The sequence below is a fragment of the Theropithecus gelada genome, chromosome 9, assembly GCF_003255815.1.
Source record: "Theropithecus gelada isolate Dixy chromosome 9, Tgel_1.0, whole genome shotgun sequence".
Lineage (NCBI taxonomy): Eukaryota > Metazoa > Chordata > Mammalia > Primates > Cercopithecidae > Theropithecus > Theropithecus gelada.
The window spans coordinates 58,720,220-58,789,062 of NC_037677.1; the positions used below are offsets into that span (position 1 = coordinate 58,720,220).

Consider the following 68,843-nt stretch of genomic DNA (forward strand, 5'->3'; position numbering starts at 1 on the left):
GGCCGAGGCAGGTGGATCACCTGAGGTCAGGAATTTGAGACCAGCCTGACCAACATGGAGAAACCCTGTCTCTACTAAAAATACAAAATTAACCGGGCGTGGTGGCGTATGCCTGTAATCCCAGCTACTCGGGGGGCTGAGGCAGGAGAATCGCTCGAACCTGGGAGACAGAGGTTGCAATGAGCCGAGATCGTGCCGTTGCACTCCAGCCTGGGTGACAAGAGCAAAACTCCATACATCAATACAATACAATACAATACAATACAATACAATACAATACAATACAATACAATACAATACAATACAATACAATACAGATTCTCCTTGTTTATTCTGCTCCCCCCATCCTGGCGTTGTTGTTCTCAAACTCACCAGCCATCCTCTCACCTCAGGGCCTTGGCACTTGCCATTCCCTATGTGTGGAAACTCCCTGGATGGCTAGTCACAGCTCAAACGTTACCTTCTTGGAGAGGCCTCCCTGATCAGGCTATCTACGATAGATCCCTGTTCCTTCCCTCCCTCTCCCTTACTCTGCTTTAACGTTCTTCAAAGCTCCTGACGTACCTGACATGTTACAGAGTGATACGCTGTTGCCTGCCCATCTCTCCACTGGTATGTCAGTTCAGTGAGGGCAGGGACCTCGTCTGTGTTGTTCCCTGCCATAGCCCTAGTGCTAGGACAGTGCCAGGCACACAGTAGGTATTCAGCAGATATTTAATGAATGAAAGAATAAATGGCTGCCTGCATGAACCAGTCACCTTGCATGGTGCCTGGACCATCAGTAAATAGCAGTTTTTTGTTTGCTTGAGACTGAGTCTTACTCGGTCGCCCAGGCTGGAGTGCAGTGGCATGATCTCGGCTCACTGTAATCTCTGCCTCCCGAGTTCAAGCGATTTTCCTGCCTCAGCCTCCTGAGTAGCTGGGATTACAGACGCCTGCCACCATGCCCTGCTAATTTTTGTATTTTTTGTAAAGACAGGGTTCACCATGTTGGCCAGTCAGGTCTTGAACTCCTGACCTCAAATGATCCGCCCACCTCGGCTCTCAAAATGCTGGGATTACATAAGCCACCACACTCGTCCAGCAAACAGGAGTTTTTATTGTTTTTATTGTTTCTGATTTGGAGGTGCTGAGAGGGGCACAGAGGGCGTGGGGACTGGGCTTCTGGGAACAGGTGGAGCTGAAGAGAAGAACTTGGATGAGACTCAACACTACCCACAGCCTGTTTTGAGGTCAAACACCACAGGGCATGACATTTAGTTAAAAGCAGGCTTCGCTATCAAAGAACTCCCTGGTCTGAGGGGAGCCTCCAGCCCTGCCATTGCAAGCCCTGCTCTCCGATGTCCAGTGAGCTGGGTCAGAATAGGTAAGGGGATTGGGATGGGCCTGTCCCTGAGACTGGACAGACTCCTCCGCCCTTACTTGGGCAAGGTGCCCAGCTGGCCCCAGCAATGGGATTGATAAGAGGCTGTCTCTGCTGCCTGACTGGTCACCAGGACAGAGTTTGCAATAGACCTCTAGGCTGGGTAGGGAATGAGTTTAGGCCGCAGCCAGAGGAACTACAGGACAAGGTCATGAGTCTGTAGCCCTGAACTGTGCCACTGGGGCCTTGCATATCCCAATTCAGAACAAGATGGGCTCCAGTGTTATGGAGGAAAGCCCAAGTTCATCCCTTTAACTGTGTAACTTCTGGCAAATCACTCAAACTCTCTGAGCCTCTTTCCCCACCTGTCAGGGGGAAATAACAATATCCACCGTAAGATGTTGATGGGATGATTATTAAGAATAATAATAGTTACCACTTACTAGCTCTTTGCTATGTGTGTTTGGGGGCAGGGGTTGTTACAATATCTCATTTGATCCTCAAAAACTCCCTAATGTTAGATGCTTTATTCTGGTTTTTTGTTTCACTGGTTGGTTTTTTTTTTTTTTTTTTTTTTTTAGATGGAGTCTGGCTGTTGCCCAGGCTGGAGCACAGTGGCACGATCTTGCCTCACTACAACCTCTGCCTCCCAGGTTCAAGTGATTCTCCTGCCTCAGCCTCCCAAGTAGCTGGGATTACAGATGTGTGTCACCACGCCCAGCTAATTTTTTGTATTTTTTAGTAGAGACGGGGTTTCACCATGCTGGCTAGGCTGGTCTTGAACTCCTGAGCTCAGGTGATCCACCTGCTTCAGCCTCCCAAAGTGCTGGGATTACAGGCGTGAGCCACTGCGCCAGCCCTATTTTGTTTTTAAAGATGAGGAAATCAAGGTTCAGAGAGGGTAGTGATCAGTCCAGAAACACACAGCTCAGAAGAATCAGAGTAAAACTGGACTCATGTCTGCGGGTTGCAAAGCCCTATGTTAACCATCATCTAGAAAATGTACTTAAACCCCAGCACCTGGCCAGAAATAACCAGACCCCAAATAAATGTGAATACTTTTCTCCTTCCCTGAGCTTCGGGTCTGGGGGCAGGTGAGCCTGGCTGTAAGGACTGGAGGGACAAGGAGCCAGGTGGCCCTTACGCTGGGTTGAGGCCACGGCAATGGCCCCACCCTAGCCCCAGTCAAGCACAAGCAGCCCGGGCTGGCTTTCCCGGTCTTGACACCTTCTCCCTGGCCAGGGCAGCCTGGGGTCACCCGAGTAGAGAAAGTTCAGCCAGGTCAGCCTCCTGCCTCCCCGCAGATTTTCCACTCACCTTTTGGCCAGGAATTCCCCGGAGCCCCTGCCCAGGGCCTGCGAGGTTACGCCACCATCTGAGCTGCTCCCCCAAAAGGAGACAGCCTAATTCACTCATGACCCACACCAATAAATCAGGGAGGGGCGGGGGGTGGGGACATTCATAAATCCATATCAAACAGTCCCCAAATTATGACAGATGACATGGCAGTCATAAAATTGCACAAGCAAAACTCACCAAGTCATTAATTTCATGGCCATAGAAAATAAACAGACACATTTTTTCGCGGTCCTAATAAATTTTTAAAAACTCAAAGAATGGTCCATCTGCTTCGAATAATTTTTAATTTCCTATTCTGTCTCATTCCCATTAGCTATTCCACTGAGATATTTGCTAAATTCTTTCATTTACCTCCTCCCATCTGTATTCAATTACCCTATTCCCAAATAGAGTGAGTTTTTGTTTCTCCTATGCACGGGACAAAATACCCCCACCTGTACCTTAAAGCAAATGTTATGTGTGTTTTATTATCTGTTAGACCGTATGAGTCATTCTAACTCGATTGCCTGTGCGGAAAGGCTTGGAGAGCAATGTGATTTTGATGTTTTCTGGCTTGGTTGGAAAACACCTGCCCGATTCTCAAAGCTAATCTATTAACGTGGTAAATGCTGTAGCAGATGTTCCTGAGTGAGCGAGGGGCTGCGCTGGGCTACGACCGGGCCCGACGTGTCGGGTGCACTGTGGAAATACTCGAAGATCAGAGGCCAGCAGCGCCACTGGGGGCCGAGCTGTCACGAAGTCACATTTTCCACTGGCCCCCAGGTTCTGGCTGCCTGGAGGCTCCCTGCTGCCTCCATGGGCTCTCAGCAGCCACTCGAGCTGGAAGGACATTTCAAGGTCATCTGGTTCACCTGACCTCCATGTTTTACAGAAGACAGACTGAGGCCCAGAGAGGAGGTATGCCTTGCCCAGAGTCACACAGCATACTGAAAAAGGAGAACACCCTTAGAGGTCAGAGGTGGGTACAGAAAGCTAAGACTTGTTTTATGGAGCTCAGATGGAGGGAGGAAGAGGAAGAGAATTCTATGGGCACTTCCTTCCCCTAATGCCTTCTACCCAGCAAACAAGATCATTTGGAGATTTTCAATCTGAAATTTTCCAAGGCCATCTTTCCTCATTCCGCAGGAGTTGGGCCAGGCCTGTGACAGAGCATAGAACCAAGAATCAGCCAAGGAGCCAACAACTTGCCCAGGGTTAGGTTGTTTCAACACTGTATGCCCTGGCACATGCAAAGCTCCTTTTGCAAAGTCCCAATAACACGGGCTTCCAGGCCGAGCTGCAAATCTGAGGAGGAATCATGGTCTCCAAAGCTACATGTGGCAGGATCCATGTAGCTGCACTGTGAGTACCCACACCCTCTCAGTCCTCAATATTTCCATACACACTGGTGGCTTCTTACTATGGGTGCCTACAATACTGCCTGAGAGCTCCCTCTGGCCTGGGATCATGTTCAGTCAACCCTCAGGACAGGCCAGAGGTGCTAGGGACTTAATGCCCACAAAGCAGCCCTAAAACAATGATGAATGGGAGTTGGAGTATAAATACCCCAGCTCCCTCACCTCATGGATGGGACAATTCTGAGACATGTTCTACATCAGTGGTTCTCAATCTGAGATGATTTTGCACTCCTGGGGACATTTGACAATATCTGAGACATTTTGGTTGAGTGGTTGTAATTGGCATCTGGTGGTAGAGGTCAGGATGCTGCTGAACTTCCTACTGTGCACATGACAGCCCCCTGTAACACAGAATCCAGCCCAGGCTGAATACAGTGGCTCATACCTGTAATCTTAACACTTTGGGAGGGCAAGGCAGGTGAATCACTTGAGGCCAGGAGTTCGAGACCAGCCTCGAACCTCACCTGAAACCTCATCTCTAATTAAAAATACAAAAATTAGCCAGGCGTGGTGGCACACACCTGTAATCCCAGCTACTTGGATGCCGAGGCATGAGAATTGCTTGAACCCAGGAGGTAAAAGTTGCAGTGAGCCGAGATCACTGCACTGCAGCCTGGGCGACAGAGCAAGACTCTGTCTCCAAGACATCTGGCCCAAAATGTCAATAGGGCCAAGGTTGAGAAGCTCTGTTCTATTCCCTCTCCCAGAGGGACTGAGCCTCAGATGCCCACAGTGATGCTCTGCTTATTTAGGCATACTCTCCTGATTTCCTCCCACCCTCCACCCAGCTCACTTCCCCACTGCCCTACCAGTGTCTCCTGGGCCCACATCCCACATAACTACTTTTACTCAAATCTTCATCTCAGGGTCTGCTTCCTGGGGGACCCAACCTAAGATCATCCATTACTACAGTCATGGTGACTATCTTAGAAGGATCTCAGAAGCCTGGGTTTCTATTTCAGCTATCTAGACTCTTAATACACATGTTCAGTCCCAGTAGCACTCACATTGATGGGGCCACTTGAGGACATACACATGGGGGCATGGCAGACCAGCTTAGGCAGGAGGCCCTTTGTCCTCTGAAGCATTGGCTGATTGGAGCTATGGTCACCCTACACAGTGATGTAAGACTGGGGTCCATATTCAATGCAGTCCCTATCAGAGCCCCAGCTGACCTCTTTATAGAAACTGACAAGCTGATTCTAAATTTCATATGGAATTTCAAGGGACTTAAAATAACCAAAACAATCTTGAAAAAGAACAAAGTAGGAGGACTCACACTTTTGATTTCAAAACTTGCTACAAAGCAAGAGTAATCAAGATAGTTTGGTACTGGCATAAAAATAGGCATATAGGTCAATGGACTACACAAATTAACTCAAAATGGATCAAAGACCTAAATGTAAGAGCTAAACTGTAAAAGTCTTAGAAGAAAACATAGAGTTTTTTGTTTCATTTTGTTTTATTTTCTGAGACAAGGTTTTGCTCTGTCACCCAGGCTAGAGTGCAGTGGCTCAGTCTTGACTCACTGCACTTCCTTGACCTCCCAGGCTCCAGTGATCCTCCCACCCCAGCCTCCCAAGTAGCTGGGACCACAGGCATGTGCCACCCTGCCTGGCTAATTATTTAATCTTTATAACCTTGGATTTGGCAAAGGATTCTTAGACATGACCCCAAAAGCATGAGCAGCAAAAGAAACAAAATGATTAATGGAACTTTAAACTTTTATGCCCTGTAGGACTTCAACAATAAAGTGAAAATACAACCCACCGAAAGGGAGAAAATATTGTAAATCATATATCTGATAAAAGACCTCATATATTTTGAAGCTATATTATTGTGTATCCATGAAGTTAGAATTATAATTTTCTCCTGATGAATTTAAATTTTGTTACATTCACCCTCTATATTTCTTTTTTTAATTAATTAACTTTTTTTTTTAGAGACAGAGTCTTGCTTTGTCACCGAGGCTGGAGTGCAGTGGCCCAGTCTTGGCTCACTGCAGCCTCCAACTATTGGGCTCAAGTGGTCCCTCCAACCTCAGCTTCCAAAGTAGCTGGGACCACAGGCACATGCCATCTTGCCTGGATTTTTTTTTTTTTTTTTTTTTTGTAGGGACAAGGTTTTGCCATGCTGTTGAGGCTAGTCTTGAACTCCTGGCCTCAAGTGATCCTCCTGCCTCAGCCTCCCAAAGTGCTGGGATATAGGCAGGAGCACCACATCAGGCCAACCCTCTGTATCTCTAGTAACACCTTTTTGCCCTAAAGTCTATTTAGTCTGATACTGATATAGCTATGCTGGTTTTCTTTTGGTCAGTATTTTTCAGGGTTTTTGGTTTTTTAGTTTTGTTTTGTTTTTGTTTTTGTTTTTGTTTTTTGCTGTTTTACTTAGAATTTTTTATTTGTCCTCATGTTTTAGATGTGTCTCATGTAAGCAGCATTTGGCTAGTCTCTTTTTTAACCCAGTCTGATAGTCTATGCCTTTTAACTGGAGAGTTCAGTCTATATTTCTAGAGATTACAAACATATTTGGCTTTATTTCTTTTTTCTTTTTTTTTTCTTTTCGAGACGGAGTTTCACTCTTACTGCCCAAGCTGGAGTGCAGTGGTGCGATCTTTGCTTACTGCCACCTCCACCTCCCAGGTTCAAGCGATTCTCCTGCCTCAGCCTCTCAAGTAACTGGGATATAGGCACATGCCACCACGCCCAGTATTTTTAGTAGAGATGGGGTTTCACTGCCAGTCAGGCTGGTCTCAAACTCCTGACCTCAGGTGATCCACCCACCTCAGTCTCCCAAAGTGCTGGGATTTCAGGCGTGAGCCACTGCTTCCAGCCTGACTTTATTTCTATGATCTTATTTTGTGGTATTTTGGGGGTTGGTTTGGGTTTGGGTTTTGGGGTTTAGTTGTTTGTTTGTTTGTTTGTTTGTTTTTGAGATGGAGTTTCACTCTTGTTGCCCAGGCTAGAGTATAATGGCGCAATCTCGTCTCACTGCAACCTCCGCCTCCTAGGTTCAAGCAATTCGCCTGCCTCAGCCTCCCAAGCAGCTGGGATTACAGGCGCGTGCCACCACACTCAGCTAATTTTTGTATTTTTTTTTTTAGTAGAGACCAGGTTTGCCATGTTGGCCAGGCTGGTTTTGAACTCCTGACCTCAGGTGATCCGCCCACCTTGGCCTCCCAAAGTGCTGGGATGACAGGCCCGAGCCACCGTGCCCAGCCAACTCTTCAAATTTTAAAATGATTACTGAACTTAACATGATCTAATATTAACCAATATCGTACCCATCTACTGAACAAGGCAGGGCACTTTGAACACTTTACTTCCATTCGTATCAGGCCCAGTCTTTTAGCTTCATCTCTTGCTTAACCCCATGGAACAGACATTCTTTTGGTCAGTAAGGGTGTTTATTTAGTTTCACCCATATTTTTATTATTTTCTCAATTCATCTTTTTTTTTATACTTCAGACTTTCTCCCTGAGATCATTTTTCTTCTTTTCATGTTCATTCTTTAGAAATTCCTTTGGGGGAGCATGGGATCTGTCGTATATAAATTCTCTCAGTTTTAGCATAAATGAAAATGTCTTTATTTCCAAACTTAGTCTTGTTTTTTGCATTTGTTACTGAGATAAAATTCACATACCATAAAATTTACCCTTTGAAAGCATATAATTCAGTGGTTTTAGTATGTTTATAAGGTTTTGCAAACATCACCACCATCTAATTCCAGAACTTTTCATCACTCAAAAAAGAAACTTTATGCCCATGAGCAGTCAATCCCTATTCCCCTCCAATACCCCAGCCCTTGGCAGCTACTAATTTACTCTCTGTCGCTATGGATTTCCCTATTGTGGACATTTCATAAATGAAATCATACAGGTGGCCTTTGTGTCTTTCAATTAGCATGGTTTCAAGGTTCATCTATGTTGTAGCATGAATTAGAATTTTATTCCTTTTCATGACAAGTAATACTCTATTGTATGGCTATACCACTTTTTTTTTTTTCTAAACAAGGTTTCATTCTGTCACCCAAGCTGGAATGCAGTGGTGCAATTATAGCTCACTGCAGCCTCGACTTCCTGGGCTCCAGCAATGTTCCTGCCTCAGCCTACTGAGTAGTTGAGACCACAGGTGCACACCACTATGCCTGGTTAATTGTTGTGTTTTTGTAGAGACAGGGTTTCGACATGTTGCCCAGACTGGTCTCAAACCCCTGAGCTCAAGCAATCCACCTGCCTCAGCCTCCCAAAGTGCAGGGATTACACGTGTGAGCCACCTCACCCAGCCAGTATGCCACATTTTATTTATTCATTCATTAGTTCATGCACATTTCAGTTGTTTTTGTTTTGTTTTGTTTTGTTTTTTGAGACAGGGTATTGCTGTGTCACCTAGGCTGGAGTGCAGTGGTATGACCACAGCTCACTGCAGCCTTGATGTCCCTAGCTCAAGCGATCCCCTCCACCTCAGCCTCCCAAGTGGCTGGGACCACAGGCATATGCCACCACACCTGGCTAATTAAAAAAAAAAATGTAGAGATGGAGTCTCTCTATGCTGCCCAGGTTGGTCTCAAACTCCTGGGCTCAAGTGCTACTCCTGCTTCATCCTCTCTGATATGCTTTGGCTGTGTCCCCACCCAAATCTCATCTTGAATTGTAGCTCCCTTAATTCCCACATGTTGTGGGAGGGACCTGGTGGGAGATAATTGAATCATGAGGGCGATTTTCCTCATACTGCTCTCATGATAATGAATAAGTCTTATGTGATCTGATAGGTTTTGTTTTGTTTTGTTTTGTTTTGTTTTGAGACAGAGTCTTGCTCTGTCACCCAGGCTACAGTGCAGTGATGTGATCTCAGCTCACTGCAACCTCTGCCTCCTGGGTACAAGCAATTCTCCTGTCTCAGCCTTCCAAGTAGCTGAGACTACAGGCACACACCACCACGCCTGGCTAATTTTTGGATTTTCAGTAGAGATGGGGTTTCACCATATTGGCCAGGCTGGTCTCAAACTCCTGACCTCAGGTGATCCAGCCTCCTCGGCCTCCCAAAGTGTTGGGATTACAGGCGTGAGCCACTGCACCCAGCCATTCTGATGGTTTTATAAGGGAAACCCCTTACACTTGGTTCTCATTTCCCTCTTTGTCTGCCACCATATAAGATGTGCCTTTTGCCTTCCGCCATGATTGTGAGGCCTCCCCAGCCATGTAGAACTGAGTCGATCAAACTTCTTTCCTTTATAAATGAGCAAGTCTTGCCAGGCATAGTGGCTCATGCCTGTAATCCCAGCATTTTGGGAGGCCAAGATGGGTAGATCACCTGAGGTCAGGAGTTTGAGACCAGCCTGGCCAACATAATTTTGTTTGCCAGAAACCCCATCTCTACTAAGAATACAAAAAAAATTAGCCAGGTATGGTGGCGGATGCCTGTAATCCCAGCTACTTGGGAGGCTGAAGCAGGAGAATTGCTTGAACCCAGGAGCTGGAGGTTGCAGTGAGTGGAGATGGCACCACTGCACTCCAGCCTGGGCAGCAGAGCAAGACTCAAAAAAATTAAAAATTAAAAATAAATAAATAAATAAATAACCCAGTCTCAGGTATGTTTTTACCCATAGCATAAAAATGGACTAATATACTCCCTAAGTGCTGAGATTATAGGCATGAGTTACCACATCAGGCCCGTTTTTTAGCTATTATGAATAATGCTGATATGAACATGTTAAGTCCAAGTTTTTATGTGGATATGTGCTTTTAATTCTCTTGAGTATACACCTAGGATCCACACTTACTCCAAAAAGATAGTTTCACTGGGGTATGTAGTTCTTCACTGGGGTGTATAGTCCCTAGTTTTGGGACTTTTTAAAAGCCTGTTGAAATTAATATTCTTTCTGTGTTTCATTGCTGATGTTGATGCTGTTATTACTAATCAGCCATTAGTCTAATTTCTTCTAATTATAGAAGTTGTGTGGCCAGGCACAGTGGCTCACATCTGTAATCCCAGCGCTTTGGGAGGCCGAGATCGGCAGGTCCCTTGAGTCCAGGAATTCGATACCAGCCTGAGCAACATGGCAAAACCCCATCTCTAGAAAAAAATAAAAATTAGCCAAACATAGTGGTACGTGCCTATAGTCCCAGCTACTTGGGAGGCTGAGGCTGGAGGATCAATGGAGCCCAGAATACAGAGGTTACAGTGAGCTGAGATCATACCACTGCATTCCAGTGTGGACAATAGAGACCCTTTCTCAAAAAAAAAAAGAAGTTGTGAACAAAAAAAAGTACTTATTTTTCTGGTTCTTTTAAGATTTTCTTGTCTGTGGTATTCTTCACTTTGACTATGATGTATCTACAGATATGATGTATCTATGAGGTATGTATGGATTTATTTCTATTTATCCTGTTTGAGATCATTGGAATTCCTGAATCTGAGGATTCATGTTTTTAATAATCATGGAAAACTCTCAGGTACTGTCTCTTTGAATATTGCCTCTCTCCTTTTTTACTTATAATTACTTTTCAAAACTCTGCTTAGATGTATATTAAATATTTTTTATTCCATCCTTTATGCCTCTTAACCTCTTTCATATTTGCCATTTTTCTATGCTGTATTAAGTGTAATTTTTTCAGATCTATCTTCCAGTTTACAAATTCCACCTCCAGCTGTGTCTATTCAATTATTTAACTGTGTCATTGAGTTTTTAATTTCATACCTGATATATTTAAATCTCTAGAAGTTCTGTTTGGTTATTTTTTTAATCTTCCTGGTAATTTTTATGACCTCTTGCTTCTTTCTTATGCCACAGAAGCTGTGGAGGTTTCAGGCTGCCCAGTGAGGTAGATGTCCTCAGGGTGTGCAGCAGTTTCATAATCACCTACTTCCTGGGCTGATGTTTACAATTCGTTTCTGGCCTCTGGTAATTCCCTTACCTTCTTACAGGCTCTTCCATTAACTGAAGGGATTTCCAAAGTACTTTTTCTAGCATTTTTAGATGTTTTGCAGCTAATAGATTTGTATGTCTTTAGTCATCATATAGATTTAAAACAATTTGTTACTTTTCTAATGTTCATGCTTTCAGCAAATAACTATGAACCACCTACTTTGTGCCAAGAACTTCTGAGGATTTAGTGGGGAACAAGACTGAACCTGTCCCTCCCCACAGGGTCATTTACAGTCTATGGGGAAGCCCAACGCTTAACCAGGCAACTGCACCTCACAGTTAATCAGTGTTCTGATGGAGTAAGCATTAATAAACACCACCATTCTGAGATATATAGAGGCCAGAAACACTCTAATATTCAAACTGGTTCTCTTTCTATAAAATTCAACATTCATTTAAGAGAAAGGACTGACTATCCCATAAAGCAAAACCCAAGTTCTTTTCCTACTTTAGAAGGCATTAGGGAAGCTGTCTGTTATTATTCAACTACATGTTGCTATTGAAACATACACTTTCTGGGGGTAAGATCTAGTGCCCCACCTCAACCCCAAACTACTCAGAAAATAAATTATTCCAGCCACATACAGTCGCCTCCCAGAGGATGTTCTGGTAAATTTTTTTTCATTTCACTACATTTACACTGGTGTTTTAGCTGCTGCCCCAGCCATCCCTTACTTCCAGTGTTCTGGGTAACTACTGCTGCATAACAAAGCACTCCAAAACAGTGGCTTCAAATGATAACTGTCTTCTGGGTTGAATTGTGTCCCCCCAAAAGATATGCTGAAGTCCTAACTCCCAGTACTTCAGAATGTGAACTTATGTGGAAATAACAATCATTGTAGGTGTAATGAGTTAAGATTAGGCATACTGGGATTGAGTGAACCCCTAATCCAATATGACTTGTATATTTACAAGAGGAGGGAAATTTGTACACAGAGACACACAGAGAACACAATGTGAAGATGGAGGCAAATGTTGGAGTGATACAGCTACAAGCCAAGGGATGCCAAGCATTACCTACCACCAGAAGGTGAGAGAAGGGCCTGGAACAGAATTACCCTCAGAGGTTGGGTGCAGTGGCTCATGCCTGTAATCTCAGCACTCTGGGAGGCCAAGGCGGGCAGACCACCTGAAGTCAGGAGTTCAAGAGCAGCCTGGCCAACATGGCAAAACCCCGTCTCTACTAAAAATGCAAAAATTAGCCAGGCAGGGTGGTTTGCACCTGTAATCTCAGCTACTCAGGAGACTGAGATAGGAGAACCGCTTGAACCCAGGAGGCAGATGTTGCAGTGAGCCAAGATCACACCACTGCACTCTAGCCTAGGCAACAGAGTGAGACTCTATGTCCAAAAAGAAAAAAAAGAATTACAAATTACCCTCAGAGCCCTCAGAAGGAGCCAACCCCACCAACACTTTGACTTCAGATCTGGCCTCTGAAACTGTGATAAAATAAAATTCTGTTGTTTTACCCAATTTGTTTTCCTTACCTAGGAAGCCCTTGAAAACTAATACCCTACCATTTTATTCTGCTTATGAATTTGGAGGTTACCTGGACGCAACTAGACAATTCTCACTCTAGGTCTCATGCATGGCATACAGCTCCAGAGTGGCTAGGGCTGGAATTGTGTTATCTCAAGGGCTTCTTCATGAGTGTATCTGGCACCTGGGCTAGAAAGACTCAAACAGCGGGGGCTGAATGAATTGGGGCCCCTGGCTGCCTCTTACTTTGTGTGATCTCTACACATGGAGACCTCCTCAGGGGAGATGGACTTCTTACAGGACACCCGATGGCTCTCAGATCAAGGGCTCAAGAGAATCTGGGAGATGCGATGTGACCTTTTCTAACCCAGCCCCAGAAGTCACATGGCATCACTTCCACTACATTCTGTTCAAAAAGGCTGTCGTAGAGGCCTTTCTTGTGTGATCAGATTAGTTCAAGGTAAGGGACATAGACTCCATCTCCTCATGAAAGAGGTGTCTAAAAATTCTGGTTTTTGTTTGTTTGTTTGTTTGTTTGTTTTCCCAAGACGAAGTCTTCCTCTGTCACCTAGGCTGTAATGCAGTGGCGTGATCTCTGCTCACTGCAACATCTGCCTCCCGGGTTTAAGCAATTCTCCTGCCTCAGCCTCCCAAGTATCTGGGATTACAGTTGCATGCCACCATGCCCAGCTAATTTTTGTATTTTTAGTACAGACAGGGTTTCACCATGTTAGCCAGGTTGGTCTTGAACTCCTGACCTTGTGATCCACACCCCCTTGGCCTCCCAAAGTGCCGGGATTACAGATGTGAGCCACCGCACTGGGCCGAATTCCCTGACATGCTTTAAACCCCTACAACAGCTCCATAAGGAGACATCTGGCCTGAGGGACTGGGGAAGGCTCTGTGTAAACAGCAATGTCTGCCAGCCTGTAGTCACAGGCATGAGGCATTAGCCAGGTGAGCAGGGCAAGTTCCAGGGAGAGGAGCCACTCCCCTTCTACCCCCAGCCCTGCGCCTCCTGACTAACGCTGGAAAACTGCTCCTTCCTTTCCTCACCCACCAGCCCTAGGCTCAGTACTTCAGCTGAGGGCACTGGCTGTATGCCAGACCCTGGAGACATGTGATCCAGCCCCTCCCCAGTTATTGCCCAAGCCAAAGATCATCACCGGGATCCTCTCTACCTGCTACCCAAACCAAAGGCCAACCCCAGGCTCCTCTCTGCCCACTGCCCAGGCCAAAGGTCATCCCTAGGCTCCTCTCTGGCCACTGCCCAAAGGTGGTGGAGGTGAAGCTCAGGTGCTTTCTGTGCCTTGACATAGGCCCTCCTCTTTTCCCCTAGTCTAAGGCCATTCCTGCCCCTGCCTTCCCCCACGAATCCAGGGCAGCCCTCAGAGAGGGCTCCCTACACACATAACCACCACCCAGGGTTTGGGGAATCAGTTGCAGGGTCTGGAGCAGTTACTCTTCCCCTGCTCACCCCACTGTGGCTCTCAAATTCCCTGCCTTCCAAAGGGCCTGTTCGAATCTCCCCACCCTTCTGGGTCAGCTACTGGTCAATGTCTGGACTCAGATTCAATGTTAGGCCTGTCAAACTCTAACCTGAGATCCTCTCTTCTCCCATCTTCTCATCCTCCTCCTTCTCTACTCTTTCTCCTGCTGTTTTTCCCTCCTTTCCTCTGTCTGTTTTTGTGTCTCTGAGCTCTTTCTCTCTTTTGCTAAAACATCTCCCCCAAAGAGGGGCTGCTTAGAGGCCAGAATTATCTCTGAGTTGGGTTTGGTTTTCTCCGCAGTCATTGGTACCAGAATCTGGCCACACTCATTAGGAAAAGTCCATTGAGGAATGCACTGTGGTGACTTGCTGCCTCCCCGCTACTCCACAACAGCTTTTCCTGGGTCTAGTCTGAGACCCTGGGTGGGATGGATAGAGAGAGAAGACCAAAGACCAGAATGGTAAGGGAGGAAGTTATGCCCCATGGTCCAACTGTGATAGGACAGATGCAGTGAAGGAGACAGAAATTAAATTCTTACCAATAATCAAATCCTCCCAACCCTTCCCAAAGAGGTATTGCCACTTGCCAGCTTGACATTAACTATGTCACTTCACTTCTCTGAGTCAAAAACAATCCCCTCCCTAGAGGATTGTTATTATGATTCAGTGTGATAAGGACAGTTGATTCCGTTTGGAATGCTTTGGGCTGCAAATAACAGAAGAGTCAACCAAGACTTGCTTGAGCAATATAGATATTTAATTGTTTCACATAGAAAGTAAGGGTCTTCAAGTTTGGTGCAATGATTCAGAAATGCCAGCAAAAACCCAGCTTCTTTTTATATTTCTGCTTCACTTATCCTTAGCTTGTTGTTTGCATGCCGTGTTCTTTCCTCACGGTTGAAAGGTAGCTGCTGCAGCCCAAGGTATCACATTCAAGAAAAGGAGAGGAAGTCATGGTGGCTCACACCTGTAATCTCAGCACTTTGGGAGGCTGAGGCAGGCAGATCACTTGAGGTCAGAAGTTCCAGACCAGTCTGGCCAACATGGTGAAACCTCATCTCTACTAAAAATACAAAAATTAGCCAGGCATGGTGTTGCAGGCCTGTAGTTCCAGCTACTCAGGAGGCTGAAGTGGGAGAATTGCTTGAACCTGAGAGGTGGAGGTTGCAGTGAACTGAGATCGCATCACTGCACTCCAGCCTAGGAGACACCTCTGTCTCAAAAAAAAAAAAAAAAAAAAAAGAGAGAGAGAGAGAAGAGGGGAAATTAATAATAATAATAAACACCCCTTTAGGTGAAGAACTCCTTGCAGGTGATCCAAGAATCCCACATTGAGAAATTCTGCCTTGTGGTGTGATCACCTGATTGGATGCTTATTCTCATCTCAGATGCTTTTGCACCGTGAAAACTCCTTCGAGGGAAAAGTGATGCCCCACCCAGTGGCGGAATTCCATGTGCCTGTGGGCCTAGGCAGGGGAGGGAGAAGGCTTCCTGGCACCTCAGGTCACATCATAGACCTTCAGAGCTGGAAGGGACCCTGGAAGATCCTGCTGCCAACCAATCACAGATGGGGAAACTGAGGCCGAGGGTAGACCAGTGATTTCCTCACAGTCACATAGCGGAGCCAGGGCCAGGGCCAAGGAGTCCTGGCTCTGAGCCCTGTTGGTGCTCTGGGGCAGTGCTCAGAAGGGAGGCTCGGGCCAGGAAATGCAGGGTCTTAGGTGGACTCCCAGAAGCAGGCTCTGAGACCGAACTCCATTCAAATGATCCTCTGTGGAGGTTTGGAGGAGAAGGGGAGTGAGAGAAGCAGAGTAGGGTAGGGGGTGAAGGCAAAGCTGGAATGTGGTCTTAACTGGAGTCGCACAGCAGCTTTATCCCCCGGGGGTTCTGGAGCATAGAGAGCATCACACAGTTACTCCCACCTCTTGTACCGCTATGCAAGTCCACCATCAGCCACAGCGTGCCCAGGTTGTGGCAAGCAGAGCATGGCCGTCCACGTGGCGGTGGCTCTCGTTTGGCTAAAGACACATCTCCAATGAAGGGGCAGCTATGGGGCATTAGTAGTGACCCCCCCACCCCCAGCAGCTGGGGGACAGGTAACTGCAGACTAGAAGGAAAATACATAGGTCTCTTCCCAGAGCCACGAGTCATCCTTGGCATTGCCAGCACACAACAGTGTCCAGGGGCATAGGCGGTCCTGCCTGCCACCTCATTTTCCCCATTCATGAAATGGGCGTGCAGGACCAAGGGTGGCCGGGCTCCCTTCAAGCTCTGCCTTCCTGAACTCCTGGGATTCTGCTTCCACCTCACCCCAAAGTTCCACTCAGGCCTCCCCCTGCCCCAGACTCCCCACTTCCCCAAGCAGGGGAAGAACCATTGAGACCGAAATTGGGTCCCCACTCTGTCAGGCCTGAACCCCACGAATAGGCAGAGGCAACGGTTTCTTGGGGTGTGTACCTCCCCTGCCTGCCAGTGGGCCTAGGGAGTCAGTATTTCTCAAAATGTAAGTACGGAGACCACACCGGGTTGTCAGTAAATTCATTATCCCATTACGCGGGTCTGAATTATTCAACGCTCTTGGGCTGCCTCAGGAACCTGCCCAAGCATAGTCGATGCTGGTGTGAGGAGATTGGATGGAGTCAGGCCGGGCCCGGGGCAGGGTGGGTGCCAGTGTGACAGATCTGGGCCCAGAGAGGCTGCCAGGGCTGGAAGGCACAGGGGGCACTGGCTGGCAGGGCCTGGGTCCTGGGTGTTCCTGGGGCAGGGGAGGGGGTTGTGCACCGAAGCCCAGTCCTCCTCACCCCCAGGAAATCAGCAGGGTGTGCCTTGGGGGCCCCACCGGCTCCTAAAAGCCCAGGGACAGAAGATCCAGGCTCCACTTCTTTCTGGCTGCGTGACCTCCAGCAGGTCGTGCACCCCTCTGAGCCTTAGTTTCTTCATCCGTGAAATGCAGCAATGATGCTAAACATTCTGTCTCCATTCTCCCCTGCAATAGTAGAGCTGATTTTTTCATTGAGATCATAATCACTGGAATAAAGACCTTTTCTTGGCTGAGGTGTTACTGTGTGACTAAATGTCGGTCAAAGGGAGGCAAGCAGGAGCTTCCTGTGAGACTTTCAGCAAGGATCCTTAAAGGAAGGGGTGAGTCCTGTGTGGTCCCTTCCTTTTCACTGAAAACTGGAGTGAGGTGTAAGGCCGGAGCTCAAGCAGCTATGTTACTCAATGAGAAGCCACATGTTGAGGATGGCATGTCCTCCAGAATGGTTCAGTGGTTAGGAACCAAACCAGAGGATCTGGGTTCGAATCCCTACTCTACCACCTATAAGCTGTGCAACTTGGGGCAAGTGGCTTAACCTCTCTATGCTTCAGTTTTCTCCTCTGTAAGACAGGGATAAAAGTGGTACCACTCCCCTTACAGGGCTGGCTTGAGGAGTAAGTGGGTTAATATAAAGCCTCATCCCACGGGGAATAAGGTGTCACAAGAAGTGGCTGGTACACAGGAAGTGTCATATTTGTGTCAGCTGTTATGATACTATTTTATTTCATTTATTTTATTTATTTTTTTTCTTGATACAGAGTCTCACTCTGTCACCCAGGCTGGGTTGCAGTAGCATAATCGCGGCTCACTGCAACCTGTGCCTCCTGGGTTCAAATGATTCTCCTGCCTCAGCCTCCTGGGTAGCTGAGACTGCAGGTGTGCACCACCACACCTGGCTAATTTTTGTATTTTTAGTAGAAATGGGGTTTCACCATGTTGGCCAGGATGGTCTTGAATTCCTGACCTCAGGTGATTCACCCACCTCAGCTCTCCAACATGCTTGGATTACAGGCATGAGCCACCGTGCCCAGCCAATGATCCAATTTTAAACATCTGCAGGGCTTCTCTGTATAGCTCAGGGATATGAGCCTCCTTGCCCCTCATGTCTCCCAGAGCTTCCTCTCAGTCTGGACTTTTTCCTCAGGTGAGTGTACCCTTGGGGCAGCAATGCCAGAGAGCTTCATTAAGCCAGGACACAAACAGCTTTGCCTGGAGAGAAAGCCCCTAGCCTGAGCCACTGGGGGCAGGAAATAGAGACTGGGCCTCTGGGTTGGAATCCGCAGGAGGGATCCAGATGAAGTTCTTGGGAAGAGAGAAAGAGAAATAAGGTATTCTGACTGGCCATGGAGCCCAAACAGGAGTCTCCCCTCTCTGGGCCTCTGGGGACTGGATTAAATCAGAGGTTACAGCTCACATGCCAGCAGCATAAAGACCAATATAGAAAATTAGTGAAGTTGTTTGGGTGTGAGGCAGCAGAGAGTGGTGGGGACTGGGGCAAGGGCCCTTAACCCATCTGAGCGGGGGGTGGGGCACCATGCAGCCCCAGCGACCTGCTCTGCAGCTAAGTGGGTCCCATGTAGGCAAATCTTTCACTGTTTCAAAAGGAATAGAAATTAAATCTGAATTCTTTGTGAAATCTGACTGTTTAGTGTTGGCTCCATTGAAACAAACAAAACCCTGAGCAAGGCAAATAAAAATCTGTCCCCAGGCCAGCTCAGGGGCTGCCAAATGCAAACAAGAGCTGAGAGGTCCCTGGAGCAGGGCAGGCTGCACCCTGAAGTCCATGGCTGCATTTCCCTGGTCTCTGTGGGGAGGGCATAGGCTGAGCGTGGGGGTGGCATGGAGGAAAGGGGCAAGTGGCTGGGAGTGTGTCCCTCCCAGGAGGCAGGTGCTCAGGGAGGCGAGCCTGACCACTCAGCACCTCCCTGCTGGGCTCAGGATGGCAGTGGGGGTTGGGCAGGGGGTCTGCCCTGCAATCTCCTGGCTCCCTGAACTTCAAGTTCTTCCTCTGAGAAATAGAAGGAGTCTTTGGCTTCCCAGAGCTGATGGGAGGCAAGATGGGAAACCCTGAACCCTTAGGAATTGAGCAAGAATGGATTTGCAGAGGCCCTGGGGCCAGGCAGACCTGAAGGCAGCTCCTGTGTGAGGCAGCACCCCTGCCCCCCTGCCCTGAGGAGATCCTGCCCAATGGTGTAGGTGGGGTTAGGGTGTTACTGTGGCTTTGGGGTCACCGCGGAGCATGTGGGACCCATTAGAGTGGATTGTTTATCCTGACCTTTCACTCCTCTACCTGTAATAGGATTACAAAGGTGGCCTTGCAGGGCCACCCCACAGAGGGGGTAGAACACAGTCACTCACCCTGATACTACAGGCTTGGCCAAGTGAGTGGCTTTGGCCAATGGAACTTCAGCAGACTTGGCGCAGGCAGGGGCTTTCAATGCACCTGTGTGGTTGCCTCTCATGCTTGCGCTGCCTACCAGGCAAGAGCATCCCCAGGTCTCTGCTGCTCCGCAGATGATCTGGACCCACGACTTGAAGCAAAACCATGCCAGCCGACTCCTGAACCAGGAGAGAGAAAGCAAATGGTTATTTTGGAAGCCACGGAGATCCAGGGCTGTTACAGCACTGTTGCAACAGAAACCTGTTTCTCAGGCCCAGGAGAACACAGGCCTCCTCAAGCCCTCTTCAGCTTGCTGCATGGAAGTGCCCACTCCACCTGGTCATCCACTGTCCCAGAAGCCCCTGTGCCTCTGGCCCTGGGGCAAACAGACAGACTCCCCCTGGAGTGGGACCCCCAAGCTTGGATCCTACAAAACTGGAACCAGCCCCTACACCCTGCCCATGGGACCTTGGATAAGTCACTTCTCCTGCCAGAGCCTCACCTGCAGAATGTGGGGATCTCACCTCACCCACAGGGAGATCTGGAGGGGCCATGAGACCCCACAGGCCTGCCACAGGGTGAGGGTGGGCTGCCGGGCTAGCATATGGGCTCCTCAGGATGGGGAGGGACTGACTTGCCATGAATCTGTCCGCAAGGGGACTGGGCAAACTCACTCCTGAGGAATCAGAGGCTTCGCCCATGCAGGGCATGATTCCAAGTTCATTGTGGAATCTGCCACTCTAGCCTGAAGAAAAAGCAAACAGGGTTATCCAGCACCAACTCTAAACCATCCCTGTGGGTATGGGCCACACCACCTGGGGACTGGAATCAGTTAGGATAGCTCTCTGAGCCTTAACTGAAAGGGTATATATACAGTTAATCATTGCTTAAACACAAAGGGCTCCATTTTCTCCCAGAACAGAGTGTGGAGGTAGATGCTGCTGGTGTTGGTTCAAGGGCTTGACAATGTCTTTGAGAACCAACACACTGTCTTTCCTCTTGCCATCCTCACTGTTCGGTGTTTTTTGTTTGTTTGGTTTTAATCCTTAACCCTGTTGCCTCATGGCCACAAGATGGCTGCTATGGCTCCAAGCATTTCATCTTTATACAACCCCATTCAAGGTAAGAAGAGACTAAGCAGCAAAAGAGGATTTCTTATTATTAGAAAGAAAAATGTTCTGAGAAGCCCCCCTTTATCTGTGGCCAGGAATGAACCACACAGTCATCCCCAGCAACTATGAGGGTAAGAAAGTAGTATCTTGGGAAAAGGACTCCAACGGTTATGGCAGCCTGAGACTGATCATAGTTCCCCCATAGAGTTGCATGTGTTGCTGCTTAAACAATATCAGGCCCCTGGTGGCAAGGCAGGAGGAGGAATGGCTCCGAGGTGAACAGTAACAGTGTGGGCTGGAGGTCCAGGACTCAGAGTTCTATTAAGAGGAGTGTACCAGGCAGGGCTTTTAATTATAAACCACAGAAGCCACTCAGTGGCAAAGGACAGATTCTACTTTATTGCAAACAACAGAATTCACTTTGTTACAAACAGAAAGTTCTACTTTGTTGCAAACAGCAGACTCTGGGAGCACCAGAGAAGCAGACTTGGAAGACCCACAACCAGGAACAATACAGCCCGGGAGCCCCACCCAATCACACCACAGGACTGTCCTAATTACAACACAGCTACCGCCACAGCCTGCCTCTTGGTAGAGGCTCCACCACAGCCACCCCAGCGGAAACAGGCACCTGCACTGCCTCATACCTGCTTGCCGGGAGATCACTCTCCTCCATGCTCAGCTAGTTCACCTTGCCCACGTGTACTTTCTTCCAAGTCTTGTGCATCTGATTGGTGGAAGCTAGTGTATTTTATCTTCTTTGGGGGAAAGGAAGTGAGAGGTGACAATGTGCTAGCAGCCCTCACTCTCAGCGCCTTCTCGGCCTCGGCGACCACTCTGGCGGCGCTTGAGGAGCCCTTCAGCCCGCCACGGCACTGTGGGAACCCCTCTCTGGGCTGGCTGAGGCCGGAGCTGCCTCCCTCTGCTTGCGGGGAGGTGTGGAGGGAGAGGCGCAGGCGGGAACCGGGGCTGCGCGCGGCGCTCGCGGGCCAGTGCGAGTGCAGGCAGGCGCGCGTGCTGGCGCCGCCGGCTCTGGGCAGTAAGGGGCTTAGTTAACACCCGGGCCAGCAGCTGCGGAGGTTGCGCCGGGTCCCCCAGCAGCGTTGGCCCGACAGCGCTGCACTCAAATTCTCGCCAGGCCTTAGCTGCCTCCCCACGGGACAGGGCTTAGGACCTGCAGCCCGCCATGTCTGAGCTCCCCCTCTGCGGTGGGCTCCCGCCTGGCCCAAGCCTCCCCGACAGGCGCTGCCCCCTGCTCCGTGGCGCCCAGTCCCATCAACAGCCCAAGGGCTGAGGAGTGCAGGCGCCGCTCCGGACTGGCAGGCAGCTCCGCCTGCAGCCCCGGTGCAGGATCCACTAGGTGAAGCCAGCTGGGCTCCTGAGCCGGATGGGGACTTGGGGAACTTTTCTGTCTAGCTAAGGGATCGTAAACGCACCCATCAGCACTCTGTGTCTAGCTCAGGGTTTGTAAATACACCAATCAGTACTCTGTGTCTAGCTCAAGGTTTGTAAATACACCAATTGGTACTCTGTATCTAGCTAACTCTGTATCTAGCGAACCTAGTGGGGACTTGGAGAACTTTTCTGTCTAGCACTGTGTGTCTAGCTCAAGAATTGTAAACGCAGCAATCAGCACTCTGTCAAAACAGTCCAATCAGTTCTCTGTAAAATGGACCAATCAGCTCTCTGTAAAATGGACCAATCCGCAGGATGTGGGTGGGGCCAGATAAGGGAATAAAAGCAGGCTGCCCGAACCAGCAAGCGGCAACCGGAGCCAGCCAGCGACAGCTCACTTGGGTGCCTTCCCACACTGTGGAAGCTCTGTTCTTTAGCTCTTTGCAGTAAATCTTGCTGCTGCTTAACTCTTTGGGTCCACGTCTGCCTTTATGAGCTGTAACACTCACAAGGAAGGTTTGCAGTTTCACTCCTGAAGCCATCGAGACCACGAACCCACCGGGAAGAACGAACAACTCCAGACGCCTTGCCTTTAAGAGCTGTAACACCACAAAGGTCTGCAGCTTCTCTCCTGACAGCGAGACCATAAACCCACCAGAAGGAAGAAGCTCCAGACACCTCTGAATGTCTAAAGGAACAAACTCCGGACACACCATCTTTAAGAACTGTAACACTCACTGCAAGGGTCCGTGGTTTCATTCTTGAAGTCAGTGAGACCAAGAATCCACCAATTCTGGACACAGAGGGACTCACAATGTAGTCCTGCTTCTCAATGTGGAGAGATAAGAGCTACAAGGGGGTTGAGCATGGTGGCTCATGCCTGTAATTCCAGCAGTTTGGGAGGCCAAGGCAGGAGGATCATCTGAGGTCAGGAGTTCAAGACCAGCCGGGCCAACATGGTGAAACCCCATCTCTACTAAAAATACAAAAATTAGTCCAGCTTGGTAGCAGGCACCTGTAACCCCGGCTACTCAGGAGGCTGAGGCAGGATAATTGCCTGAACCCAGAAGGCAGAGGTTGTAGTGAGCGGAGATGGCACCATTGCACTCCAGCCTGGGCAACAGCGGGAGACTCCATCTGGGAAAACAAAACAACAAATACAAAAAAAAAGCTGCAAGGAGACTTTCTTTTCTTTTTTTGAGACAGGAGTCTCGCTCTGTCTCCCAGGCTGGAGTGCAGTGGCGCAATCTCGGCTCACTGCAAGCTCCGCCTCCTGGGTTCAGCCATTCTCCTGCCTCAGCATCCCGTGTAGCTGGGACTACAGGCGCCCGCCACCGCACCCGGCTAATTTTTTGTATTTTTAGTAGAGACGGGGTTTCACCATGTTAGCCAGGATGGACTCGATCTCCTGACCTCGTGATCCGCCCGTCTCGGCCTCCCAAAGTGCTAGGATTACAGGCTTGAGCCACCGCGCCTGGCCCTCTTATTTCTCAAAGAGCCCCATGAAGTTTCTACCACTGGAAGATGCCTGAGAATCAGCTGAGGTGTCCAGCAGAACCAACGAGTGGCTGTGATATGCATCCCTAGCCACCTCCAGATAAGAAAGACGAAAAAACAGCACAACCAGAAAATACACCCATGTAAGTCATCCTGTGGGGACTCCCATTAACACCTATGTGCCACGACAGAATTGAGCCAGAGAAGCTGCATCACATGTGTATTGCTGGTACATGGTGGGTGCCTCCCAGAAGAACTAAATTTCCAAACGATTCAGGAGCCCTGGATTTGGGCCAATGGTGAGATGACAAGCGTTTATGTGAAGCTGAGACAGAGAGAGGTTCACATCTTGGCTCTGCCGCCTATGTTCCCTGATGGCTGGGATCTTGGTGTGCACATCTGCAAGATGGGGAGACTATGCTAGCTCCCTTAGAGGGTTGCTAGGAGGAGCATTCCCACCACCCAGTGCATTAGTGCAGGAGCAGGGACCATGTATTTAAATGTCTAATACCAGCACTTCTCAATGATAGGGGACGGGATGAAGGTGGGGTATTTTCACCTTTTCAATCATTCCAAGCAGTTGGAGGCTGGAGCAGGCAGAATTTTGACCCCATAATCTCTGCCACCAATGTCACACTCTTGTTTGTGTTGTTTGGTTATTTTGTTTGAGACATTGTCTCACTCTGTCGCCCAGGCTGGAGGGCAGTGGCACCATCTCGGCTCATTGCGACCTCTGCCTTCCGGGTCCAAGCAATTCTCATGCCTCAGCCTCCCGAGTAACTGGGATTACAGGTGTGTGTCACCATGATTAGCTAGTTTTCATATTTTTAGTAGAGATGAGGTTTGACCATGTTGCCTAGGCTGGTCTCGGACTCCTGAGCACAAGTGATCTGCGTGCTTTAGCCTCCCAACATGCTGGGATTATAGGCATGAGCCACTGCACCTGGCCTGTTTTTTGTTTTTTGAGACAGGGTCTCGCTCTGTCACCCAGGCTTGAGTGTAGTGGTGTAGCCATAGCTCACTGCAGCCTCGACCTCCCAGTCTCAAGCAATCCTCCCACCTCACCCTCTTGAGTAGTTGGGACTAGAGGTATGCACCACCACACCCAGCTATTTTTTTTTTTTTTTTTTTTTGTAGAAGAGGAGTCTCACTCTGCTGCCCAGGCTAGACACTAACTCCTGGCCTCAAGTGATCCTCCCATCTTGGCCTCCCAAAGTGCTGGGGTTACAGGTGTGGGACTTCAAAGACATAACCAAGTTTACTAGGCAGCTCCCTTAAAATAGGGAGATTATCCTGAATTATCTGAGTGGGCCCAATGTAATCACAGGGGCCCTTAAAAGCAAAAGAGGGGCCGGGCGCTGTGGCTCACACCTGTAATGCCAGCACTTTGGGAAGCCAAGGTGGGTGGATCACCTGAGGTCAGGAGTTCGAGACCAGCCTGGTCAATATGGTGAAACCCCGTTCCTACTAATAAAAAGTTTACTGGCCGTGGTGGTACATACCTGTAATCCCAGCTACTCGAGAGGCTGAGGCAGGAGAATCACTGGAACCTGGGAGGCAGAAGTTGCAGTGAGCTGAGATTGTGCCAGTACACTCCAGCCTGGGTGACAGAGACACAGTCTCAAAAAAATAAATAAATAAAAATAAGCAAAAGAGGAAGACAGCAATTGGGAGCACCAGAAAGTTGCCAGGTGCCTCTGCTGGCCTTGAAGATGGAAGGGTTTCAGAACAAGGAACTGAATTTTGCCACCAATTGGTGAGCTTGGAAGAGGCCCCACAGCCCCAGGGGAGAATTTTGTCTTGAACCTGGTGAGACCCTGAGCAGAGAATCCAACCAGCCTTGTCAGACTTCTGACCTACGCTCTGCGAGATAACAAGTGGGTTTTGTTTTAAGCTACTAACTTTATGGCAATTTGTTGTACGGCAATGGAAAACGAAGACAGAAGGTTCGTGCCCATTTCCTAGTTTTCTAGAGTTTCTCAGAAACCCTGAGCTTACTCAGCTGCAAAGTGAGTGGTGGGGCAGATGCTTGAACCCAAGTTCATCTGTTCTAAAGCCCACGCTGTGGCTTTCCCATTCAGCCTCTCCAGATGAGGAAAGTGAGTCACGAGAGGCACTGCCAGGGTCAGCTCCCCAGTATCTCAGCACAGAGGAGGTGGGACCAGACTGTGGCCCCCTCATGCTCCCAGCTCATGTGAGGAGCTCCAGGAGCCCCCAAGTCGCCATCTGTCTGTGTCTACCTGTGTCAGTGCATTCGGCCTGAACCGTCCTAAAGCCCCTGGAGTCAAAGCCCTGCCTCCTGTGACATCTTAGGTAAAAGGTAGTGTTCTCCTCAGGGAGCCCAGCAGACCTCACCCAGACATCGGCGCTGGTCTGCTGGCCACTGAGGCCCTTCTCACTCTAGGGGACTCCACTTCATGCCCTAACTTCTCTCATTCATGATCAGAGTCAGAGGAAACTGGTGCCTCATGAGCCAGAGCAGACATGAAGCTCAAAGACATGTTCAGGCCGGGCGTGGTGGCTCACGCCTGTAATCCCCCAGCACTTTGGGAGGCTGAGATGGGCAGATCACGAGGTCAGGAGATCAAGACTATCCTGGCTAACATGGTGAAACCCCATTTCTACTAAAAATACAAAAAATTAGCCGGGCATAGTGGCAGGCGCTATAGTCCCAACTACTCGGACTGAGGCTGAGGCAGGATAATGGTGTGAACCTGGCAGGCAAGGCAGAGGTTGCAGTGAGCCGAGATCGCGCCACTGCACTCCAGCCTGGGCGACTGAACAAGACTACAACTCAAAAAAATAAATAAAAAAAAAAAAAGATGTGTTCAGTTTGGCCAACAGTGTTTAAACACACACACACACACACACACACACACACCCCGATGTTTAAAATGTGAAGTTTCACACTGAAAGCCATATTGCCAAACTCTGTTGGGGAATTGGAAGCTCTGGCCATACTGGGCCCATCTTCCCACTTGGCATCCAAGGCTAAAGCCAAGTGGCCACCATGTCCCCTGGTGAAGGGTGAACTCTGGAGTGCTCCAGTCCCCACTACCCCCTATTATCTCCCCCCACTTACTTCACCTCCCTGGACCCAAAAGACATCTGAACGCCAATCCCTTACGATTGATTCTATGACCTTACCCTTCTGCCTCCTGCCCTGCTCAGTCTCAGGAGATCCCAGGCGACAGCAGCCAGCCTGTGTGATGCTAGCAGGGCTATGAGAAATAGGAGTGGGGCCACTAGGATGGAAACTCAAGGGTCTCTTCCAGACCTGTTTGTGTGGACAGCTGTTCCCAGTGACCCTGTTCAGCTAAGACTGTCAGGCTATCTGCATCTGTCTGCCTCAGTCCACTCAGCCTGAACTGGCTCCCTCTCTGCCTGGTGGGGGTGTAAGTGCAGGTGCTGATGCCCATTTTCTCTGCCCTGATGAGGCTTCAGGTTCCTTGGTGCTTAATGGGGCAATGGCATTTGGCCAGAAGGCACCTGAGACAGGTGAAAATGACCTCCCCTGCCCATTCCCTCCCCTGGGGGCTGCTGCCCACATCCACATGGCCTTTTAGGGAGGCTCAGCCCCCCACCCCACCCACTACCAGGCCCACTGCCAGGAGAAGAATCAAAACCCACTCTGTCTTCATCCCCCAGGCTTCTAGGAAAAAGCCCTAGAACAGATTCGGAGGCAACACTGCTCACTTCATGGTGAGCTGAGATGCTGGTGCCGCAATGCAAGAGACAAGAAATGAGTAGCAAAAAGGGGAGGGAGGTGGAAAAATTAAATTTTGCATGATCAGCAAGGTTTCAAACAATCGCTCGCCAACTGAAGTGGGTGCCACGTCTATAAGTCATTCTGTTTTATAGACCATTAGGATCTCCAGAGAGAACCTGCATGGAGACCACTGCTTTTTGTTGAAATTAAAATGTCAGAGAAAAAGAAATAGAACAAAACAGGGAATCTGCAATTAATTACCAGGCCATAAAAATTCAATAATCAGGAAGCAGAGCGGCCGCAGGCCCAGAGGTATCACAGCCAGTGTAACAAGAATGGAATACATTAATCTTTTCAAATTAGTTTTTTAATCTGACGGGGATATATGGTGACATGCCTCCCCTCCCCACCCGCTCCCCCTCAACCTCCACGGCTCCGGCCTAAAGCCAGGCTGTGGGAGGGAGTTACAGTGTGAGCTGGGGGCCTGCTGCAACCTGGACCCCTGGGCTGAAGGGAGAGGGCCTTCCCCGGCCCCACCTGAGTGCAGGGCTCTCGTCCCAGCAGTGGAGCCAGGAAGGCCTGTTCCCCCTGGGTCCAAGGGTACAGGGGAGCGGTAGGCGCGTTTCCTCTATTGGCTGGGGGGTCTGGGCGGTGGTCTCTGAGCTTTCCTGCTTGGAAAATGGGAACAAGATCACAGCCGTCCCCGGATCCTGGAAGCATTGTGTCTGGTGCCCCGCAGGTCTTCAATAAAGGGGTCCTGCTGTTACTATTTTTACTCCTGGCAGCAAGGAGCGCCGGGCAGCGCCAGGACTCTATTCAAGAGCATTTATTTAGCGCCTGCTGTGTGCTCAGTCCTGGGAAGGAGAGACCAGCATCCTCAGTCCTTACCCTGCAGAAAGAGGCTCACAGTCAAGTTAGAGGCCAAGCAAGATGTAGAGGGCAAAAGAGTAAAGGGCAAGAAGCTTGTCCTTGAGCAGGGCTGCTGGCCCGGTGGCAAGTCCCAGGAGGGCCGAAAGGGCACCCGGGCACGGAGACGGCAGGCTCTGCCCCCACACAGCCGTGTGCTCCTGGGGCTGCCGGCGATTGGTCTAAGAACCAGCCCCACCCCATCTCTGATTAGAGGCCCTGCCCTCCAGCCCGGAGCCTCCCCACAGAGCTTCGCCTCCTCCTTCCTTGCCTCCACTAGGCCCAAGGTTCCTGCAGCTCAGATGACTCCAAGTTTCTGGCCTTCATCCTCAGCCAAGCCACTCTCTCATTAACCCCTCAACAAGCCGGCCTCTGGGCCTTGCTCAGGCTTAGCCCCTGCCTGGGATACCCCCCAGTGGATTTCAATGCCTAGTCAGCGTTGTTAAAATGGACTCTTGGCCAGGTGCGGTGGCTCACGCCTGTAATCCTAGCACTTGGGAGGCCAAAGCGGCGGATCACATGGTCAGGAGTTCGAGACCAGCCTGGCCAATATGGTGAACTCCCTCTCTACTAAAAGTACAAAAATTAGCTGGGCATGGTGGCGGGCGCTTACAGTCCCAGCTCCTCAGGAGGCTGAGGCAGGAGAATCGCTTGAACCGGGCAGGCGGAGGTTGCAGTGAGCCGAGAACACGCCAGTGCACTCCAGCCTAGGCGACAGAGCAAGACTCCGTCTCAAAAAAAAAAAAAGGATTCTTACAGCCTCCACCCCAGGGGACATCTGCAGAGCAGCAGGAACATAACAGTCTGCCCTTCGGACTTTGACTCCTTTTAAAGGTAACATGACAGCTGACTAAGTGCCAGACCCCATGTAAGTCCTCTGCCTGGATTTTGTTATTTGGTCCCCTGGGAGGTTGGGACTATTCATAACCCCATTTCACAGGGGCAGAAGTCATGAAGCTTAGGCCACCCACCAGTTCTGTGTGACCTGCATCTCTGAAACTAGCTTCACTAAGAATACCAACCAGAGGCCAGGCATGGGGGCTCACACCTGTAATCCGAGCACTTTGGGAGGCTGAGGCAGGAAGATCACTTAAAGCCACGAGTTCAAGACCAGCCTGGACAACATAGAAGGGGTCCAGCCTGGACCCCTTCTCTTAAAAAAAATTTTAAATAAATAAATAAATAAATAAAATTTTTTTTTTAATTTAGCCAGGCACAATGGTGACTGCCTGTGGTCCCAGCTACTTGGGAGGCTGAGGCAAGAGGATTGCTGAGCCCAGGAGCTCGATGCTGCAGTAAGCGGTAATCTTGACACTGCACTTCAGCCTTGCCAGAGACCTTGCCAAAAAAAGAAAAAGAACAAGGCCAGGCACCATGGCTTAGGCCTGTAATCCCAGCACTTTGGAAGGCCGAGGCAAACAGATCACTTGAGGCCAGGAGTTCGAGACCAGCCTGGCTAACATAGCAAAACCCGTCTCTACAAAAAAATACAAAAATTGGCAGCGTGTGGGGGTGCGTGCCTGTAGTCCCAGCTACTCCAGAGGCTGAGGCAGGAAAATCGCTTGAATTGGGAGGTGGAGGTTGCAGTGAGACTTGATTGTGCCACTGCACTCCAGCCTGGGTGACAGAGCGAGACCCAGACAAAAAAAAAAAAGACTGTCTTTCACCTCCTCCGGAGTTTGGCGCATGGTAGGGGTTCAATCAGTGCTCTCCGGACTGTTTCAGCAGAACAACCTTGCAAGGGAGCTTCACTGGCTTTCTCCTCAAGATGTCTTCCAACCTACAAACATAACAGCGGCTGCCACTTATGTATTGTGCTACTGTGTGCGAAGCTGTGGGATCTGGTGCCTTTTATGGTAAGATTGTGGGCCTCATTTTACAGGAAGGAAACTGAGGCTCAGAGAGACTGGCAGGCCCAAGATCAGACGCTCATATCTATCTGGCCCCCAAAGGCAGGATTTTAACAGCTAAGAATATGGTCTCAGTTCCACAGGCCCACCCCAGGGCTCCTGAACCCCAGCTCGAGGCTGCGTGCCCTCAAACCAGGTCCCTCACTCCTTCAGCCTGATGCTTTGGGGCATCTTGCCCGGGAGGCCTTCGGGAGACCTTCCCCCTTTAATCTGTATCTCTTGTACTTGTGACTATCTTGTAATTTACACTGGCGCCCTCCATACACAATCCACATATGCCCCAAGGGGCCTCAGAATAAATAGTGGCGAGGAGAAAAAGCATTGGCAGGAGGAGCAATGGACGCAGGCCCCTGGACTGCGGGCAAAGGCGGGAAAATTCAGATCCAGCGCTTGCCTGCTGCCCGCAGGGGCGCAGTTCCCGGCGCGGCCACCAGATCGCGCCCGGCTCTATCGGGCAGGGCTTGCAGTAAGGCTGTGTGGCCGCCAGATGATGCCCGAGACCACTGCTCCGCGGGCAGTGCCCAGACAAGGTGGAGCCCGGCGGGCCCGCGAATCCGAGACGTGTCCCAGGAGCTCCAGCGCACGTGACCTGCCATTGCCTCCCGCCGCCTCCTGCCCGCGCCATGACCCAGCCGGTGCCCCGGCTCTCCGTGCCCGCCGCGCTGGCCCTGGGCTCAGCCGCGCTGGGCGCGGCCTTCGCCACTGGCCTCTTCCTGGGTGAGCAGGACCCTGTCCCGGCGGGCGGGTGGGCGGGCGCAAAGGAGGGCGCGGCGTGGCTCAGGTTAACCCCTGTGGCCGCAGAGCCCTGTACCCTGATCCAATATCTTCTCCCTGGCAGGAAGGCGGTGCCCCCCATGGCGAGGCCGGCGAGAGCAGTGCCTTCTTCCCCCCGAGGACAGCCCGCTGTGGCAGTATCTTCTGAGCCGCTCCATGCGGGAGCACCCGGCGCTGCGAAGCCTGAGGCTGGTCAGCAGGGCGCGGGACGGGAACGGGCGTCCCTCTCGGGCCCTGCGGGTCCCACGTGGCTGTGTGACCTTGGGCTGGGCCGTGGCTCTCTGGGCTTCCGGCTTCCCCGGGCCGGGTGCGGTGGGCGTTCCTGGAGGGTCTGTCCCCCAGGCCACGCCCAGAACCGCGCTCCTGGGAGTTTGGGACCCCAGGGCGAAGGTGGGTGACCGGCATGGCTGGTGACACCTTCTTTCACGCAGCTGACCCTGGAGCAGCCGCAGGGGGATTCCATGATGACCTGCGAGCAGGCCCAGCTCTTGGCCAACCTGGCGCGGCTCATCCAGGCCAAGAAGGCGCTGGACCTGGGTAGGGGCACGCGGCCGGGATCCCGGAGGGCCGAGGTTTCTGGGCCGGCCCCTACTCTGCTCTGAGCCCGTCTGTGTTCTGGTCCCAGGCACCTTCACGGGCTACTCTGCCCTGGCCCTGGCCCTGGCGCTGCCCGCAGACGGGCGCGTGGTGACCTGCGAGGTGGAAGCGCAGCCCCCGGAGCTGGGGCGGCCCCTGTGGAGGCAGGTGAGCGCCCGCGCGTAGCCCCGCAGCCCCAGGCGAGGGCGCAACGGCTGACCCGCTTCCTCCGTAGGCCGAGGCGGAGCACAAGATCGACCTCCGGCTGAAGCCCGCCCTGCAGACCCTGGGTGAGCACCGAAGCGGGAAGGGTTTTGTGGCCATTGCAAACGAGGTCGCTGTGTGGCCGAGCTGTGACTAGGCCTGCGGGTTAAGGGCACGGCTGGCTATCACAGCGCCCGGGCCGGCCTGGGAGGGGCCTTAGGGACGCCCGGGCCGCGGACTCAGCCGCACCTGCCCTCCCTCCCGCTGCAAGACGAACTGCTGGCGGCGGGCGAGGCCGGCACCTTCGACGTGGCCGTGGTGGATGCGGACAAGGAGAACTGCGCTGCCTACTACGAGCGCTGCCTGCAGCTGCTGCGACCCGGAGGCATCCTCGCCGTCCTCAGAGTAAGGGATCCACTGCGGGGGAGGAGAAAGCACCCTCTTGGGGCGGGTCCCCATCTTTTTCCTTGACTCCTCTTATACCCCAAAGCCGCACCCAGTCCAGTCACATAGGCTCCACCCCCTGCGGGGCTCCGGCCCCAGTAGGTACCCAGGCTTTCCTCCGCTTTGGTTCTCAGTCTCCGGCTCTGGTCACCTCCCGCCTGGGCACCTCCCTCCGAGGCCCCGCCTCCTGCCTGGGCACCTCCCTCCGAGACCCCGCCTCCCTCCGAGGCACCGCCTTCCGCCCGGGCACCTCCCTCCGAAGCCCCGCCTCCCACGGCCCGGTTGGCCCCGCCCTCCCGCAGGTCCTGTGGCGCGGGAAGGTGCTGCAACCTCCGAAAGGGGACGTGGCGGCCGAGTGTGTGCGAAACCTAAACGAACGCATCCGGCGGGACGTCAGGGTCTACATCAGCCTCCTGCCCCTGGGCGATGGCCTCACCTTGGCCTTCAAGATCTAGGGCTGGCCCCTAGTGAGCGAGGGAGGGTTGCCTGGGAACCCCAGGAATTGACCCTGAGTTTTAAATTCGAAAATAAAGTGGGGCTGGGACACACGACCTCCTGAGCCTCCGTGTGTGGCGCTGGTGGATGGGGAAGGGAGGGAAGGCCCAGCACAGATAGCTCCTTCAGTGAAAGGGGCCTTGAGGTTTGTCCCCTCCCTGGCGCCAGGTCTGTGGCCCTACTGCAGGTACCTCCAGCTGGCAGGAGACAGGTTATGAAGTTTTAATTGGCCTGGCCACATGTAATGGCCAGAGACCCCAGCTCCTCAGGCTTGTCTCCCTCCTACATCTCTCCCTCAGGGCAGGCGAAGCTCTGGTTCCGTGAAGCTGGGGACTGGTGGAGGGCCACTATGGTGTCTGACAACAGGAAAGAGGATTGCAGGTGCCCACGGGTGTCACTTGTGTGCTTTTGTAGGTGATGCCAGTTCTGCTGGCGGCTTGCTCATATCTTCACAGCACAGTCAGCTCCCCAGCCTCACCTCTCCAGTGGAGGCCCTGGTAGGGGAACATCACCTCTGAGAGCCAGGTCAGTTGGCCTGGACCTGAGGCCCTCGGGGTTGACTTGAGTATCCCGCTGTCTCCTTGAAATTCTGAAGGAAAGTGAGGGGGATCATTGGCCAGGGAGGCGTGAAGCAAACAAGCCTACAGGTACAGCAGTTGTTACCACACTCCCTAGAGGATGAAGAGAACTTCAGGCTTTCCTGAACCATCTGCCTATGAGGTGAGGTGGAGAAGGAACCAGGCCTTATGGAGCACTTTCGACCCAGGTGCTCTGCTCCTCATTTAAATCTCCCCAACCTCATAGATCTTATCTCCACTGACAGATGAAGGTCAAATTCTTTCCACTGACACTGCCTCAGGCATAAGTGGCATTAGCCTGGAATTCAAGCAGCCTTTGTCACTACCTGGTAAGCCTCGGTGATGGGAAGTGTCCCTGGAGACTGCTGGAAGCAAGGCTAAAGAGCTACATGAGGCTGAGTGCAGTGGCTCATGCCTGTAATCCTAGCACTTTGGGAGGTTGAAGCAGGTGGATCATTTGAGGTCACGAGTTCGAGACCAGCCTGGTCAACATGGTGAAACCTGGTCTCTACTAAAAATACAGAAATTAGACAGGTGTGGTGGTACACACCTGTAATCCCAGCTACTGGGGAGGCTGAGGCAGAATTGCTTGAACCCAGGAGGCGGAGGTTGCAGTGAGCCCAGACTGCACCACTGCACTCCAGCCTGAGCAACAGAGTGAGACTCGTCTAAAAAGAAAAGAAAAGGCCGGGTGCGGTGGCTCAAGCCTGTAATCCCAGCACTTTGGGAGGCCCAGACGGGTGGATCACGAGGTCAGGAGATCGAGACCATCCTGGCTAACACGGTGAAACCCCGTCTCTACTAAAAAAAAAATACAAAAAAATTAGCCGGGCGAGGTGGCGGGCGCCTGTAGTCCCAGCTACTCGGGAGGCTGAGGCAGGAGAAGCGTGAACCCGGGAGGCAGAGCTTGCAGTGAGCCGAGATCGCACCACTGCACTCCAGCCTGGGCAAGAGCGCGAGACTCCGTCTCAAAGGAAAAAAAAAAAAAAGCCACATGACCTCACAGCTCCTGGGACACACTTTGCATTTTGGACACTACACAGGACCATGGCTGGAAACCTACACTTTTCTAACTCATGAAAGCATATTAGGATGCACATGAGTGAATAGGTTCAATTTACTCTAAGCAGATCCTTGACAGCCAGCTAACTCACTTGTGCCACACCTCAGTCTAAATTACTGTAGCCACTGCCCAATAAAGGGCCACCTGTTAGCTAAGGGGCAGCAGTCCCCATGACTAGGATTTTTCCCTTTAGAGGACCACCAGCAGTGATTAGTTACCTGTGGGTCTACTTTACACTGTAAGAGTTGCTTTCAGGCCTAGCCTGCATGGACATCTTTTCATGTTTCTCCTCTTACCTGACTCAGGCTGACTCAAATTCTAACCTTCTGTCCCTTAAGTCATGTCTGTCTGGAGAGGGCCTTTCAGAGAACCATGATTCACATGGGCCATTCAAGCCAGTCCCCTAGGACAAAGTGGGACCACAGGGGTCTTCATTTCCCCAACCCTCCTGTGTGGACAGCTTGCTTGAGCTCTGGTTTCTCACCAGCTTCTTCTCAATCTCAAAAGTTTGTAGCATGTATCACTTCTTGGGTGATGAGTCCTTTCATTTTCTTACCCATTTCTTATCACTCAGGTTCTACCATTCTTCAGGTCTACTATTACAGATTTGTTGAACAAATCTTCTCCAGCCTTTAATCGTATCATTCCAATTATCTCCTATCAGAAAACTTGCTCTTTCCTGCTTTTCCAATCAGAACCACCTATTAATGTCTCATTCGTACCCAGATGAAGGCCAATGCTACACAGCCAAAAGGGGTTGCCTCTGGTCTCCTACCTATACCCACCTTTCAATGTCTGCCTAGAAGGAAATGAGTAATGATCTCTCAGAGTCCCACAGGTTACCCTTACTGTCTACAACTTACTCCTCTTCTGTACGCCTAACACCATCGCACCAAACCAGGGCCTACTTTATTTTCCTAGCAGTAGCTCACAGGGGTATGGTGTGTTTGTGTATCTTTTCAGCACCTTCTTTTTCCTTTCAGTTATGCAGGGCAATTCTGCACAGACTTACAAACTGAAGAGTGTAAAAGCATGTATCCTCTTACTGTAGTCTTAAAAAGCTCGTGGAATTATTCTAGGGACACAGAAGATTCTGTGGCACAGATTTAGGTAAAGAGCAAAATACTCACTGGAAAAATTAAATACTGGCTAGCTACCACGGAGATTTGACCCTAGCTGGCAAACGTGGAACTCTGCAAATACTTGGAGCCATTAATTATGTATACTTGTTTTATTCATAATTTGTCATGTTCTGGGATACCAAAAGTAATAATGGCTGAACTTAACAAAATTTTTAACCTCATCTCAATATCCACTGATCCATCTCATTCAATGGTAATAGTCAATGTTTTCTAAAGGAACATAAAAACAAACATGCACACAATTGCACAGTTTTCATAAAGGTCTATTTCATTATTGGTGGGTAGCGCATTTAACAGTTAAATACATTTAAATAATGTATAGGTGACTGCAGGACTGCAGCATTGGTAACTAGATAACCAATTCAACTAGAAACCAGCTAACAAGGAACTGTCTAAATACTTAAAATACAGCTCTTGTTGAGATCATCCTTTGTTTTGATCATCTTCTTGGGGGAAAAAAAGCCTGCTGCTGGTCACAATGGAAATATATTAAGGCCAAATCTTCTGATATCCATTCCCAAAGGTATCTTTCAGCTGGATTAAGCCTCCAACTCCAGGGCGAGCCCAAGCTTGTGGCCTCCAGCATTAATGCTCTTTCCGTCTACCAGAGCAGAGAGTGTAAGCTTCACACCTATTAAGACAAACACAAAAACAAAAAACTGTGATGTACCTGGCACTTCACTCAGTCTGAGCCTTCTTTCACAGTCATCCCCAGAAGCCTGCCTGTCACTTCCTCAGCCTGTCAGCTGACCTACTAGTGCTGGCCACCAGAGGGCGCTTGGAAGTATCTGAGACACCAGAAGGACTGGGTTACTATTCTAGGTAAGGCACCAAGTCACAGAGAAATGTTTTAATAACAAGTTCAAAGTGCTCTAGAATATACAATAATGTTGAGTATACTATCCAGATGAAAAGAGACTAGAGACATAATCATAATTAGATCCTAGAAAGGGAAACCTACAATAAAGACACATTTGGGGACGGGGGTAAATCTGAATATATATTTGGTATTACATTAATGTTAGTTTTCTTAGATGCGATAATGGTATTGTGCTTATAAAGAAAAATGTCTTACTCTTAGGATACACATGCTAGGAGCTGCCGTGTCTGTATGTCTGCAAAACATACATTTTTTTAAAAAAAGTATGTGAAGTTTCAGAGACATAAATGTTGTAAATTTTAATAACTGGTCAACATAGGGTAAGGGTATATGATGTTCACTGTACCATTCTTCCAACTTTTCTTTAGGTTTCAAAATCGCCAAAATAAACTTTGGGAAGGAAAATCCCTATTTGGAGGGGGGAAAGTCCCCAGTACTTTAACCAGACTCCAAGATGAGTCATGTGCACTGTGAAGTTGGAGAAATGCTGCTCTAGACACAGCATGCTTCAAAATATTATATAAAGTCAACAAGACTATAGACAGAACCAAAGCAATGAGTGAACTTTTATCAACAAAATAAAAATTACTTTTATTTTAGAGAGAGAGAGAGAGAGAAAGGAAGGAAGGGAGGGAGGGAAAGAAAGGAAAAGAAAGAAAAAGAAAGAAAGGAAGGAAAGAAAGAGTTGTGGCAAAAGGTAAACATGTATTTATTGTACTCTTCTGTGTGCTTGAAAGGTCTGAAAAATAAGCTGAAGAATGAAAACTAATTTTTTTAATACTATCAAAACAATCCTACTTTATCAAGAATACTTACCAGGCCTCAGAGTCTGAGTGTAGCCTACTCCAATTAAGCTAGAGTTGTTGACTTTTGCCTAAAATAAAATTCAAAAACAACTGTAAGAAAAATATTTCAGTAGGGACAAAGCCCCTACATGTTTCCCCATCATGTAGTCATGAAGTGTTCAGTTTTATTCATGAGACAATAAAATTCATTATGTATTAAGCCAAACAGAAATCAGGTACTACTTAATTCGTATCCATTCAACTCAAAAATCAAATTGTCAGTAGGACACGATACTCCTGATAGCCACTGGAATGTATCCAAAGACCCCAAACTGTCCGTACAGCACAAGAGCCTAAGCACTCTCATAAAAATCATCTTTGTCGATTCTAGTCTAGCACAACAAAACCAGACCAAATGTGGTACAAATCAGGCTCACTAGAGGTGACACACAGCAGCCTTAAAGTGCAGGGTATAAAGTTTAAATTCATGACTTAGTTACACACATGTAAACTTTCCTACTTTCAGGACTCTTCCTAAAGAACCAAAACCATCAATGTTAAAAGAAAAAAAAAAATCTCCAAACAAGTAATTCCTCTGAAGAATCAGATCAAACAATCCTTTATCCTCACATTCTCACACCTCTCATGAATGCCAGTGCCGCTGAGTTCTGGCTGTATGTAACCACTGTGCTTGGGAGGAGGTCCCAGTGAGGTATCATGTACCAATCCAGGCCCCTGCCTTCCTTGCACAATCCTAACATTTCAGGACTTAGAGACTTCAAGGGCTGGAAGGAACCCTGAAGAGTAAGACATAGTAAGGAGTAGATTCCTTCTAGTTCCATTCTCTACCACCCCTAACATTATGAAGCCACACCAGAGGCCAGGAACACCTCCCTTCATTTCCAGGGCATAGGTTGCCTAGATACGCAACTTTGCTTTGCTTTCAGCATTCTGAGGGCTACTGTATAAAGGTAACAAACAGCCTATGTGACCAAAACAGATCTCCAAATGATTCATCCAAAGGGCCCAATCCAGAGAAAGAAATGATGTAACTATACAGACACAAACCACATCCACAACACCTGTATTCACTTGGCACTACAGCCAAATATTCATGAGCTACCAATGACCATCTAAAACAAAAAACAGGCCTGGTGCAGTGACTGACACCAGTAATCCCAGCACTTTGGGGGCCAAGGCGGGAGGATCACTTGAGCCCAGGAATTCAACAACAGTCTGAGCAACACAGTGAGACCCCTGTCTGTCTGTACAAAATTTTTCTAGCTTGGCATGATGGTGCACACCTACCCAACTATCGGGGAAGCGGGAGTGAGATGGAAGGATCTCTTGAGCCCAGGTGGCTGAGGGTACAGTGAGCTGTGGTTGCACTAGTGAACTCCAGCCTAGGCAACACAAAGCAAAAAAAAAAAAGAAAAAGAAAAGAAAAAAAAATGCCTCACTAATGACCATCTGTGCCCTACAAATAAGAGCCTCAGACAGCTGAACAGACATTCCTATTATTGGCCGGGCGCAATGGTTCACACCTGTAATCCCAGCACTTTGGGAGGCCGAGGCGGGCAGATCACAAGGTCAGGAGATCGAGACCAGCCTGGCTAACATGGTGAAACCCTGTCTCTACTAAAAATACAAAAAATTAGCCAGGGCGTGAACCCGGAAGGCGGAGGTTGCAGTGAGCTGAGATTGCGCCATTGCACTCTAGCCTCGGCGACAGAGTGGGACTCCCGTCTCAAAAAAAAAAAAAAAAGAAATTCCTACTATTGGCCAGACTCAGTGGCTCACGCCTGTAATCCCAGCACTTTGGGAGGATCACGAGGTTAGGAGTTCAAGACTAGCCTGGCCAAGATGGTGAAACCCCATCTCTACTAAAACTACAAAAATTAGCCAGGCACAGTGGCAGGCGCCTGTAATCCCAGCTACTCGGGGAGCTAAGGCAGGAGAATCGCTTGAATCCGGGTGGCAGAGGTTGCAGTGAGCAGAGATCGCACCACTGCACTCCAGCCAGGGCGACAAAGTGAGACTCTGTCTCAAAAAAAAAAAAAAAAAAAAGAAAAAAAAAATAAATTCCTATTATTTAACAGTAGGAGTTAAACCATGAAACTGTGATAAGGAGTAGAAAAAATAAACTCAGTTTCTCCCTCTATACTCTCACAAGGCCTAGGGAGAATTTCCCACACATCAAGCAAACAATTCTGCAGCAGATTCCAGCTAGATGTTCTCTAATTCGATTCTGATACTATCTACCTGGAGAGAGAGCATTGGATCACACACAGGTTCAGCGCTCAGTTTCATAAAACTGCCCCGCCCTCATTTTCCATGCCAATTGAAAGTTCCAGGTTGTTTTGCCTGTTTCTTACAGACTGGTTATAAGTCGGGGTTCCCACAAGTCCCTGGGGTTCAATTTCCCAGAGTGGCACAGAGAACTCTTTTAAAGGATGTAAATGAACAGCCAGATGAAGATACTTATGTATCTTTTCCTTTACAGGTGAGGTCTGGAAGGGTCCCAAGCACAGGAGCTTCCATCCCTGTGAAGCTGGGGTGCCCCATCCTCCCATAACATGAATGTATTATTGTTTACCTTCCTGAAGGCCCCCTGAACTCAGTCCTTTGGGTTTTTATGCAGACTTCATTACAAAGGCACAATTAATTAACTCACTGGTCACTGGCTCAACCTTTAGCTACTATGCCCTCCCCAAGGAAGGTTTGTTCCCTAGCAACCAGCACCCCCTACCATGTGGTCATCTAGGGACTATCCAAAAATCACCTCATTAACGTAAGTTCAGATGTGGGTGAAAAGGACCCGTTAAAAATAACAAAATAGCCCAGGGCACAGTGGCTTGTGCCTGTTACCCCAGCACTTTGGGAGCCAAGGCAGGGGAATCACCTGAGGTCAGGGGTTAGAGACCCACCTGGCCAACATGGTGAAACCTCATTTGTACTGAAAATACAAAAATTAGCTGGGCGTGGTGGCAGGCACCTGTCATCCCAGCTACTAGGTAGGCTGAGGCATGAGAACTACTTGAGCCTGGGAGGCAGACGTTGCAGTGAGCAGAGATGGTGCCACTGCACTCCATCCAGCCTGGGTGACAGCGAGATTTCATCTAAAAAAAAAAAAAAAAAACCGGCCGGGCGCGGTGGCTCAAGCCTGTAATCCCAGCACTTTGGGAGGCCGAGAGGGGCGGATCACAAGGTCAGGAGACCGAGACCATCCTGGCTAACACGGTGAAACCCCGTCTCTACTAAAAAATACAAAAAACTAGCCGGGCGAGGTGGCAGGCGCCTATAGTCCCAGCTACTCAGGAGGCTGAGGCAGGAGAATGGCGTAAACCCGGGAGGCGGAGCTTGCAGTGAGCCGAGATCGCGCCACTGCACTCCAGCCTGGGCGACAGAGCGAGACTCCGTCTCAAAAAAAAACCACAAAAGACTCTTTCACTTTTATGCTCTGGAGCTGTTTCAGGAACCAAGAACAAATGGCCAAATATCTCAACAAAAGATACTCCTACTGCTCTAGTCACTTGGGAAATTGCAAGGGTTACAGAAGCTGTGAGCCAGGAACTGGACAAAAACCAAAATATATACACCATAGTATCATAGGCCACCCCCTGGTTTCAAACAGGGATCCCTTAGAGCAAAAAAGTCCATATATCTGTCAAGGATGTTTACACTTGTTACATTTATATAACACACATATCTGCAAGAGTACAAACACAAATATGCTTATCATCTGGAGAAGCTACTGTAGGATAGGGATAGGTTTAAAGAAACTAGGCCAGGCGCGGGGGCTCACGTCTGTAATCTCAGCACTTCGGGAGGCTGAGGCGGGCGGATCACCAGAGGTCAGGAGTTTGAGAACAGCCTGGCCAACATGGCGAAACCTCATCTCTACTAAAAATACAAAAATTAGCCAGGCATGATAGCAGGCACCTATAATGCTACTCGGGAGGCTGAGGCACCAGAATGGCTTGAACCCAGGAGGTGGAGGTTGCAGTGAGCCAGGATCACACCACTGCATTCCAGCCTAGATGACAAGAGACTCCGTCTCAAAAAAACAAACAAACAAACAAAAAACCTAATTTGTCCTATGAAGATAAAAAAAAAATAGCTCAGCAGTATGAGGAATGTGAGGTATGCAAAATTTATCAGGCCCAGAGAGACGTGAGAATGAGACTTTAGTCACAGGACACACCCCCATGCCCAAGGGAAATTGTTTAAAAACATTTTTTCTTTTTTTTCTTCCTTGTAGTTTCCAGGCTAGCTAATAAATATCTAAAGTGTTACTGCAAGTTACACAATGTGACCCTCACCCATTATCTAACATTATATAACATGAGTTCCTGGAATCTGTGATACAAAGAACAATGTATAGCCAATCACTAATCAATGTTATTTCTGTAAACCAAAGAGTATTCCTGCCAAACAACTTTGTATCGGCCCACATCCTGTCCTGGATTTTTGGCCTTTAAAAACCTGTTTGTAACAAAGGCCAAATGGAGCTCAAATCCACTTGGATCTGGGTCTGCTGGGCAGCTGTCCTCATTATGGTGCAAGTAAATTCTTTAAAATTGTATTTTGTGCCTTAGTTTCTTCCTTTAGGTTCACAGAAGCCATTAGAAACATCTTTATCTTCTTCTACCAGCTTTTTCCCCCTTGATCTACTGTTATTTGTACCTTGTATAGAACTATTCGGGACAGAGATCAGCTGATAGTGAGATCCATTTCCTCCTCAGGCCAGTCACTTTCCATAGGTGTTACATCCTGAGGAGGCTTCAACTCAATTTCACAATACATATGATCATCAATCTGTATTGTAAGACTTACTTACACGAGGGAGTTTAATCTTGCCAACAGTATTACCATATGGCAGTATGAGCATGGTACAAAAAAAAAATCAGTTTCGTTACAAATCAGTAAGAATTAGAGATATTTGCTTTGCCTTCCCAACAGAAATCTACCCTTCCCCATTTGTCAGCTTTAAACCGATTACTGCCCCAGGCAATTTCAGATCACATTTCTCAATGTAATCTCTGACTTCTGACTTTTTAAATTTCTCCAAATTGGGCAAAATACAGCAAATACAGGTCTTAGGGGTACTTTGCCCGAGGTTGGTGAGTTTGGTCTAGCATCAAGGTATAATCCAGCACTCTTTCACTTTGATTTTAGTGATTACAAATAACAATAATCAAGGACTTGTATATTTTGTTTGTTTCTTATTGTTTGCACTTCCCCTTATGCACCCAGTGAACCAACTCCCTGGCAGTTGGATCTATCTCCAAATTTCACTGGTAATTTTTAAGTACCTGAGCACAGCACAGTTGTGGCTCCATAGTAGGGGTGACCACCTGACCACCCAGGAGTCAAAAGTTCCTCATTCCCCATCCATTTATCCTTTTTCTTCCTAAACCATGCTTCGATGAGCCACTCTAGCTAGAGCCACTCTAGCAAATCCCAATCCTGACATCTGAGGATACAGAAAAAAACCAACTCAGTTTCTCCTACTATTCTCTCACAACACAGAATGTTTCTGTGATATGTGTGAGGGCTTTCCCCACACACTAAGCAAGCAATAATTTCTGCAGCAGACACTTGGCTAAATGTCCTGTAATTCAATTCAATTCTATCCTGGAGACATCAGATGCCACAGGTTAAGGGCTCAGTCCCACAAGACTGCCCTCCTCCCACTTCGGATGCCAACTGCAAGCCCTAGGTTGTTTTAACTGCTTCTGACCTGGCAGCTCTAGAGGTTCCCACAAGCCCCTCCCTTGGGTTCAATTAATTTCCTAGAGCAGGTCACAGAACTCAAGAAGTATTTTATTTACATTTACCAGTTTTAATAAAGGATATTACAAAGGATACAGATGAAGAGACGTACAGTGCAAAACATAGAAGGGACACAGCTTCAATGCCCTCTCCAGGCATGCCACCTTCCAGCAACCTCGGCTACCCAGCTCACCGACCTCTGTCCTTGTGGGTTTTCACGAGGCTTCATTATATAGGCATGACTGATTAAACCACTAGCCATTGGTGAACAACTTAACCTTCAGCCCCTCTCCCCACCACCCTCTAATCACACCTTGGTCTCTCCACTGACTAGCTCCCACCCCGAAGCTACCTAAAGGTGGCCAGCCACCAGTCAACTCATTAGCATACAAAAAGATACTTAACACTTTGGGGATTCCAAGGATTTTTTAGGAGTTCTATGCCAGGAGAGGGAAGGAAAACCAAATATACACTTCCTAATATCACAAGGAGCATTAAGCAATGCTTCTGGGTACTGCCGAATTGGAGTGGCAGCTAACATTACTTAAGTGGGAAAGGCTAGGTAAGTTTCCAAACTAATTCCCAGGAGTCACTAAATGACACAGGGGTCCCAACCTGCCTTCCCATTTTAACTATGAACTCCTAGTAGGTGAGATAAGCTTCTTCCACTGACATTAAATCTGTTAAAATGTCACAGACATCAATGCAAATAACAGAATAGTGTGCTGTATGAATCCTGAGGTTTTTATTGCTGTAGTGCAATTAGAAATGGAGAAGGGGGCCAGCCGTGGTGGCTCATGCCTGTAATCCCAGCACTTTGGGAGGCTGAGGCAGGTGGATCACTTGAGGTCAGGAGTTTGAGACAAGTCTGGCCAACAAATCCCGTCTTTACTAAAAAATACAAAAAAATTAGCCAGGTGTGGTGGCGGGCACCTGTAATCTCAGCTACTGGTGAGGCTGAGGCAGAAGAATTGCTTGAACCCAGGAGGTGGAGCTTGCAGTGAGCCGAGATCGCACTACTGCACCCCAGCCTGGGCGACAGAGTGAGACTCCATCTCAAAAAAAAAAAAAAAAAAAAAAAAAAGACAAAGTGATGATTAAAATACTAGCCAGGTGCAGTGGCTCATGCCTGTAATCCCAACAGCTTCCTTTGGGAGGCTGAGACAGGATGACAGCTTGAGCCTAGGATGGGCAACCCATCCTAGGAAATCCCATCCTTACAAAAAAAACATCAAAAAATTAATTGGGAATAGTAGGAGGCTGAGGTTGAACCCAGAATGTCAAGGCTGCAGGGAGTCATGATTGTGCCACTGCAGTCCAGCCTGGACAAAAGAGAGCCTTAAAAAAAAAAAGATTAAAGCACTATTATTTCTGACACGGTAAAAACTACCCAGGGACCAAAACACCAGCTATAGTTGGGTTTAGACAGGCCTGTGGCTCAAGGTTATTATCAACATTAACTCGGCAGTTTTTGAGATTAAACAAACTCCACCGGCCTGGCCTGGAAATAAAACATCTAACACTGTATTCATCAAAAAAGCAACATTTCAAAATCTAAAGCCAATCTATCTGTAAACTGGGGACTGTGTGAAATCAGTTCAAATTTTCAACATAATTCAGTATACCCAAAGACTCATTCCCACAACCAAAACTCCCTTCTAAGTCCACAAAAGTACTCACAGAAATGGAAGCAGTAGGATCCAACTGATATTTAGCTGCAATGCCAAAACGAGTGCAGTTGGTACCTGATGTCCAAGCAAGGTTTACTGAAGTGTCAAGATCTTCACATACTTTCTGATAAATTGATCCTCCAAATTCCGTCCCATCATTCCTATGAGATATTTTAAATTAGTAGATCTAGAATAGACAATGTAATAATGTCTAAGGCACAGGCTGATTTGTAGCATTACATTTAAATAAAAACCACAGCTCAAGTGGGTCTTTAGTGTTCCACTGAAAACTTGCAAGTTTTAACGGGTTTTTTACCCCAACCCATACCCATACAGGGACTGGTAAAATGAACCATACAATATCCATTCAGTGGAATTATCACACTGTATTAAACATACAAGAGATTCCCATATAGTCTTTCGGTTATGTATTTCATAAACACATATATATACACACACATATAAAAAGGTGAACCACCACAACATTAACAAAGATTATATACCTAGCTGGCATGATTATGAGAAATGTAGGTTTTCTTCTTTGTGCTTGTTATTTACCAATGAATTTTTACAATGGAAAGAAAAACATTTTAAGTACTTTTCATGTATCTATCTAGTTTGGGCTTAGGTAAAAACACCAGGCTGGATGTAGTGGCTCACGCCTATAATCCCAACACTTTAGGTGGAGGCAGGAGGATCGCTTGAGGTCAGGAGTTTGAGACAAGCCTGGGCAACATAGCAAGACCCCATCTCTATAAAAATAATTAAAAACAAACAAAAAAGACAAACAAAAAAACATCAGCAGCAGCTGGGCACAGTGGCTCACGCCTGTAATCCCAGCAATTTGGGAGGTGGGGCAGATCAAGAGGTCAGGAGTTCCAGACCAGCCTCACCAGCATGGTGAAACTCCGTCTCTACCAAAATACAAAAATTAGCCGGGCGTGGTGGCATGCGCCTGTAGTCCCAGCTACTTGGGAGGCTGAGGCAGGAGAACTGTTTGAACCTGGGAGGTGGATGTTGCAGTGAGCTGAGATCACCACAGAGCAACTCTGTCTCAACAAAAAAAAAAAAAGAAAAAAAAAACCCAACAACAAAACGCCATACATTTTAGGCAATCCTATCACGTCAGCATCCCACACATCTTTTAAAATGAATATACTGGTAGCAGTCTGCCAATATCTAATGCCTCGTGTAAAACTACAAAGTGCATTAAACCCCATATAAAATGAACATTTACTCTCTCAGCACCAAAGGTCAGATTGACATTCTTTTACTATAAGCTTTCAAGGGGCACCCTAGAAATGACCAAGAATGATTTTGTTTTTAAATGTTAAGAGAAATTCTTTAGGGTGCACCCAGATCAATAAGAGATGACAGACATCAAAATCATCCTCTGAGGGCCTACATCACAGTATCCTATGAAAGAAATACTTACACATTAGTGTGTAGCTGGAAGTCCCCAGTCCTATAGCCCACTGCAAAGTTATTCCTTGTCAGCTTTGATTTGGCACTGTCAAAGGTCATCTGGTACCCAGCAAGCCAGCCCTCATAACCAAAGACAGCTGAACCATGGATTGCAGGTCCAGCAAAATCAAAGTCAACATCACAACCAAGGTTTATACACTCCCTCTTGTAAGAGGACTTGATTTTACCACTTTTCTTTCTGGAAAAAGAACAAACTGACGTCACTGGGAAAAACGTACACACACTTATGCACAAAAGAGCACAAAACAGACTTAAATGAACTGCAGTATGACCAGGGAGTAAAAACCAGCAATACAATAACCGAGTAAAAAAATCATCTCAATGAACTACAAGACAAGGACACGAGGCAACTGGACGGCCATCTACAACTGCTTTGCAGAATTAACAATCATTCACAAAAGCCTGTTAGAAACACATTAATTGCCCAAGTTAGTGCAACAACGAAGAGGCAAATATTTGAAGGCAAGCCAATGATAGCAACCATAGTATTCTAAAAGCAGATATAGGCCAGGCATGGTGGCTCCCGCCTGAAATCTCAGCACTGTGGAAGGCTGAGGCGGGTGGATCACCTAAGGTCAGGAGTTCAAGACCAGCCTGGCCAGCATGGTGAAACCCCATCTCTACTAAAAATACAAAAAAAAATTAGCCAGGCATAGTGGCACATGCCTGTAATCCCAGCTACTCGGAAGGCTGAGGCAGGAGAATCACTTGAACCCAGCAGGCAAGGGTTGCAGTGAGCCAAGATCGCACCATTGCAGTCCAGCCTGGGTGACAGAGAATAAATAAATAGGCTGGGAGCGGTGGCTCACACCTGTAATCCCAGCACTCTGGGAGGCCACAGCAGGCAGATCACAAAGTCAGGAGTTCAAGACCAGCCTGACCAACATGGTGAAACCCTGTCTCTACTAAAAATACAAAAATTAGGCGGGCGTGGTGGCACACCGCCTGTAATCTCAGCTACTCAGGAGGCTGAGGCAGGAGAATCACTTGAACCCAGGAGGCGGAGGCTGCAGTGAGCCAAGATCATGCCACTACACTCCAGCCTGGGTGACAGAGTGAGACTCTGTCTCAAATAAAAATAAAAATAAAAATAAGTAAAACAAAACAAAACAAAACAAAATAAAATAGAGGCAATAAAATATGGGAAAAAAAAAAAATGACCAGGCACGGTGACTCATGTCTGTAATCCCACCATTTTGGGAGGCCAACGCAGGCAGATCACCTGAGGTCATTAGTTCCAGAACAGCCTGGCCAACATGGCAAAACCCTACCTCTACTAAAAATACAAAAATTAGCTGGGCGTGGTGGCGTGCGCCTGTAGTCCCTGCTACGCAGGGAGGCTGAGGCAGAAGAATCGCTTGAACCTGGGAGGTGGAGGTTGCAGTAAGCCAAGATGATGCCACCACATTCCAGTCTGGGTGACACAGAGAAGACTCCATCTCAAATAAATAAATAAAAGCAGATACAGAGATTTCACCACCACAAGGTAGCTTAATACGCTATCAAACAGTAAAAGTACACCTTTTCTAAATACACAAAAGAGAAATGCTTTTAAATGTAATACAGATAAAAATGTCTGTGCTTACCCTGTGTTTGGTGAGAAGGTAGTATCAAATGTCAGTTTCAAACCTTGACAAATCTATTTTGAAAGAAAAGTAATTTGCTTTCTTTTTTTGAAATACAAAAATAATTAATAAAATTAATACTAAAATTTTCAAAATGTTACCTGGTCTTCAATTGCGATTTCTGTTCCCAGAGTGTTATCAGTGTTCCACTTTTCTGTGAAAGTCAGACCATACTCACACCACTTATATTTGGTCTCCAAGGTCCCAGTAACTTTACCAGTGTCTGTATTAGATGAACCAGACGTTGAAAATTCCTAACAAGACAATCAATAACTTCATGAACAGTCTCATAAGCCTAGAATTCATCACTAACTTACAAACACACACACACACACACAACCCGCTGAAACATTTGGTAAACTCATGAATCCTCCTTTTTCTAGCTTCCTGAACACTCGTATCCCTCTGCACTGTGCTACTCTCTGAAGCTTATATAAGAGTGACAAGCCTTTGAGCAACTGACTGCCACTTCACATACAGCTGACACTTCTAATCAATCACAAGTTCATCTGTAGTGAATTCTCAAGTGAACAAACTGTACACTTTTTTTTTTTTTTTTTTTTTTTTGAGACCGAGTCCCGCTCTGTCGCCACGCTGGAATGCAGTGGCGTGATCTCGGCTTACTGCAACCTCCGCCTTCCAGGTTCAAGTGATTCTCCTGCCTCAGTCTCCCAAGTAGCTGGGATTACAGATGCCCGCCACCACGCCCAGCTGATTTTTGTATTTTTAGTACAGATGGGGTTTCACTATGTTGGCCAGGCTGGTCTCCCAACTCCTGACCTCAGGTGATCCACCACCTCGGCCTCCCAAAGTGCTGGGATTACAAACGTGAGCCACTGCGCCCGGCCAACTGTGCATCTTTTAAGGAAGGTTTTGCTAAGGTGATTTTATTTGGGATTCAAAAGTCAGCGGGAAACTGAGAGTGGTGGCTCACGCCTATGATCCCAGCACTTAGAGACCAGCCTGGGCAACATAGCAAGACGCCATCTCTACAAAAATTAAGAAACCAGCTCAGCGTGGTGGTGTGCGCCTGTAGTCCCAGCTACTCAGGAGGCCAAGGTGGGAAGATTGCTTGAGCCTGGGAGGTCCAAGCTGCAGTGAGCCATAATCCCACCATTGCACTCAGCATGGGTGACACAGTGAGACCCTGTCTAAAAATAATAATGTGCCAATCCCTGGTTGCACACGAACTGAAAAAGAAAAAATATGGAGGGCTTATCTGAATTTTTGTTTGTTTGTTTGAGACAGCATCTTGCCTCTGTCACCCAAGCTGGAGCACAGTGGTGTGATCACAGCTCACTGCAGCCTCAACCTCCCAGGCTCAAGTGATCCACATACCTCAGCCTCCTGAGTAGCTGGGATCACAAGCATCACCACGCCATGCCTAAGGAAGACAGCTGATGTGAAAATAATAAAGAGACTACAGCCAGAAATTGTGATATCTGCAGAGTGAGAAATATCAAAAACTGTATCAACAGGAGGAAAGGGCAGTCATCCTTCTCTCAGAAAATAGAACATTTGTATAACTATTGCTCTGCTGATAGAGACAAATCCTCAGGTCTTATATATACTCTCCTAAATTAGATCCTTTCATTAACAGGAATTTCAAGTCAAAGCATAGCCCTCAATACCTACACTAAAAAGCACTGGATTGGCTGGGCACGGTGGGTCACACCTGTAATCCCAGCACTTGAGGAGGCTGAGGCGGGACGATCACTTGAGGTAGGGAGTTTGAGACCAGCCTAGCTAAAATGGTGAAACCCCATCTCTACTAAACATACAAAAATTAGCCAGGCATGGTGGTGCATCCCTGTAATCCCAGCACTCAGGAGTCTGAGGCAGGAGAATCACTTGAACTCGAGAGCCTGAGGTTGCAGTGAGCCAAGATGGTGCCACGGCACACTAACTTGGTGATGGAGTGAGTGAGACTCCATCTCCAATTAAAAAAAAAAAAGCATTAGACTGGCCAGGCACGGTGGCTCACGCGTGTAATCCTAGCACTTTGGGAGGCCGAGGCGGGCAGATCACGAGGTCAGGAGATCGAGACCATCCTAGCTAACACGGTGAAACCCCATCTCTATTAAAATACAAAAAATTAGCTGCGTGTGGGGGTGGGCACCTGTAGGCAGAAGAATGGTATGAACCCAGGAGGCAGAGCTTGCAGTGAGCTGAGATCGCGCCACTGTACCCCAACCTGGGCGACAGAGCAAGACTCCATCTCAAAAAAAAAAAAAAACCATTGGATCCTGTTAGGAAAGAACACTGGACATAAAAATTGGGAGTTCTGATGTCCAGTTCTTCATGTCATTTACCAAACGCATCACACTGGGCAGGACACATTTTTTGGTTTTTTTTTTTTTTTGGAGACAGGGTCTCACTGTCGCCCAGGTTGGAGTACAGTGCCACAGGCACAGCTCACTGCAGCCTCAAACTCCTGGGCTGAAGCGAAGCGATCCTGCTATCTCAGCCTCCCAAGTAGCTGGGACTTCAGGTGCCCACCAACAAGCACAGCAAATTTTTAAATTTTTTGTAGAGACAGGGTCTCGCTATGTTGCCCAGGTTAGTCTCAGAACTCCTGGGCTCAAGTGATCCTCCTGCCTTGGCCTCCCAAAGCTCTGGGATTACAGGAATGAGCCACTGTGACCAGCCTCACTTACCTTTTTTGGGTCTGTTTCTGCAACTATAATTACAAAGCTTACCTCCAGATGATTAAATTGAACTGACACTGTGAAAGTTTGTACATTTTCATATGCTCCACAGAAAACGAAAGCATTATTAAAATAATATATATGGAACAGGTTCTTCTAGCAGATAGTTTGAATGGGGAATTTGTGAGTAGCTATTTTTAATCCTGAATGACATTAATGACTCTTGGGGCCCCACCCACTGCCATCCATCAGCCCATAGATCAAGAGCCAGCCTATATACACATGCCACGGAAGCCTCAAGAAACAAAGCCAATACCACCCTGTGGGACCAGAGTTGGGCCAGATTACAGCTCATGCCCTTTACCACCAGACAGTGTGGCTTCTACATTCTGGGGTGGCCTCAGTAGCTTTGCAGTTCAGGTAAGAAAACAGAGCCAGGTATTAATGGGACTTATCTGGGGCCAGAGACAAACTACAGGATCAATACCACGGCTGTTCAATTACATGTATTAAATGTGAGTAAAAACATGCTACACTTAATCCAGCTCCCATACATCCTTCATGCTCTTAAACCTACTTCCATAAAACTTTCCCTAACCTATACACAATAATCTATTCTTTTCCAACAAAGATTTGGTTTATCAAACAATCTAGTATTTGATATTAATTATCTCAGTATTCTCAGTTTATTTTATCTCTCCAACTAGAAAGTAAGCTTTTTAAACACGAGGACTGAGTCTTTTTTAGAAGGCCCTTTGTGTTTCAACAAATACGGTAGGGGCCTCAATAGACTAACAATAGGAACATTAAAAAACACACTAAATCACTGCGCTGTAACCTGTTAACTTGGCCAAATAAGTCATTCAATCATAACTAAACACCTAGGCTTCCTTTCAGACCAAAGAAAACAAGTGACAGATATGATCAATGTAAAACCCCAGAAATCCAACAGGCCTAGGCTTTTAAACAACTATAGGCCAAGCGCTGTGGCTCACGCCTGTAATCCCAGCACTTTGGGATCACTTGAGGTCAGGAGTTTGAGACCAGACTGGCCAACATGGCAAAACCCTGTTTCTACTAAAAATCCAAGAATTAGCAGGGCATGGTGGCGAGCACCTGTAATCCCAGCTACTTGGGAGGCTCAGGTTGAGGCAGGAGAATCGCTTGAACCTGGGAGGTGGAGGTTGCAATGAGCTGAGATCATGCCACTGCATTCCAGCCTGGGCGACAGAGCAAGACTGCGTCGCGGGGGGAAAAAAAAAAAAAAAAAAAAAAAAAAAAACCAAAGAAAGAAACCACAATACGATTAATTTAAATAAATATCAGTTACATGCACTACCTCAAAAATGTCTATACAGGCCGGGCGTGGTGGTTCATGCCTGTAATCCCAGCACTTTGGGAGCCTGAGGCGGGCAGATCACGAGGTCAGGAGATCGAGACCATCCTGGCTAACATGGTGAAACCCCATCTCTACTAAAAACACAAAAAAATTAGACGGGTGTGGTGGTGGCCAGTGCCTGTAGTTCCAGCTACTCAGGAGGCTGAGGCAAGAGAATGGCGTGAACCTGGGAGGTGGAGCTTGCAGTGAGCCGAGATCATGCCACTGCACTCCAGCCTGGGTGACAGTGCGAGACTCGGTCTCAAAAAAAAAAAAAAAAGTCTCTCTCTCTCTCTATATATACACACACATACATATATCAAAATAACCTATAGTATTCTAATATGCACACACTTATACCCACCCCGAAATAATCTCAAAACAAAAATTTTTAGAGTAAAAAAAATTGCACAAAGTAAAATTTTACTAGCTGGGCATGGTGGCTCACATCTGTAATCCCAGCACTTTGGGAGGTCAATCCAAGGCAGATGGATCACTTGAGCTCAGGAATTCAAGACCAGCCTGGGCAACACGGCAAAACGTCACCTCTAGAAAAACTATAAAAAATACTCAGGCATGATGATAGGGCCTATACTCCCAGATGCTTGGGCGGCTGACGTGGGAAGATTGCTTGAGGCTGCAGTGAGCTGAGATTGTGCCACTGCACTCCAGTCTGGGCAACAGAGTGAGACCCTGTCTCAAAGAAAGTTAAATTTTACTTTATCCCCTTTGTAACAGTTCACTCAACTATCAAGTCACCAAAATACTAAAATATTAACCTCTTTAAAAAATATTCTTGGCCAGGCACAGTGGCTCACGCCTATAATCCCAGCACTTTGGGAGGCTGAGGAGGGCGGATCAAAAGGTTAGGAGTTCAAGACCAGCCTGACCAACATAGTGAAACCCTGTCTCTACTAAAAATACAAAAATTAGCTGGGCATGGTGGCAGGCACCTATAGTCCCAGCTACTCGGGAGGCTGAGGCAAGAGAATGGCATGAACCTGGGAGGCGGTGGTTGCAGTGAGCCAAGTCACATCACTGCACTCCAGCCTGGGCAACAGAGTGAGACTCCATCTCAAAAAAAAAAAACAAAAGTCTTGGCCGGGCATGGTGACTCACACCTGTAATCCCAGCACTCTCCAGGGCCGAGGTGGGTGGATCACCTGAGGTCTAGAGTTGGAGACCAGCCTGGCCAACATGGTGAAACCCCAGTTCTACTAAAAATATGAAAATCAGTCAGGCAGGGTGGTGGGCACCTGTAATTCCAGCCACTAGAGAGGCTGAGGCAGGAGAAACACCTGAACCCAAGAGGCAGAGGTTGCAGTGAGCCACGATCACACCACTGCACTCCAGTCTAAGTGACAGAGTGAGACTCCATCTCAAAAAAAAAAAAAATTCAGATCAGGACTCCCTAAACTCACAAAATACATGTGGAAATCTTCTCCAGGGAGAACTGCTAGAAAACGGACATTATATAAATGATTAGTACACATTATATAAATGATTAAAGAGTTCCTGATAATTTTATGCCCATAACTGACGAGCATTGTTGACAAAGGGTTACAAAAAAGTCTCATGGGTTCCCTGCCTTCAAATGTGTAATCTTACTGAGTAAAGAATACCACCTGACTGGTCTTTCCTAAGTTCCTTGTGCATACATAACACGACAAAAGACCACATGAAAATCAGAAATCACATTCAAGACCAAAATAAATCAGGTTACAAGCAAATCTCTTAAAGTTAACTTCCGCCTCTTCTTTAAGACAAAACAGGTAGACATCTTTCAGTTATGACCATTTTACGAGTTGAAAAATTATAAAGGTTCAATAGAACTTATTCAACAGTAACACTCACCACGCCACTGCAAGACTTTGTTTTCACATCCAGTTTCACCAACCCAAAACCTTCAACAAATAGAGAGCAAAAGAAACAAAATGATTATTTTGTATGAAAGATGCACAGCAATTGTTGACTATACATAAAAAACAAAAAGATTCCACATACTCAGAGGTGGATAAAAATGTGTTAATATACAATATTTAAATGAAATTGTTACAAATTCATCTTTTGTAAACTGGCTTATAAAGGGCAGAATTATCCCTATGCTGCTTTGTCTAGTTTTTTTGGTAGCTGGTACACAAAAGAACGCTTTCAAACTATTCTTTTTTTTTTGAGACAGAGTCTCACTCTGCCGCCCAGGCTGGAGTGCAATGGCACGATCTCGGCTCACTGCAACCTCCGCCTCCCACGTTCCAGCGATTCTCCTGCCTCAGTCTCCCGAGTAGTTGGGACTACAGGTGCGTACCACCACACCCGGCTAATTTTTTGTATTTTTAGTAGAGATGGGGTTTCACCGTGTTAGCCAGGATGGTGTCGATCTCCTGACCTCATGATCTGCCCACCTCCGCCTCCGAAAGTGCTGGGATTACACACGTGAGCAAACACGCCCAGCCCCCAAACTATTCTTAAACTTAAATATTAGATTTAAAAATCATTCAATTTAAATCTCAGAATAGCTAATAACTTATCATGATATGGCTGGGTGCGGTGGCTCATGCCTGGAATCCTAGCACTTCAGGAAGTTAAGGCGGTGGATTACTTGAGATCAGGAGTTCAAAACCAGCCTGGCCAACATGGTGAAACCTCATCTCTACTAAAAATGAAAAAAAAAAAAAAGCCAGGCATGGTGGTGCGTGCCTGTAATCCCAGTTACCAGAGAGGCTGAGGCAGGAGAATTGCTGGAACCCAGGAGGCAGAGGCTACAGTGAGCCAAGACCACGCCACTGCACTCCAGCCTGGGCAACAGAGTGAGACTCTGTCTCAAAAAAACACAAAAACGGCCGGGCGCGGTGGCTCAAGCCTGTAATCCCAGCACTTTGGGAGGCCGAGACGGGCGGATCACGAGGTCAGGAGATCGAGACCATCCTGGCTAACACGGTGAAACCCCGTCTCTACTAAAAAATACAAAAACTAGCCGGGCGAAGTGGCGGGCGCCTGTGGTCCCAGCTACTCGGGAGGCTGAGGCAGGAGAATGGCGGGAACCCGGGAGGCGGAGCTTGCAGTGAGCTGAGATCCGGCCACCGCACTCCAGCCTGGGCGACAGAGCCAGACTCAGTCTCAAAAAAAAAAAAAAACACACACAAAAACAAAACCAATTTATCATAATACAGCAATGGGGTATTTCCAACAATCTAAATAAAGGGGGGGATGGTATGGAACAAAATCTTTAAGAAAACTCAAATTTACCTGAAAAAGTTCATAACTCTGGAAAGTACTAGGAGTCACCACAAAAGCAAAACAGTAATATATCATAACTCTAGTCAACCAAGACCTAAGCTATAACTGAAAAAAATTAAAGCACAAGTCGCTTTTTCTTAAAGGCTCAAATCCTCTTAACTACAGTTTTAAAAAATTTGGGGAAATTGGGGGAGGGGGATGTAGATTGTAAAAGAACTATTTTCGCAGAAGTTTAATGTAAGCATCTTAAGTTTCTAACAGAAGAATTAAAACAAGGCTGGGCACAGTGGCTCATGCCTATAATGTAATCCAACCAGGCTTTGAGAGGCCACTGTGTTTACTGGGTAACACAGTGAGACACCACCTCTACGAAAAATAAAAAAATTAGCCAAGTGTGGCAGAGTGTGCCTGTAGTCCCAGCTACTTGGGACTTGGGAGGCTGAGGAAAGATGATCACTTGAGTCCAGGAGGTCCAGGCTGCAGTGAGGTATGATCGTGCCACTGCATCCAGCCTGGGCAACAGGCTCAAAAAAATAAATAAGTCTAAATTTAAAGCAGCAAGATATTTACAATTTGCAATGATTAATCTGATTTCACTAAGCAACCCAAACATACATTTTCACTCTTTATCTAACACGTTTTAAAAGTAAGGTTCTTACCAAATCCTTTGTTGAAAATATCTCTGGCAGCTTTGCCAAGGTCAGCATATGATGGAGGAATACACATTGCTGGTAGAAAAAAACATTCCAGTATTAATGTCTCTATTCTCCCATCTTCTATCCAAGAACTAGAGTATGACCCACTGCTGATATTAAAATTCAAGCAATCCCATTTGTTGGAATTATGTTTTTTATCTGGTCAGGAGCTACACTAAAACTATAAAGACCTATAAAGGAGATACCACCAACGAATTATTTCTAAAATAGATAACCATGGTTATACAAACTTGGGAAATTCGTTCCAAAATAGAAAAACAGTCTATTACCTACAGCCTCACTTCCTAGGACTGGACAGGTACAAAGAAACAAGTATTTGTGTGCATGGATATGTATCTGCTAAAATTCACTGAGATGAGCTGACTGAACTAAATTAAATAAAATCAAAACCTAAGACTAGGCCCTGTCCCTGATATGTCGTTTAATATCTTCGCTGAGGTGAAAACCAACATCCTGGAGTGGGAAGAGAACTTAATACTCTGGGAATTTAAATATTGAAACTTTGAAAAAATACTGCCATCTGTGTTTCATTCAAATGTCTGTATCAACTAAATATCAAATGGCGCTTCAAACTTACTAATATGACTCTCAAGTCCTTAGCCAATGCTGTGCTGCTTAAGGGCAGGCAATCTGAGCTCCTTACACCAGCTCATTCATTCCACAAAGCACGTCCACGCCCTTAGGAGCACATGTAATGACCTTGTGCTCTCACAAGGACTGCTACTTCCTCTAGAAGAGTGACTGATCCCATCCTCCAAAGCGGAATCCCCAATTAATAACTTTTATTTCTGTACGTCAAAGACACGTACAAAAGCTGAAAGTCCATGCGGCCACAGACCAACTCCCCGGGCCTTGTTCCCCTATTTGAAATCCAGCAGCCCAGCCCCTCCACGGCAGAGGTGGTCAGACGGTAAGGCGACCACCAAAAGCAGCCGAATTTCCAAGTCCTCGGAAAGACAGAGGGAAACAAACTGCGGGTTTCTGGTCGACAGGCTTCGACTCCCCGCCGCCCCATCCGGCAGAGATCCCTGCTCTACTTACGCCGCGCGCAAGTCTGTCCGTAGGTCGCCATGGCGAGGCCGTGGGAAGAGGGGAATCTGCGGGAGGGACAAGAAGTGCGGTCAGCTGGGGTCAAAGGGCCAAAGGGAGGTCCCGGGCAGAGAGGGGCGAGGGGCCGCGGGGCAGCGCGGCCATCTTAGGAAGCCAGGGCCGACCCCAAGTCCGGCGCAGGCCTCCCGCTTGGCCGAAGCGGCCTAGGCCCCTGGGTCGGCGTGAGGCAGGCGCGGCGGTACCTGGTGGTCTCCTGAGGGGGGCCGCAGCCACCGCTCCGCTAGCTGCTGAAGCCGCTCGTCACGCTCACGGTCAGGCTGCAGCTGCAGCGGCTGGAGGGCGAAGTGAAGGAGACACCGTTCCGCCCGCCGCAACCCTGTCCTCTCCCAACCAGGACCCCGCCGCTGCCCCCGGGGCTGTCCGCCGCGCCTGTGCCCGCAGCGCAGCCCGCTGCCAACTCCAACCTGCTCCGGAGCGGCCACGTGGACCGACAGCGCCACGGTCCTGCAGGTGGGCTGCCTCGGTCCGTCGATGGGGATCGGGAAGGCAGAAGCTGCTGGGCCTTGAATCAGGCAGCTATCCGGGCAGCCTCAGAGGCGAGGGGGCGGGGAACGGCGAAGGCAGCGCGCTGCCGCCCGCCCGGGAGGGGGATGGGGCGGAGGCCCCGCGCGAACGCGTCACGGACGGGGCGGGGCGTCGGCGCGTGGCCGGGGCGATAGGGCGCGGCTGCGCACCACCGGGGTCACGTACATCTCTCCTACTCCCCTTACACGCTGGTGCGGGTCCGCCCCAGAAACAAACCCCTGCATAGGGCGCCTGCGGGGAGTCAGCTGAGCGTTACCCACGTCCACCCTAAGCTAGCGCAGCCTGCGCTTCTGAGGGACAGCTTCTCTTTCCCAACCCAGTGAGAACGAGTGGGACACAGGGGCGCCACCTCCAGCCCCTCGCCCTCTTCTGCCCTCTTTTCCCACCTTGGTGTGACTGCCTTGCTGTGCCGGGCTGTGTGCCTGAGAGGTTTTTCGGGACTGCCTCTCCCTGAACAAATGTGAGCAGGTCCCAGCGTGCCCCACCCATTTCTACTCCGCCTTAGGCTTTCTCTTCCGCGGCTCCTCCCCACTCAGGCATGGCACTGCCTCACACCCGCACGGAGCCGGAGCTTGGCGAGACAAGCCCGCTCCGGGTCCAACTTCCTCTGGATTATGGGCCTGGAGAAAATGTGGTATCATCCTGAGCAGGCGTTAGAATGCTGCACACCCAAGTTCCCCGGGTGTGCAGGAAGGGTAACAGAGCTGTTAGATAAAATGTTAGATAAACTATAGGAAGCCGTTAGTTTAGACTGAGCTCCTGCATTAGGCGCATCAAACCAAACCAAAATGGGATGGTTCATGCTGAAGCTCCAAACTACCACGCCAAAGCTAGGATATTTGCAAGAAATCAGGAGAGAAACAGATGCTAACCAGATCCCCAAACAGGCTGGGCGCGGTGGCTCACATCTGAAATACCAACACTTTTGGATGCCAAGGTGGGCGGATCGCCTGAGCTCAGGAGTTCCAGACCAGCTTAGGCACAGTGATACCCTGTCTCTACCAAAAAAAAAAAAAAAAAAAAAATGCCGGGCGTGGTGGTAGGCGCCTGTAGTCCCAGCTCCTTGGGAAGCTGAGGAGGGAGGATTGCTTGAGCCTGGGAGGTTGAGGCTGTAGTAAGGTTAGATGGGGCCACTACTGCACTCCAGCCTGCCCACTGGAGCAAGACCCTGTCTCAAACAAAAATCCCCAAACAGGCCAGTTTTAGCTGACGTAAAGAAGTCCCATGTTGTTTAACCTTTACAAGAAAAGTGACTTTCTACTGACTAATCCACGTTTTGTTTCTGCTTTCCTTGGCCCTTTTCTGTCTGTAATATCAACTTCCTCTTCTCATTGGAACATTCATTCCATTTTATAGAATGAAGCGTTGCCCAATTGTAGAATTGGAACTAAAAGCCAATTAAGATGTGTAAACTAAATTTGTTGTAATTTTTTCTTTTAACAGAACCAAAGGAAGAAAAAAAAATGAGCAGTCTAGGGCCGAGACGGGCGGATCATGAGGTCAGGAGATCGAGACCATCCTGGCTAACACGGTGAAACCCCGTCTCTACTAAAAAAATACAAAAAACTAGCCGGGCGAGGTGGCGGGTGCCTGTAGTCCCAGCTACTCGGGAGGCTGAGGCAGGAGAATGGCGTGAACCCGGGAGGCGGAGCTTGCAGTGAGCCGAGATCCGGCCACTGCACTCCAGCCTGGGTGACAGAGCAAGACTCCCTCTCAAAAAAAAAAAAAAAAATGAGCAGTCTAATGATATAGAGCAGTCATCTATCTCAGTAATTTAGCCAGTCTACCTCAGTTTTTGTTTTGTTTTTGGTTTTTGGGGTTTTTTTTTTTTTTTGGTTTGGTTTTTGTTTTTGAGATGGAGTCTCGCTCTGTCACCCAGGCTGGAGTGCAGTGGTGCTCTCTCGGCTCACTGCAAGCTCTGCCTCCCGGGTTCATGCCATTCTCCTGCCTCAGCCTCCAGAGTGGCTGGGACCACAGGCGCCCGCTACCACGCCCAGCTAGTTTTTTGTATTTTTAGTAGAGATGAGGTTTCACCATGTTAGCCAGTATGGTCTCGATCTCCTGACCTTGTGATCTGCCTGCCGCAGCCTTCCAGGGTGCTGGGATTACAGGCGTGAGCCACCGCACTCAGCCTACCTCAGTTTTTTAATTATAAAATGACAAATGAAACGAAGTGATCTTTAGTAGCTATCAGCCATAGTCTCTGAGCAAAGCCTTTTCCCCCTTGACTTTCTCTAGCTCTGAAAGCGATGTCTGCTCAAATGCTCTCAAGGTTCTACCCTCCTCCTAAACCAGAAAAGGATGGCTAGATGGGCTTCCACAGTTCAAAACCCAGGTTAAAGCTGCAGCCTGGAAGATTTCCCTCCCATGAGCAAGCCCAGCCAGCTGTCTTGCCTGGTCATGACTGGGCTTATGTTGCAAAGGTTAGCAAAATTTACTTCTAAAAGATCAGTCACCAGAAGCCCCCATTCATTCTTTCATTCGAGCTCAGGTCGGTTTGCAATCATTTTGGCTCTTCTGGGAAATGGTCTGGTATGTTTGATGTTATTGTGAGGCTAATAACAAAGACCGGCATTTCCATCCTAACTGCACCACAGCACACTACCTCTCCGAAACACCCAGTCTGATAAATGAGTCACCTCCACTACCTGCAGCAGGGCTTATTCACAATGTGAATTATCTGTAGCAATTTGTAGCCCCCTGAACTTCACTTTCTCTGAGGCTTCACCTTCTGCAAACCCAAGGAATGTACACAATACCTAAGGACCAGGGGAAGAAGATCTGTGGCCAAACAGGGGAATAATGGCAGTATTTTCCAGAGCTGGATTTAGTAAATAAATCTGAGTGCTTACATCCAAAGTCCTTTAGACCAAAGCTGCATTAGTAGGCGGTTACTACCTACCACAAGCAACTACTTTGTGTCATCCACGGGGTAAGCAAAGTCCATTGAGACACAGTCCCTACTCTCAAGGCACTTACAGTCAAGTGTGTGTAAAGGTGTCAAGAACAGGGGAAGGTCCAAAATTTTACCCTACTTGCACACTAACAAGTTAGCCTGCCATAGTTTCAGAGGCTCACAGATGCTAGCAGAAGACATGAGACGTGTGGGTCAAGGACAAAAGACTCTCTTACCTGTGACACAGCAGGCAGCATAAGCTTCGTGTTTTGCCTCAATTTCTGCTGTCCTCTGCATCCCTCAGGAGTGATGCAGAGCAGGTTAGGTGGATGCTGTGCGCACCATGCATTGGTGTCACAGCCAAGGAACCCTAAGCTTATAAAACCACCTGTCTTAGAAGGAGCTGCTAACAAATCTGCGCAACCTTCATCCTATGAAAGGAAAGTATCTTGGGCCCCTAAGATCATTAAGCTAAAGGGAAAAGTCAAGCTGGGAATTGCTTAGGGCAGACCTGCCTCGCATTCTGTTCAAAGTAATCCTTCCACTCACTGAGATAAATGCATATCTGATTGCCTTCTTTGGAGAGGCTAATCAGAAACTCAGTGCAACCATTTGTCTCTCACCTACCTGTGACCTGGAAGCCCTCTCCCCACTTTGAGTTGTCCCGCCTTTCCTGGCCACTTTGAGTTGTCCTGCCTTTCTTGACCGAACCAATGTTCATTTTACGTATGTTGATTGATGTCTCATATCTCCCTAAAATGTATAAAACCAAACTGTGCTCTGACCACCTTGGTTACACGTCATCAAGACCTCCTGAGGCTGTGTCAAGGTTAAGTGTCCTCAACCTTGGCAAAATAAACTTTTTTTTTTTTTCTTTTTAAGACTGAGTTTCGCTCTTGCCGCCCAGGCTGCAGTGCAATGGTGCGATCTCTGCTCTCTGCAAACTCTGCCTCCTGGGTTCAAGCGATTTTCCAGCCTCAGCCTCCTGAGTAGCTGGGATTACAGGCGCGCCACCACCACGCCCGGCTAATTTTTGTATTTTTAGTAGAGACAGGGTTTTACCATGTTGGCCAGGTTGCTTTCGAACTCCTGACCTCAGGTGATCTGCCCGCTTTGGCCTCTCAAAGTGCTGGGATTACAGGCATGAGCCACCACGCCTGGCAATTTTTTTTTTTTTTTTTTTTTTTTTTTTTTTTTTTTGAGACAGAGGAGATAGAGTTTCACTCTTTTGCCCACACTGGAGTGAAGTGGCACAATCTCAACTCACTGCACCCTCCATCTACCAGGTTCAAGTGATTCTCCTGCGTCAGCCTCCCAAGTAGCTGGGGTTACAGGCGCCTGCCATCATACCCAGCTGATTTCTGTATTTTTAGTAGAGATGGGGTTTCACCATGTTGGCTAGACTGGTCTCGAACTCCTGACCTCAGGTGATCCACCCACATCGGCCTCCCAAAGTTCTAGGATTGTAAGCGTGAGCTACTGTGCCTGACCTGGCAAAATAAACTTTCTAAATTCTCAAATTTCTCAAATTTTCAGGGTTCACAATCCCTAAGGGGGAGATTATTATACTGCTCAGGAAATAAAATCTGTTTTCTGCCCCAGAGAGAGATATTATCTTCCAAGGCTGTTTGCTAAGTAAACATCCTGGAAAGATAGTCTGAGACAAAAGCTGCCATAAGATGGGTAGAAACGCCATGGAGAATTGGCCCCAACAAAGGATGGGGAATGGGAAAGACAAGCTCAAGACGTCACAAGTACAGTTTTTTTGTGGGGGAGCAGGGTCTTGCTATATTGCCCAGGCTGGTCTTGAACTCCTGACCTCAAGCAATCCTCCCATTTCAGCCTCCCAAGTAGCTGGATCACAAGTGTGAGCCACCACACTCGGCTTCTGCAAGTACAGTTTTAAGATGTAAATACAGAGAACCGTGGGCACAGTCAGATGGAGGAGCTACTTGCACTGAAGTTTGAAAGCAGGACTTAACAAAATTAGAAAGCCAACAGATGGAGGATGGGAAGGCAAAATTCTAGAAAGAGGATGTGCAAAATCATAGGAGTGCTTGAAGTGGCAAGAATTGTTTGGAAACCACGTATTATTTTTTTGCTTTTGATTTGCTTTTGTTTTTGTTTTTGTCTGAGACAGAGTCCCGCTCTGTCACCCAGACTGGAGTGCAGTAGCACAATCTTGGCTCACTGCAATCTCTGCCTCCCGAGTTCAAGCAATTCTCCTGCCTCAGCTTCCTGAGTAGCTGGGATTACAAGCACGTGTCACCACACCCGGCTAATTTTTGTATTTTTAGTAGAGATGGGGTTTCGCCATGTTGGCCAGGCTGGTCTCAAACTCCTGACCTCGGGTGATCTGCCCGCCTTGGCCTCCCAAAGTGCTGGGATTACAGGTGTGAGCCACTGCACCCGGCTAGTTTTCTTTTTGTTTGTTTGTTTTTGAGACAGGATCCCCCTGCATTGCCCAGGCTGTTCTCAAACTCCCAAGCAATTCTCCTGCCTCAGCCTCATGAGTAGCTGGACTACAGGTGCGTACCACAGGGCCTGGGGGAAACCACAAGTCATTAAGTAAAGCTGGAACAAGCTATCGAAAAAGTTGAGAAATTAGACTAAAGATGTTGGTTGGAGCCAAATACTGAAGGTCCTCAAAGCAGCAAGTGAGGACAAGTCTAGGGTAGCTGGGAGCAACATTTCTGATTTGAGCAATGGGGATGACAAAGGTTCCAGCCACTGTGGGAAGGTCTGCAGGAAGAGGGGCAGGTGTGAGGGTGAAGACCATAATTCCATTTTGGATGAATATGAGAAGCCAGGTCCACATTGCAATGCAGTTGTCCAATAGGCAGTCATGAAGCTTTGGAGAGAGGTCTGGCTCAGAAGCATGGGTGTAAAAGTTAGTTTTAATTATGACTAACTATGGGTGTGGTTTAAGTCAGTGAGATATGGGATAGGAATAAAGACACTAACAGCCTAAAGGACGAGGCCATGGGCATTAGTCTTCTTTTTTTTTTTTTTTTTTTTTTGAGACAGTCTCACTCTGTCACCCAGGCTGGAGTGCAGTGGTATGGTCTTGGCTCACTGCAACCTCTGCCTCAGCCTCCCGAGTAGCTGGGACTACAGGCATGTGCCACCATACCCGGCTAATTTTTTTGTATTTTTAGTAGAGCCAGGGTTTCACTATGTTCTCCAGGCTGGTCTTGAACTCCTGACCTTGTGATCCAGCTGCCTTGGCCTTCCGAAGTGCGGGGATTACAGGTAGGAGCCACCGCGCCCCGCCAGGAGCATTAGTCTTTTAGGGCCAAGAAGCAGAGGAGGAGCTAATGAAGAGAACTGACAAAAACTAGCCAGGAGGATAATAAAAAGAGAACTCGGGAGGAGCACTTCTGTGGAAACCAGAAGAAGAGAGCACTGGGTAGAGAAGGGAGCACTCAACAGTGTCACAAACTGAGGAGAGGTCAAGTGAGGCAAGGGCAGAGAGCATTAGGGCCGGACGCAGTGGCTCACACCAATAATCCCAGCACTTTGGGAGGCCAAGGCAGGAGGATCACTTGAGCCCAGGAGTTTGAGACCAGCCTGAGCAACATGGCAAGATCTCATTTCTGCAAAAAACAGAAAATTAGCTGGGCACAGTGGTGTGTGCCTGTAGTCCCAGCTACTCGGGAGGTTGAGGTGGGAAGGATAGCTTGATCCCAGGAGTTTGAGGTCACAGTGAGCTATGGTTGTGCCATTGCACTCCAGCCTGGGCGAGAGAGCAAAACCTTGTATTCAATAATAATACTAATAAATAAAAGAAATAGCAGCATTAGCTGCTATTACTGTGTAACAAATTGCCCCCATATTTAATGGCCTAAAACAAGCATTCTATTATCTGAAAGTTTCTGTGGGTCAAAAATTAGGGACTGGCTTATCTGGGTGGTTCTGGCTCGGGGCCCCTCAGGGGGTTGCAGTTGAGATGCTGGCTGGGGCTGCAGTCATCTGAAGGGTTAATGGCACTCAAGGACCTGCTTTTAGGATGGCACCCTCATGTGGCTTTTGGCAGGAGGCCTCAGTTCCTTGCTATGTGAGCTTCTCCATGTGGCCTCTTGGGTGTCCTTGTGACATGGCCGCTGGCTTCTCTCAGAGCAAGTGATCTGAGAGAGACACTGAAGCCACAATGTCTTATATGATCCAGCCTCAGAAATCGCACTATCATTTCTGCCTTATTCTGTTTGTTAGAAGTGAGTTAGTAAGACCAGACCACACTCAAGAGGAGGGAAATTAGGCTCTCTCTCTTGAAAGGAGTGTCAAAGAATTTGTGGATATTCTTTAAATCCCCACAGCCTATCTTTTGTTTGTTTTTTTTTTTTGTTTTTTGAGATGGAGTCTCGCCCTGTCGCCCAGGCTGGAGTATGGTGGCGCAATCTCACTGCAACCTCCGCCTCCTGGGTTCAAGCAGTTCTCTGCCCTCAGCCTCCTGAGTAGCTGGGATTACAGGCACCCGCCACCATGCCCTACTAATTTTTTGTATTTTTAGTAGAGATGGGGTTGCACCATCTTGGCCAGGCTGGTCTTGAACTCCTGACCTCTTGATCCACCCACCTCAGCCTCCCAAAGTGCTGGGATTACAGGAGTGAACCACCGCACCAGGCCCCCACAGCCTATCTTTTGAAAGGAGTGTCAGTTTGTGGATATTCTTTAAATCCTCACAGCCTACGCCATGGTCACATTTACTGTCATTCCTCCCACATGCAAAACATACTCCCTCCCAAAACCTCCCCCAGATCCCAGCCTTCACAGTAGCCGCATGAGGCTCCTTGATGTAGTTCCTTGAGTCCAGCAGTTCCTCTCCATCTGAAGACCTGTGAACTAAAGAGATATCAACACAAGTGGTGGGATAGGCACAGCATAACCACTACAGACACCCCTGTTCAAAAAGGGGGAAACAGGAAGTACCCAGGAGTCACAGGTCCACAGAGATTCTGAAATCCAGCCAGGCAAACTTGGAAGTTCCCTTATTAGGACTCAGTCCTCCTCCTGCCTGCACCAGATGAGGTCATGCAGGGAGAGCCAGCCCTAGACACACACTCCTTCTCTTCCTGCCCCTGGCCTCTGTCCCACACTGGAAGGGGCACACCCCAGCCTGCACATCCAAGCTCTCTCCCCATCACGTACATACTCTGTTTGACCACCCCAAGGGCTTAGGGGTGTGTCACTGGCAGTTCAGTCCATCTTCTGGAGGAGGGACCCTGGGGGAAAGTCCATGCAGGCCCCAGAAGCAGGCTCAGGATGGTTTGAAACAAGAATCCTGAGGTCTCCTGTATTCTGAGTTTGGTCTGGATATGGAGAGGGCGGGCGTGGGCTCTGGTGGGCATGTTCTCTGGGCCCTGCAGGCTCCTCACCTCATAGGAATGGGCACAACGTGAGAAGGGTATTGGTGAGGTCTTCCAAAGCATGAGACCCAAGAGGCCCTCCAAAGCATGAGACTGGGGGGGAGGCTACAAAGCATGAGACCGGGTGGGGCCCTCCAAAGCCTGAGACCCAGGGCAGGGGCCCTCCAAAACATGAGACCCGGGGAGGGCCTCCAAAGCATGAGGCCCAGGGGAGGGGCTCTTCTTGCCTAGGTTGAAGAGCAATACTGGGGCTAGGGACTGAGAATCTTCCTGTGATTGAAGCATGTTAGGATGAAATGAGAAAGAGAGAGAGGACTGCAAGCTGGGGTTATGGTTGGAATGTGGGACACAGGGAAGCAAGGTTTTGCCATGGCATATTCAAGGTGGTGAGCAGCTATGGAAGCGTGGAGTGAAGTGAAGGCCAGTGGAGCTGAGGTGATCAGGGCTGTAGCTGAGGCTAAGATGTTGAAGCTATGCACCCCACACACACCCAGCAAACAGTGGTGGGGTCGGCACAGGTTATTGACAGAGGTACTGATGTCACCAGGGTGTTGCCAGGATAAGAGATGAGGAGGACAATGATGAGTCAGGTACCAAAGTCTTCAGGAGACATGGAGGCGTGACCAGGAAGTTGGCCATAAAGGATGACAAGTAAAGAAAGCCAGAGTTGGCCGGGCGTGGTGGCTCACGCCTGTAATCCCAGCACCTTGGGAGGCCGAGGCGGGCGGATCATGAGGTCAGGAGATCGAGACCATCCTGGCCAACACGGTGAAACCCCGTCTCTACTTAAAAATACAAAAATTAGCCAGGCTTGGTGGCGGGCGCCTGTAGTCCCAGCTACTTGGGAGGTGGAGCTTGCAGTGAGCCGAGATCGCGCCACTGCACTCCAGCCTGGGCGACAGAGCGAGACTCCGTCTCAAAAAAAAAAAAAAAGAATGGCAGAGCTGATGGGATGAACCTCAAAGCAGGTGATCTTATAGGAGGTGACAAGTGAAGTAAGTGGCCCCCTCCCAGTCCCAGTCCAGTCGTGGGGTGTGGGAGGGAGTCTTCCCTGGGCTCCAGTATCCACGGGGAAAGGTGAGGGGAGTGAAAGAGCATTCAGCGGTGCAGCTGAGAACTTAGGGTAGTTTGTTAACAACACCACAGGCTTCTAGAGGGGCACAATGGGATGGGGTGAGGAGGACAGCGGTGGAAGTTCAAACCAAGGAGAAGGAAGCGCAGACAAGACTGGGGTAAAACTAGGAAGAGCACAAATGAACAGACGAACTCATATTTTGGGGAGTTAGGGCCAACGGCCAGAGGTGAGGGGCATGCTAAGGCTCAAAAGTCAAGCCAGTGCCTGTGAAAATCCTTAAATCATGCATAAAGGACAGTATGCCTGGTTTTGGGTATACAACCTCGGGTTGCCATTTTTAGCCACACTAAAGCATGAAAACCACTGATCTAGACTGTCTATCAAATCCCAGAAGTGACTGGGAGAAAGGAGGGACATTCTACAGCTTTCCAGATGACATTCAGATTAATCTACCTGATGTAGTCTTTAATATACAATGTGATGATTAAAGCAGATAGTGGAGTTATAGCTCAACAGTCAGGACACAAGTTAAGTACAAGCTTCATGCAGCTCCTCTCAACTGATATCCCAGTTTAACCATTCAGAGTTGATATAAAGTTTGATATAAAAGGACTTTCCCACCGGGCACGCTGGCTCACGCCTGTAATACCAGCACTTTGGGAAGCCGAGGTGGGTGGATCACTTGAGGTTAGGGGTTTGAGACCAGCCTGAGCAACATGGTGAAACCCCATCTCCACTGAAAATACAAACATTAGCTGGGCGTGGTGGCGCATGCCTGTAATCCCAGCTACTTGGGAGGCTGAGGCAGGAGAATTGCTTGAACCCAGCAGGTGGAGGTTGCAGTGAGCCAAGATGGTGCCATTGCACTCCAGCCTGGGCAACAAGAGCCAGACTCGGTCTTAATTAAAAAGGAAAAAAAAAGGACTTTCCAGCCAGGCTCAGTGGCTCATGCCTGTAATCCCAAAACTTTGGGATGCTGAGGCGGGCAGATCACTTGAACTCAGGATTTCGAGGCCACCCTGGGCAACATGGCAAAACTCCATGTCTACCAAAAAATACAAAAAAATTAGCCCGGTGTGGTGGCACGCACCTGTGCTCCCAGGTACTTGGGAGGCTGAGGTGGGAGGGTCGCTCGAGCCCAGGAGGCGAAGGTTGCAGTGAGCTGAGATCGCGCCACTGCACTCCAGCCTGGGTGACAGAGTGAGACCCTGTCTCAAAAAAGAAAAAAAAAGGGCTTTCCTATTCATTGTCCAGTCAGTAACCTGTGGCCTTGCTCAGAGTTCTGTTTGTAAAGAAACATTGTTCTGTTTCTTTAAAAAGCTCAGCACAGCTGGGCAGGGTGGCTCACCCCTCTAATGCCAGCACTCTGGGAGGCCAAGGCATGTGGATCACCTGAGGTCAGGAGTTCGAAACCAGCCTGACCAACATGATGAAACCCCGTCTCTACCAAAAATATAAAAATCTGGCCGGGCGCGGTGGCTCACGCCTGTAATCCCAGCACTTTGGGGGGCCAAGGCGGGCGGATCACAAGGTCAGGAGATCGAGACCATCCTGGCTAACACGGTGAAACCATGTCTCTACTAAAAATACAAAAAAATTAGCCAGGCATGGTGGCGGGTGCCTGTAGTCCCAGCTACTCCGGAGGCTGAGGCAGGATAATGGTGTGAACCCGGGATGCGGAGCTTGCAGTGAGACGAGATCACGCCACTGCACTCCAGCCTGGGCAACAAAGCGAGACTCCGTCTCAAAAAAAAAAAAAAAAAAAAAATTAGCAGGGCGTGATGGCGCACACCTGTAATCCCAGCTACTCAGGAGGCTGAGGCAGGAGAATCGCTTGAACCTGGGAGGCGGAGGTTGCAGTGAGCTGAGACTGTGCGATTGCTCTCCAGCCTGAGCAGTAAGAGCAAAACTCCATTTCAAAAAAAAAAAAGCTCAGCACATTCTGTGGGAATGCTTAGCCCTGGTAGTGGGGATAACGCAAAGGCTCCTGCTCAAGGATCTTCAGTGGCTCCCATTTACCCATAGGATAAGGTCCCCGACACAATGGTGATGGAACCGTGATCCTACCCTGCCTCTGTCACAGTCGTGTTTCCCACCTGCCACCTGTGCCAATTCAGGTCACAAGCAATTCCCAAATCACGGTTTCTTTAGTGTCACTGCCATTGCTTATGCTCACTGTACCTAGAATGCCGCCTTGTTCCCACTGTTTTAAGTTAAATTCTCGATATCCTTGTAAAGCCCAGCTCAAATGTACTCCCACCACAGTTTTCTTTTGTCTTACCAGCTACAAGTTCATTTTATTTCCTCTGAAATTCTATGGCATTTGTTACCTTATAACACTTATTACATACTTTCTTTTTTTTTTTTTAACTTTCTCTCTGAGCAAACATGATTAACACAATATTTTCATTTTTCTTTTCTTCCTTTCCTTTCCTTTTTATATTCTTTTTTCTTTTTTTCTTTTCTCTTTTCTTTTCTTTCCTTTTCTTTTCTTTTTCAAAACAAATGCAGTGACACAATCTTGACTCACTGCAGCCTTAACCTCCCAAGCTCAAGCAATCCTCTCGCCTTAGCCTTCCAAGTAGCTGGGACTACAGGCATGTGCACCACCATACCTGGCTATTTTTCTCATTTTTGTAGAGACAGGGTCTCTCT

At 48.3% G+C, this 68,843-nt stretch overlaps 2 protein-coding genes across 6 annotated transcripts; one reads left to right on the top strand and one right to left on the bottom strand.

Annotated features, from left to right (window-relative positions):
- The first annotated feature begins 30,232 nt into the window (after nucleotides 1–30,232).
- COMTD1 (catechol-O-methyltransferase domain containing 1) lies at nucleotides 30,233–32,290 on the top strand. Of its 2 annotated transcripts, none has more exons than XM_025395758.1 (7): nucleotides 30,233–30,458; nucleotides 30,580–30,707; nucleotides 30,947–31,052; nucleotides 31,141–31,259; nucleotides 31,327–31,381; nucleotides 31,567–31,700; nucleotides 32,042–32,290. In XM_025395758.1, the coding sequence occupies exons 1-7, from the start codon at nucleotides 30,365–30,367 to the stop codon at nucleotides 32,192–32,194; spliced, it is 789 nt and encodes a 262-aa protein (XP_025251543.1). In that variant the 5' UTR covers nucleotides 30,233–30,364; the 3' UTR covers nucleotides 32,195–32,290. The 2 variants fall into 2 exon arrangements, with proteins under 2 accessions (XP_025251543.1, XP_025251542.1); XM_025395757.1 differs by having other exon boundaries at nucleotides 30,286–30,458; nucleotides 31,874–32,290.
- A 2,804-nt stretch (nucleotides 32,291–35,094) lies between these two features.
- VDAC2 (voltage dependent anion channel 2) lies at nucleotides 35,095–57,308 on the bottom strand. Of its 4 annotated transcripts, none has more exons than XM_025395761.1 (11): nucleotides 56,509–57,306; nucleotides 56,258–56,313; nucleotides 55,160–55,228; nucleotides 53,118–53,167; nucleotides 48,576–48,679; nucleotides 47,339–47,491; nucleotides 47,199–47,251; nucleotides 45,563–45,790; nucleotides 44,138–44,288; nucleotides 36,714–36,771; nucleotides 35,260–35,648 (listed from the first exon to the last, which is right to left on the bottom strand). In XM_025395761.1, the coding sequence occupies exons 5-11, from the start codon at nucleotides 48,606–48,608 to the stop codon at nucleotides 35,557–35,559; spliced, it is 768 nt and encodes a 255-aa protein (XP_025251546.1). In that variant the 5' UTR covers nucleotides 48,609–48,679; nucleotides 53,118–53,167; nucleotides 55,160–55,228; nucleotides 56,258–56,313; nucleotides 56,509–57,306; the 3' UTR covers nucleotides 35,260–35,556. The 4 variants fall into 4 exon arrangements, with proteins under 4 accessions (XP_025251545.1, XP_025251544.1, XP_025251546.1 ...); XM_025395762.1 differs by having other exon boundaries at nucleotides 48,576–48,621; nucleotides 56,509–56,702; XM_025395760.1 differs by lacking the exon at nucleotides 48,576–48,679 and having other exon boundaries at nucleotides 35,095–35,648; nucleotides 57,238–57,308.
- Nucleotides 57,309–68,843: the final 11,535 nt, after the last annotated feature.

Excerpts from the sequence above, each read along its gene's own strand:
- COMTD1 (XM_025395757.1), top strand. The coding sequence starts at position 30,365 with ATGACCCAGCCGGTGCCCCGGCTCTCCGTGCCCGCCGCGCTGGCCCTG. Across the intron at positions 31,053-31,140 it reads CAAGAAGGCGCTGGACCTGG|GCACCTTCACGGGCTACTCT; the intron begins GTAGGGGCACGC and ends TTCTGGTCCCAG. Across the intron at positions 31,260-31,326 it reads GGCGGCCCCTGTGGAGGCAG|GCCGAGGCGGAGCACAAGAT; the intron begins GTGAGCGCCCGC and ends CTTCCTCCGTAG.
- VDAC2 (XM_025395760.1), bottom strand. The coding sequence starts at position 56,288 with ATGGCGACCTACGGACAGACTTGCGCGCGGC. Across the intron at positions 47,492-53,117 it reads CAAAGTCTTGCAGTGGCGTG|GAATTTTCAACGTCTGGTTC; the intron begins GTGAGTGTTACT and ends TTGTCTTGTTAG. Across the intron at positions 35,649-36,713 it reads CACTCAGACTCTGAGGCCTG|GTGTGAAGCTTACACTCTCT; the intron begins GTAAGTATTCTT and ends TTGTCTTAATAG.